This window comes from Cibotium barometz, chromosome 29, assembly GCF_041138505.1.
Source record: "Cibotium barometz isolate CiBa-2024 chromosome 29, ASM4113850v1, whole genome shotgun sequence".
Taxonomy (NCBI): Eukaryota; Viridiplantae; Streptophyta; class Polypodiopsida; order Cyatheales; family Cibotiaceae; genus Cibotium; species Cibotium barometz.
In genome coordinates, this window is record NC_141074.1 from 51,266,843 (window position 1) to 51,338,765 (window position 71,923).

The 71,923-nt window shown below is 44.9% G+C and overlaps 2 protein-coding genes and 1 non-coding gene across 4 annotated transcripts; 1 reads left to right on the forward strand and 2 right to left on the reverse strand.

The window, feature by feature from the left end:
- Positions 1–7,150: 7,150 nt before the first annotated feature.
- LOC147622332 (bZIP transcription factor 16-like) lies at positions 7,151–48,244 on the forward strand. Of its 2 annotated transcripts, none has more exons than XR_015269684.1 (8): positions 7,151–7,274; positions 25,993–26,117; positions 26,207–26,264; positions 26,363–26,396; positions 46,540–46,793; positions 46,873–46,961; positions 47,166–47,291; positions 47,821–48,244. XR_015269684.1 is itself a non-coding variant. In XM_086823433.1 (8 exons), the coding sequence occupies exons 2-8, from the start codon at positions 26,089–26,091 to the stop codon at positions 47,845–47,847; spliced, it is 606 nt and encodes a 201-aa protein (XP_086679559.1). In that variant the 5' UTR covers positions 7,151–7,274; positions 25,993–26,088; the 3' UTR covers positions 47,848–48,244. The 2 variants fall into 2 exon arrangements, 1 of the variants encoding a protein (XP_086679559.1); XM_086823433.1 differs by having other exon boundaries at positions 46,884–46,961.
- Positions 48,245–62,318: 14,074 nt separating this feature from the next.
- Positions 62,319–62,389, reverse strand: TRNAG-GCC (transfer RNA glycine (anticodon GCC)). Its single transcript has one exon. It is a non-coding gene; the product is annotated as a tRNA-Gly (tRNA).
- Positions 62,390–65,338: 2,949 nt separating this feature from the next.
- Positions 65,339–67,481, reverse strand: LOC147622334 (small ribosomal subunit protein uS13z/uS13y/uS13x). Its single transcript, XM_086823435.1, has 4 exons — positions 67,348–67,481; positions 66,561–66,721; positions 66,108–66,296; positions 65,339–65,609 (listed from the first exon to the last, which is right to left on the reverse strand). The coding sequence occupies exons 1-4, from the start codon at positions 67,348–67,350 to the stop codon at positions 65,504–65,506; spliced, it is 459 nt and encodes a 152-aa protein (XP_086679561.1). The 5' UTR covers positions 67,351–67,481; the 3' UTR covers positions 65,339–65,503.
- Between the last annotated feature and the right edge of the window lie 4,442 nt (positions 67,482–71,923).

A 71,923-nucleotide genomic window follows, 5' to 3' on the forward strand; every position in this document is an offset into this window, starting at 1 on the left:
GATCCTTTGTATAGGTGAGGATGCTCTCTTGAACGTTCCTTCCCTCTTCACTAAAAATCCTAACATCCTATGAAAAGATGTCACTGAAGCTTGCAAAGTATTGTTGCCTCTGTTAGAAGCCTATCATACTTTGAACTACTCTTGCAAAAGCAGTTAACTTTGTTGAAAACTCAAAGTGTATTATGTTGTGACTCCTAATTGCCTAACATGCTATGAAAAGCTGTTGCAAAACTTTGCAATCTTTCTTAGAGCCAAGATTGGCTGAATGTTCTCTTGCTTGTTACATGCTTATTCAATCTTTCTCCGTAGCTTACAAATATTACTGGAGAAAATCATAGAGTAGCAAGGCAAATCTCAATAATCCTCGAGGTTGTTGTAAACCGATATGTTTGAAACTCTTGTATTCATCAAACCTTTGCATAACACCGATGCATAGATCTATAAATAGTACTGCCTTAAATACATTTCATTGATGAAAGTACATCAAAGACATTATTGTCCACCATGTGTGCTTACAAACAGTGTTTTCTCAACACTATTCTTGTTGTATTTACTTTGAAACTTTCTCAAGATTATGATTATTTCCACTAAGGTTAATAAAAGAAACACTTGCTTTCAATCAACCTTGATTAATAAAAGAAACACTTGCTTTCAATCAACCTTGATTAAGAACCAACCAAACTATTGTAAATAGTTCAAGATTTTTGCAATTAACAGTCTGCACACATACCTTGATCAAATATGCACACTTGTCTTTGGAAACTGCATCAAAATATTTGTAAACTGTACTCTGCACAACTCTGTGTGTAAACTCTTCTTGAATCTACAAACTGCAACACTCTGCACCAATAATTCTGCACACTTTCTTGAAAAATTGCACCAAGATTTTGCACAACCACTAATAGGTTTCCCCAAATTGCCAAGATTCCCTAGATCTAGGCAAATGATGAAGAAAACTAAGGTTTATGTGTAGGTTGATTGAAGAAAGGCTCTAATTAAGATGGTTTGGCAATAGATTTCAAGAAAATTCATGTTGAAAATAACTGTAAATTTGAACTCAAAAATCAAGAAAATATGTGAGGGTCATTCACATGTGTACCTTTGGGAGTCTTGGGCTATATTAGGCATAGGGATCATGGAGATTGCACCCTTTTATCATCTTTTGACATATGTCTATTTACATCTTCTTGGAGCTTATGCCCAAGCTTTTGTGGGCTGATTCATGGCAGTCTTTCCATGTTTAGGTGCTACTCCCTAGGATGAGTGGGACAAGCATGTACTCCATGCTAATGAGTGCAATCCTTATTAGGATCCCTTCATTGCATTGGTATTAGAGCTCTTAGCTTAGATCTTGATTCTTTGAGTAGGGAGTAGTTAGTGATTAATCCATTTTTGGATTAGTACTTTTACACAGTTTTCAGATTTTCTATTGATTTTGTTTTGAATGGATTAGCAATGGGATTAGTGATAATAATTTTTAGATATATACTAATCACAAATTTCAAAAACCCTAATTCCTACACAAATCTAAGGGATTCTTAATTTTCTTGATTTTGGAGTTTAATTTTACAGTCATTTTCAACATGAATTTTCTGCTAAACCATCTTGATTAAAGTCTTTCTTCAATTAAACTATACCTAAACCCTAATTTTCTTCTTCATGTGCCTAGATCTGGGGAATCTTTGTAGTTTGGGAAAACCTATTGGTTGTTGTGCAAAATCTTGGTGCAATTTTTAATAAAGTGCAAAATACAATTATGTGCAGAGTGTTGCAGTTTAGAGATTTAAGAAGAAGTGTACATAGTGCAATTTGTGTAGAGTTTTCAAGTTGCTGTGTAGAGTTTGCAGAGTGTTGTGTAGATTACTATGCTAAGTGCATATTATTGCAGTTTTGTGGAGACACTTATAAAATTTGCTTCAAGAATAGTGCAGAGTTGAAGATTCAAAGATTTAGAGCAAGATTTGTGAAGAAAGCTTTACAATGGTGAGTGATATTTGTCCTAATCTTACACTTCCTTTGCATTTCTTTACTATTTGTGCAAGAAATTGCAAGGTATTATGTAAAGGATAAGGGAATAGTATAATCTTAGAGCAAATAGTAGTGTTTTACTTTTGTAACAATAGATAGAAGAAATCCACAACGTAGTAAGCGTTCATAACTTAGGCTGATTTGTCTCGTAAATTTATGCCTCGACAAAAGGAAAAAAAACACATAAGCGCAACTATTTTGGTTTGATTTATTCAGTGAGGAGATCACATGCGTTGCCTTATTCACACACTCCTTTCAATAAGCAATGTGTTGAGAACATCCCGGCATCATTGCCTAGTTAAAGGGCTCATGATTTTTAAAAAAATGCTATTGTTATTCTAGCTTTGCAGGCTTGGCCAAAAGGTCACTTTATCACCTTCCTTAAGGCTTAGCTACTACAACGTTTTCATCGCAAGGACTCAGCATTTTGGAACAGTAATAATAGAGGCAAGCTTCACCTAGCAAGAAGCTCTTAGCCACCAAGGAGATGAAGGAAGGAGAGAGGAAGGATGAAATGTACGATGCCTTGAGAAGTAAATGTTAACCTACACTTAAGGGTTTGGATGGCATCCAATGCTTTAAGACCATACCCCACATATACACCTTTATTTGCACATTCTTGTCTAATTCACACATTTTCCTTTCACATTATGTCCAGTTGACCACTCAACGTTCTTCATTTTATTTTGGCCATTTCAATTGGACAATTACATTTCACCTTGTAAGGTGTGATCACACTACTTGTGGATAGGGGTGGCGTTCACACATGGCAGAGCGTGTTCACATGTTTGCTTTGTGGTGTAATGTGCATATCATGGGTTTTGTTTACATGCGTTGATTTTTCTTAGGGCTTGTTCACACGCAGCATGTTTTTTGTGCTTTTTCTAGCCTTTGTTTGCATGCTTTGTGCTTATTGGGTGTGTTCACGTGCCACATTACGGGTTACTCTTACTATTTTTACCCTTCTTATGACCAAACCACACTACACGTCATCTTCGTCATCGATGTCACTTCATTTCCCTATCGGATCCTGATCATAGGGCTTCTACCCATGCACTATTATCATGGCTCTATGCTCGTTATCACTAGTTGCCACATGGTGTTGAGAACCACCATGTGGTGTTATCACTAGTTGCCACATGGTGTTGAGAACCACATATCATTTGCCACCGTTCACACATACCTTCGACACATCAAGGCTTAGACTCCTACATCCCCACAAGTCAACTCCTCACTATGAGCGAGGCAGCATACTCGTGCCACAGTTGGATGTTTAAGCTTGTGAGTTTGTTGCCTAGTCACTAATAGCATTTGTTTGATGAGAGGGAGGTTTGTGCGAGATGGTCCACAAACAGTGACTTTGTCACTTCATTGCTTGGCTACCTTGATACAAGGGGTTTGGCATTGTTCACATGGGATGAGTCTCCTTTCAGCTACTTACATGAGTGTCCCACACTTTTGAGCCGCCATGATTATGTTCCGGAGGATGTAGACTACACTGACATGGATTCAAATGACGATGATGATGTATTGTACACTCATACACATGATGATGTATCGCACACACATACACATACTCATACACATGATGATGTATCACACACACATACACATATGACATTGATGTATCACACACACATGCATATGATCATAGTGATATATGTGCAGATGATGCCACTGACACATATGCACATGATGATGATGTGTGTGATAGTGATGTGTGCGAGTCAAATCACGTGGGCATGATCTCGACGGAAAAGATGGCAACAAGCACACCAAGCATCAACGCTTCTAGGCCTGTCTTCTTGCCTACAAATCATTTAGACACTCTAGTTGATCGTGGTGACGTTCGAGAGGATAGTATGCATTTGATTAGTGATGCATCCATTAGCACACTCAGGATTAGTATCTATTAGCACACTCGAGGTTAGTGATACTCTACATACGAATGACAGAGACACCTATGAGAATAGACCTGAGTTCCTAGTGTTAGATGTGTCAGGCTATTCTTCTAGGATTTCTATTTGTGGAGATATCGCTGACACGACCGCTACTCTTAGTATTCATGGCATTCGTGCTAGCATTCGTGTGGATAGAGTTCATGTGTTTGAGCAATCAAGGAGAGTGTATAAGAGTAATGATGATTTCATTGAGGTGAGACATTTTAGTAGGATTATGCATATTGATCATATTCATCGTAGATCATATGACATAGATCTTGAGAGATTTGCATTTAATCTAGGCATCTCCTTAGATCTTATATTGTTGGAGATAGATTTGTCATGGGATGTAGGTCACACAGGGGCATCATTGATCAAGATAGACCATACAAGGATTACCTTGGAGACCTTGGGGATGCCATAGATGATGATTTAGGAGATGATACGATTTATCTTTCATGTGGGGATACATCTTCAATTTTTAATGATGACTATGATGATGCTAATGATCATATTGTTATCCTGGATCATTATACACATATAGATTGTTTTGCACATGAGGAGATGGTGCATGGTTTGGCTCATGTCCATATACCTATTGATGCAGTGGATCATGTATTTGACTTTTCGAGTGATGCTACATGGGATGATGGCATTGGTTTACTCTTACCCTCGCATGATGCCAACCTTGAGATGTGTTCTTTTCGCTCCTAGGGGTGTTGACATGATCCTATTTTCTTTGGAACTAGGACACTTACTTTTGGATGCAGTATATGTCATTTGGGATGTTTGGTGTTTGATTATGTGGTGCATTATGTAGATTTACATGCATCGCATCTAAATTTTCACCTGAGCAGTTATTTGGACCATGGATTTGATGGTATTTATGATGGTCTTATTTCACCTTGGAGAAGGAGCTTGGACATTTCCTTCTCGATCCAAGTGGTTATACATTTGTTCCATGGTTAGATAGTCTACACTTTTGCTATCCATTTGACCTAGGTGGATATATATCAAGTTACGTCATCGACATGGGTGGCTATCCATTTGATCCAAGAGGATTGGCTAGTTGTATCACCGACATTGGCTCTCTACATTTTCCATTGGATCCCATGCGGTTCAAGAGTCATTGCTTTGGAATCTACATGGCTTGGATTTACATTTCATCCATGCGGGTGCGGTTGTATGGATTACCTCATCTTCGGAGCGATACTCATATCTTTTTCTTTGAAATGGTGACACTTGGTTACATATTGGGCTTTTTGTATATAGCCTTTGTATTTATCTTTTGTGCACGACCACTCCATTTCAAGGACAAAATCATTGTAGGAGGGGATGGCTTGTAATGAAGTATGCACATGTACATGGGGGATGGGGATTAGACACTTGGGGCTTAGGGTCATTCACATGTGGCCTTGGGTGTATTAGGCATAGGGCTCATGGACATTGTACCCTTTTATCATCTTTTGATATATGTCTATTACTTCTTCTTTGAGCTTATGCCCAAGTTTTCATAGTTGATTCATAGCAGTCTTTCCATGTTTAGGTGCTGCCCTCTAGGATGAGTGGGACATCTGTGTACTCCATTCTAATGAGTGCAATCCCTAGGTCCCCTTGATTGCAAATTACTTGTAGACTACTTCTTGAGGGTTAAAAAACCCCTTATAAAGCTTCTTATCTACGTGATGAGACATCTACTTGTAGTTCTTTTATTGCACCATAAGCCATAGCGTAAGAAGTATAGATGTCTTCACGTAGAGAAGAAGCCTTTTTCTACAGTTTAGAAAGGCACCACAATACCTGCACATAAAACTTGATATTCTAAGTAGACATGAGGAACCCAGATTAGCAAAAGCATTCTAAAGCTTGTGCTACACTTTACGGACCAAACTTGTCATGGAGAACATAACTTTTCAAAGCCTTAGGGAATGTGGGTTCTAATATTAAAATAAGTCATTTATAAATTTTTTTGCTAATAAAAAAAAACGCTTTGACCATGGTGTTCATTGTTCTTCTCCTACCTTGTACAAATTACAAGGGAATAAAAAATAGTGAGTTAATAGTAGCAATTAGTAGGTGGTAATAAGTGTAGAAAAGTGACAGTTTAGAGGTCCTTTGTTAAGAGATAAAGACCTTTATATTATCTTTACATAGCTAGTGTCCTTTAGGAAACCATGGTTTCTGCAATGAGAGTAAACCATGGCTCGTCTAGCATTGCACTTTTCGCAAACTACTTGAGGGTTTTAGTGGACTCATCACTTTGTTAGCATCACGAGAGAGGCACATTGTTGTTCTTATAGCATTGCTCTAGCTTAAAGTTTGCATCCATAGCCTCTCACCCCAATGTCCTTCACCACTTTGATCAAGAGCATCGACATCAAAGGTGCTAATTTGTTGTTTGATCAAGAGCATCGACATCAAAGGTGCTAATTTGTTGTTTAGAGAGAGAGAGAGAGAGAGAGAGAGAGAGAGAGAGAGAGAGAGAGAGAGAGAGAGAGAGAGAGAGAGAGAGAGAGAGAGAGAGAGAGAGAGAGAGAGAGTGAAAAGCAATGTTTTTTTGGGCCAAGGACAAAAAAGCAAGGGGCGATCATGCGCCAATTACATCAAGCCACATGGTTAAAATGCTTCCACGCCTTTATTCCCCTAAAGATGTATACAAGTGGAAAATGCAAGTGTTAAAAGGCTTGTAAATTTTGTTACTAGCCCCTTTATGTTAAATAGAATAAAAGAGCATTGAGTAATCTGATCTTGGAAAAAATGTTTAATTCTTCTATGAGGCTTACGATTATGGCCTTGTAGAGGAAACCAAAAACATGTTTATTCCAAGAAGTTTTGCATTTTTTAAATAGAATGCAAGCTCTAAAAGTACAACCTCCCAAAAATTACCGATTTTGGAACCTTCAACCTCAAAACTAGAAGGTAAAGTAGTCCAATTACACTATAAGTTTTTTTAACGTGTAATGTTCCCTGTGCAAGGGGCACGAGAGAGGGTTACATGCATGTGCATGCCCCTAAGGCCTAAAGCTATGGATGAGCCATACGAGTCATGGTACGGGGAATTATTTTCACCAAGTCTTACATCAATCCGTTTAAGAGAAAATTGTATTTAACAAGCATTGTCTTCACACTTTAATCACAAAATTTTGAGAAGTAAAGGAAAGGTACCGTGGAGGTGTGAAAGTGTGAAGGATCAAATATTTATTGTCCGGCGCCGTGTGGAATCGCTCGCGATTCTTGCTGCAAATTTCTTTATAATATAGGTGATGTGAATAATCGATGCGTGGCATGGTCTTCCTCGGTGGCAAGGTATGCTCTCGCGCCATCCCGATTTTTCAAAATTTCAGGTTAATTGCATAGTTCACAGCTCGACGCAGCTCAGCTACGCTCATAGTGTCCTAATTAGTTCTCTTAAGTTAATATTTCCTTAATTTGTAGCAGTCCTCATTGCTAAATCTATTGGATTGCCCGGCCTGCTCTTTCTCATAGGCCTGCTTAACAGTATTCTACCCTAGCTCATCCCTACATGTCAGTGAACTTGTCTCTTTATGGATTAGGGTTCACAATCTTGTGTCTCTCTCCTAATCTGTCTCTTACATGGCCTCAATGTTCATGGCACATGCATCTGAGGCCTGATACATGTGGCACCCCTAATCACAATTGTGTCTCTTTCACCCAATCTATCCCCTACATGGTCTCAATGGTCATGGCACATGGATCCGAGTTCTTATGCCCATGGCATCCCTTCGAGGGGGACGTCAGAGTGTTGACTTTGTTAAGGTCTGTCTTCCTCGAGAGGTGGATTAGTCCAGTGCTGAAGGCAACAACCGTTGTCTGGATAAAGAAAAGCAGGCCCATAAGCAGAGCGGATGCCACTTCCAAAGGCATAGATGGACTGCCAGAATGCCATGCTAGAGCACTAGTTGAAGTTGTAGCAGGAGAAAGAAGTTTTCCTTTGGTGAGAAATTGAAGAAGATTGGCATCTGTACCAGGAAGAATTGGAACAAGAGTGCAGGTCACATCTTGAAGAAGACAAGAATCAAAAACTTGCAAATAAGGCTGTGATTGATATCTTGGCTTCTTTGGAAGCAAGTTCAACAAACTAGCATGTTTGGAGTCCTGCAAAGGTACGTCTAGGGTCGTTTAATTGTCCATTTATCTAGATGGAGATGTGGCCATTGAAGAATGTTGCACCAAAGTAGTTTGTTGATGAGTAGAGCACAATGCATCTTGGATTATCAACAAAGGAGCATCAAGTCATGTAACATGTGGAAGCTTCTGGGGAGATCGGTAACTTCAATGCTTAGAAATTAGCACACTTATCGCGACGAAATTAACTCACAAAACTGAATGTAGATGTGCAGAAAAATAGAGAGAGAGAGAGAGAGGGAGAAGAGGACACAGTATTGGGTCCCGAATACCCTATGTTAGGGCCCCCACCATAAATGGTGTATTTGCTTTTATTAGAATGATGCAAAACTAAAATAAAAGATTGAACGTGAACCTTCTTGGCCGAGGAGAATCCTCTGCCCTTGACTTTCAATCCGTCACCCCTTCTACGTTAGCTTATCCTTGGCTGTCTTGGCCCTTTGATCAACTTCAGCACTTGGTGAAATATGGATTTATGCAATGGGTATTTATACCCCTACTGGAGGTTGGTCGGCTAGATTAAAACCAATTGGCTGTCTAAAAATGCCTCACGACCTGTAAATTCAGCATTTAATGCCTAAAAATGCTGCGCATCACACAAATAGGTGCTGGCCACCATGTGCATAAGTTTCTGGCTGTTGGGCAGCCTGTGTGGGCTGCCCCACACCTGGCCTACAGCCCCCTAGGGGTTGGGTACCCTGTCGGCTGCCTGTCCAGGAGCCCGCCTACAGCCCTTCCATGGCTGGTGGGCACAGTCAAGGCCTTCTTGGCCCTTATGGGGGGGTTCTACACCTTCCCCATGGCCATATATTTGTCCCTGGGGTAGCCCTATGCAAACCTTAACTGTCTACACAGTGGTATGGCATCCAGTATCATACCAGATACACAAAACCATTGACATCATTCTAGAGGGAGACTCACAGCGCGGACTGACACTGTTTCATGTGCAGGACAATGCACACTTGACCTTGGACGCATGTGCATGACAATGCACACCTGACCTCAGACGACTGGAGTGGGACCTTGGTGGACTCGTCTCAGATTGGGCTCACATGGGACCAGTTTTCCACCCTTGGTCTTGCACCTTTTGTACAGATATGTCTACGTGGCATCCAAGTGCGGGATGCACGTGACAAGTCATATGATTAGGTATTATGGAATTGCAATGACACTCTATGGTCAGATCCAAGAGGCTTTGCAGAGACATACTCAACAATGGGATGTTCTCTTGATGGGTGATTTTAATGCTCGAACAATGGGGGAATAATTCCGGATGTATGATTTCCAAGATGATGTCGTCATGTTGTCAGAGATTGATCTGGATGAGATGGCTTTGCAGTTGGCCTATTAGGATGCATGACATGTTTGTGTCAGAATACCTAGCAGAAATGAAGACAACTATTGTAGAGAGTGTGACCGCTCCCTACAGGAGGCCTACAGATCGGAAGACAATATACACATATTTAGAATACTTAATTTAACTGTTATTAAACAATGGAAACAACATCAGCAACATTCAACAAATCCAACACGGCTGAATTTGCAGCTTCACTTTGGCCATCCGTTTGGGGATGAGAAGCTGATGAAAACTCAAGTTTAGTGTCCATGTTATCAAATAAAGCCCTCCAGAAGAGGCTCGTAGTCTTGGGATCTCTATCCCCAACAATGGACTTAGGCATACCATGATGCTTGAAGATGTTAGCAAGAAAAAGCTTCACTATATGATCAACTTTAATGGTTTTCTTGACGGGCAAGAAGTGAGCTTGCTTGCTAAACCTGTCCACAATGGTCCAAATAGCATCATTCCCATGCTGGGATCTAGGCAAGTCCATAATAAAGTCCATAGTAATACTTTCCCATGGTTGCGAGGGAATAGGCAATGACTGAAGTAAACCTGGAGGCTTTTGCCTGTCAAATTTCACCTTTTGGCAAGTAAGACATGTACGTACATATGTCCAATGTCTTTACGCATGCTTGGCCAAAAGAAATCTCTCTCAATCATGCGTGTAGTAGGCATGATACCTCTATGACCAACATAAGGTGGAGCGTGACATTCCTCCATAACCTTTGGACACATATCCTTTACCGCACATAAGCAGTTATCCTTCGTAAGCCTCTTTGATCACATAAGAGGCATGTGAGTGATCAGCCATCAAATCAGTCCATAAATGGCAAAAATCAGCATCCAAATGATACAAATCTCGCATGGTAGATAAGTCTCCATGAGAGGCCACTGAAACTGCAGCCACATAAGGCCTCCTCCATAACCTTTGGACACATATCCTTTACCACACATAAGCAGTTATCCTTCGTAAGCCTCTTTGATCACATAAGAGGCATGTGAGTGATCAGCCATCAAATCAGTCCATAAATGGCAAAAATTAGCATCCAAATGATACAAATCTCGCATGGTAGATAAGTCTCCATGAGAGGCCACTGAAACTGCAGCCACATAAGGCCTCCTGGATAATGCATCTGCCACCACATTTTTCTTTCCCGGAGTATGTACAATCTGAAAATGAAACATGGAAAAAAAGTTTGCCATTTTCATCTGCTTCTCCGAAAGCTTTGTTTGAGATAGAAAGTATCTCAAGCTTTGATGATCTGTCTTGACTACAAATTCAGCCCTAAGAAGATAACGTTTCCATATCTTTAAGGCATGAATTACAACCCAAGAGCTCTTTCTCATAGATATCCATATGAAGCTTGGCATCATGCAATCGACGGCTCTCATATGCAAGTGCATGACCTTCTTGATTTAGGACAGTCCCTATACAATCGCCACAAGCATCACATTCCACTATAAATGACCTTTGCAAGTCGGGAACAATCAATACGGGTCCACATATGATAACATTCTTGAGTTGCAAGAAGGCATCCTGCTCCTTTGGGGTCCATTTAAAAGTGGCTTTCTTCTTCGTGAGATCATGTAGAGGGGTGGCAATCATAGCAAAATGCCTTATGAAGCGCTTGCAATATGAATATAACCCCAGAAAACTACGTACTTGTCAAATTCCCACAGGATCTCCTCATGGAACGCTCTTGGTACAAGACTCGAAACCTGCAAACAAACGAAACAAACGTGAAGGGGGTGCAGGCTTGACTCACCTCCCAACCTCGACAGCCGTGGGCAAGTCCACAAGGCTTGGCTGTCCCCACCGAGCCACTAGCTGAGCTAACTAGATGGACGTACCGACCAATCTCTATCTCGTGACGTTCCATACCGCCACCACGAAGCTACCCTTGCGGGCCTCGAGATTGCTGCCGGCCTCGGTTGCATGAAGCAGATGTACGTCTGCACTAGATCCAGGCTCCTGACCATAGAGCTCTCACAAAGACATGCGAGACTCTATATGACTAATGACTAATCTTGGCCACCCTTTTATAGGCTCTTGGCCGGTCATCGAGCGTCCACACTTGGGTGTTCGTCCGTCCATACTTGGGTGCCCGCCGGTTAGTCTATCCATAACTCAGCACGCCAATCAGCCTGCCTAGCTCCAAGCTTTCCCAACCTCGAAGCTAGTCTTGTGTGCGTGTAGCACACGGTAGATACACACTGTGCACATGACATACTCCCCTTCCTCTAAGAGCTCACTATTGAGCTTACTAAAAAGCCAGGGTAATCTCTCTGAAGAGTAGTCAATGTCTCCCATGTAGCGTCCTCCTCAACACGATCCTTCCACTTGATCTTGTATTCCGTGATAAGCGTATTACGCAATCTTCTTTCACGAAATCCAAGAATCTTTTCAAGTTCGTGTGGAACAAATGTCATGTCCTCGACAACTATGATTTCTTGAGGAGTAACTAATTGGTCTGTTCCACCCAGTACTTCCTTAAGTCTACTGACATGAAATATAGGATGAACTTTCACATGAGAAGGTAAATCCAATTCATATGCACCTGAACCAATCCGTCGTGTAATACGAAATGGTCCACAGTATCTAGGGGATAATTTCGGAGATCGACCTGTCCGTAAAATCTCAGAATCTTTCGGAACTCGCAAATACACCATCGTGCCTTCAGAGAACTCTCTAGGTAGACGATGTCTATTAGAATAAAATCTGTCTCGGTCTTGAGCACTTCTAATAGATTTTTTCGCAACTTGTAACATTTCTTGCATATCTTGCAAAAAATTACGTGCTGCATCATGCTGAAGTCCTGAGAATCCCACTATAACAGGTGATCTAGGTTGAAAACCATACATAAGCATGAAAGGACTAAAACCTATACTCGTATGCTTAGTAGTGTTATTCCAGACATTAGGTCCAAGATTCTTAAGGAGTGTCACGACGCCCCTTCTGTTGGACACCCTAGGATACACAGGACATTATCGTTAGTGAAACACACTTTTTATTGGCCAAAGATAAAAGGGTATGTAGAAGATTATGTTCTCAAGTGTCAAGTTCGTCAAGCAAATAAAGCTGAATGCTATAGACAGGCTAGGTTGTTGCATTCTTTGCAAATACCAGGTAATAAATGTGAAAGTATTTCCATGGATTTTATTACCTGATTGCCAAGAATACATCAAGGCCACGATTCTATTTGGGTTGTGGTAGATCGCTTGACAAAAATGGCTAGATTTTTACCAGCCCGGAAGACCATTACAGCTACGCAATTAGCAAGGCAGTTTATCGAGCAATTGTTTAGATTGTACAGGTTACCCCGCAGGACATAGTAAGTGATAGAGACTCTAAGTTTACGACCGAGTGATTTTTGGAAACTTGTTTTTGAGAAGTTGGAAACAACTTTGAGTTTGAGTTTCTCAGATCATTCTCAATTTGATGGCTAGACTAAAAGAGTGAATCAATCTGTGGTACACAAATTTTATCATTACGGAATAGTAAACCATTCCGAATCATCCACTGGCCTCCTGCAGCCTGAATGGTAGGCTGCTCAGTCATTGAGTCTTGGTCAATCAATGAGCTCCCATCCTGGATCTTCTGCCAAAATGGACCAAAATAACTATAAGTTCTGCAAAGCCCTCTCAATGACTGAAATAAGTTAGTAGAAATCTCGGTGAACGACAAAGTATTCACCTCTCTAATTCAACTAAGCGTATCTGCAACACTATTCATGGACTCTTTTCTATAACGAATCTCAAAATCAAAATCTTGCATTAATTTAGCCCATCGAGCTTTCCTTCCTCTCAAATCATCCGCATCACACACATACTTGATTGACTGATGATCAGTCAATACCACAAACTTGGAGCCATATAAATAATGTCTCCAAACCTTGAGAGCATGAATCACAGCATAAAGCTCCTTCTCAAGGGTTGGCCAACGAGATTGAGTGTCGTCTAGCTTTTTACTTTCAAAAGCAGCAGGTGATGAATTTTGGACTTCTTAGTGAAGTCCTCATCACTAAAAGCAATATCAAACTGGGCCACAAAAGCTAGCACCTTAGAGGCATCATACTCTCCATGAAAGGCATCAAATTTCACGGACTTGTTCCCTACCTTGAACTCCTTGAGCTTCTTGGGATGTGGTACATGTTCTTCTCTTTTTCTCTTCCCCTGATCCAACGGGGCAGCTTTCTTTGCATGGGCTTCATGGGCAACCAAAGATGTTTCAAAAGGCACAGTGGTATGTGTATTATGAATCTGTGGCCTCGATGCATAAGACCTCCCCAAATGATGCAATGTCTCACCACGAGACAACTCAATGGGCAAAGTCTTTCGGCTTGCACGCCGACCACTGTCCCCATGATGTACATTCTTGGAATCCAAATGGCCTTGAGCATGCATAAATATGTTTTCTCTTGTGCCCTGAGGAGTGGATGCATGGCAGGAGGTGACCGAAACTTCTTCTTTATGCAAGTATGATCTCAACCTTTGAGAGGCTGGGTCTCCATGCTGCAAACGGGGTGGATTCTTGAACATAAGCTGTCCATCCTCTTCCTCTTTAAGGTCACCCTTGCGGATAAGATAAGAGAGTGCCAGCTCCCTTGGCTTCTTACCCACTTCTCGAGCCATAGACTCAAAAGTCATGTCCACCATAGCGTCAGCTTTCTTGGCTTCTATAACACTTTGTACATGAGGGTCTTCATGCAAGAATTTTAGCTCTTGCTCTTTTGCCTGCAAGAGCCTCTTCATGTGCTCCAACTAAGCCCTCAATGCATTGGGCTCTTCCTCGTGCATGGGTTCTTTACCACGTGATGGTTGTCCCATGTATGCACTATCATAGACTCTCTCAAGAGGCTTATGCCTTCTATGCAATGCATCAGAATCCCGTGAAGCACTTGATTGGCCCCTCGAATTCGGCACTTCCAATGGGTTGCCCTGGCTGTCCATTGAATTAAGTGTTCGTGCTTGCTTCCGATCTCAAAACTCCGTGTCTCCTCTTGAGAAAGAGAGACGACCGGGCTCTGATACCAATGTGACCGCTCCCTACAGGAGGCCTACAGATCGGAAGACAATATACACATATTTAGAATACTTAATTTAACTATTATTAAACAATGGAAACAACATCAGCAACACAAATACTGGAAATATTGAAAATACAAATGACACCAGCATTGGGGCCGGAAAGGCCCCCTCCCCCCCCCCCCCGCGCCCTCAATACTTTTTTGTATTTCTTGGAGTATTTTTATTTGTCCAAGTGTCACGGGCCTGACAAGCCATATTTCTCCACAAGGGAGTGAAAACAACCAAATAAAACTGGTTCAAGTCGATGAAGAGGTGTTGGTCAGAGTAGCCCCAAATCACAGGCTCATTCCCACCTTCACTGGGTGGACACCTGCCTTTCATTGGTCTTCCGGGACCGTGCACCAACAGGCACGCCCGTACTAACGCAGGCCAAGGGGTACACCGCGGAGGGAACGTGGCCTGGTTCTCCCCAATGAGCTTTGCTCCCAAGTTCCTTGGTGAGTCAAACCTTCACTGGCTCTCAGAAGCTCTGAGAGCGCGGTTAACAACACCACATAGGGAAATATACTGACCACACTAGGAAGAACATTCCTGAGCATGGTCAGCATATACATGCTTTGCTCCTGCACTACACAACTTAAAGAATTCTCTGAATTTTAATTAACAAATTTCAGAATTTCACAAATGAGAAAACATGAGGGCACCTGGTACAATGAGTACAATTCCGGTACAACATGTACAATTTGTAGCAAGTACAATCAGGCACATCAGGTACTTCACACGTGCAGGTACAACTAGCCAAGTAGTATTCAGATTCTGTACTTGCAGCAGGTACACGTGGGAAGCCAACAGTTGTACCTAGGTACAACAGGTATTGGTCAGGTACATGTGGGCAGCCAGCAGGTACACATGGGCAGCCAACAGTTGTAGGTACAGTAGGTTCTGGTCAGGTACACGTGGGCAGCCAGCAGGTACACATGGGCAGCCAACAGTTGCAGGTACAGCAGGTTCTGGTCAGGTGGTACAGCAGGTACAGATTGAATTCAGCACGTGGGAAAACCAGCAGCAATAGGTACAGTTCAAGTACAACAGGCGGGCAGCTGCTGGGAGGCAGGTACAGCACCGAATTTTGCCTTTGGAGAGAGGTGATGCAGGAAGAAGGGCAGCCAGGAGGCGATGATGAGAAAGAAAACCCACCAACCCACCACACGTGGGAAACTTCTAAAAATGTTCCATGCAAAAGCCTTTATCAAAGGTTATAAAACCTTAATACCCATTTAATACTATGGGCACCCACACTAGAAAATGTCCAGCCCTTCTTTTAAATGTGTGTGAGCACATGGTCATATAAAAATTAAGGTTTACTCTAGTTTATGGATTTTACCTTTTAAAAAGGGCAAAATGAGAAGACTTACCACCTGTTCACACGCCACACCACCAAGTCAGCAAACAGCATTCCACGGTACACTGGGGGCGTCCCCGTCCAGTGTACTGGCACGGCATAACAGGCAGACACACGCAAACAAGTCATGCAAAAACAAATTTATGCATGCAGGCATAAATGCATGTGCACAAATAATGGACGAAATCTCCCTTTCATGAAACTTGTACAAGAGGTTCTTGTCGGGCACAAAACTGGCGTGACAAATATAATTCAATATGTCCTGGTCTTTCTATGGAGTGACAGTCCCATAGGTAAGACACTATCCTGGTCATACACGGGTGGCACCAACAGGCTCCCGTCCATACAGCACGAAGCAAATCACACACGGGTGACACGAAATTGGTTTCCGTCCATGTGACGCAGCAGTGGTCGCACAAGGGTGGCATTGATCTGGCTCCCGTCCATGTGACACCATAAAACTGGCCCTTTCAAATAGGACACTGGCCTGGCCCCATGTGAACATGGCACAAATATGGCTGCTTTATGGAGTGACAGTCCCATAGAAGTGGCAATGGAGATGGACCAAATGGTGACAGAGAGCAATACACAGATGAAAGAGAGAGAGAAGCTGTGTAACTTTGCTATATACACCAATAAAAATCCTGGAAATATACAGGATGGAGTGAGGGGGTAGCCTCTCCTCAAAGTGGACAAGGAAGATCATGATACTCCAGCATCGTCCTTGCCATCTCCACCATAGTCTTGTTCTTTCGCTCAACTACTCCATTCTCAGAAGGCGAACCTGTATTGGCTAGCTTCCCGTTCCGCACAAAACCGCACGAATGCATTGGAAGAAAACTCTCTTCCTTTGTTAGCCCTAAGAGTCTTTATCTGTAAGCTAGACTCTTTCTCTACCATCACACGCCACTCCTTGAACCGAGCAAAAGCTTAGTCCTTCTGTGAAAGAAAATAAACCCAAGTGGAATCTGCTACAATCATCAACAAGCAGCGTGAAATACAAAGAACCTCCCAAGGATGGCGTCTGCATAGGTCCACACAAGTCAGCGTGTACCAACTCCAAAGGTTTTGAAGCCCGTCTGAAAGCCTGCTTCGGAAAAGATTCCCTGTGCTGCGTACCACGAATGCAAGAACTATAGCGTCCCTACTTGTTGCCAACATCTGGCAAGTCAACCACCCTCTGGTCCAGAAAGCTCGTCGCAGTGCGTTCACATTCAAGTGGCCCCAAAAGTGCCACAAGTCACCAATTTGAGAGCCTGTCAACGAGGAGAGTGCTGAGAGTTTGTATATACCATTCTCCACTCCGCCTTCCTAAACAACCTGGCCACTCCCGCGGTCCCGTAGAGTAACAAAATGCTCCTCAAACTCCACCCGGAAGCCAGTCTTGCAAACCTCATGCACTAACAACAGATGAAAACCAAGTGCGGGGACGTAAAGAACACGAGAGGAATGCTTCCTTCCTCTGCCATCGGCGGGAATGATCTCCATCCGGCTCTCACTGTGAATTGGTATGGTGGAATTGTCGCCAATGAAAATGGGACTTGACTGTCGTTTAAGATCCTGAAAGAAGTCATGGGAAGGAGTCATATACCTGGAAGCACCACTATCAAGAATCCATTCCCGAGTATCCTTGGCGGTGAAGCCAACTGCCGCCTCGCTCGAAGAAGAAGCATCGGTGTCCAACATCTCCAAGTGCACAAAGGCTGGAGTCTTTGTAGTTGAAGCTGAAGAGTCCGCTTGGGACACTTCCTCTAATAGTGGTCTTTCTCGCCACAATCATTACAGGTCCTCTCGGCCTTTAGTTTCTCACGGTCAGAATCGGGCTTCTTCTCACAAGACTTCTCCGATGAAGACTTCCCTTTGTCCTTGTTGTTGTTGTTATGGCCTTTCGACCGTTGGCTAGTCAAGGCCTCAAAACCTCCACCTTGTGGAGGGTTCGTGAATCGCTCTTCCTGGTCCAAGACCATTGGCACAAGCTCCTCCCACATCATGGTGTTGAGCTTGCCATTGGTGATCAAAGAGGAGTAAAATGCTGAGTACTAAGAGGGCAAATGTGACAACAACGTGATGGCCATATCCTCTGACGATATCTCTTTCCTAGCCTGGAAAACCTCTTGCTCTGAAGAGCCTGCAACTTGTTGATGTGCTCCCGCATCGTCGAGGACGACTTTGCAGGATTCATCACCCGCATCTAAACTTCCAAGGAGATCCTTTTCATGGGTGATACCTTGTTGTAGAGAGAAGCCAAATGTTGCCAAATCCCTTTGGCTAGCGTCATATGCTTTATGTGATTGATCACCTGTGGTGTGCAATTTAGGAAGATGAAAGAACGGACGCGGGCATTAACACGATCCCATAACTGTGCCTGTGCCTCCCGTTCCTTCCATATAGAGGGTAACTCCCCATCTTCCAACTCTGGCCGTGGAACCCCAACAACAATGAAATCAACCAAGTCATAGGACTCCAATACAGACTCCATCATTACCTTCTATATGCCGTAGTTGTTCCCGTCCAATTGTCGGTCCATCGGGAATGTCGGGAGTGTTGGGATCTTCACGTGCTTCTCAGCCATCTCAAGCAAATCTGCCACCATCACAAGGGTTCACAAGGTCTTGTGAAGGGAGGGTGGGTGGGAAAAAAGAAGAAGAAGAGGCTGCAAATAGAATGCAAGGTGCTTGTCCAATGGTGATGGCCGCCTTCTATCCGATCTCCAAGTCCCGTACAGCCCAAGCAGTCTCCAATCAGCACCTCAATCAACAAACCCTCGATGTCTCACTGTCTCCAAGCTTCAAGCCACCTGGGTCTCTGATACCATGTCAGAATGCACAGCGGAAATGAAGACAACTTTTGTAGAGAGCAATACACAGATGAAAGAGAGAGAGAAGCTGTGTAACTCTGCTATATACACCAATAAAAATCTTGAAAATATACAGGATGGAGTGAGGGGGCAAGGGGCCATTTTACCCCTGGCTGCTAGTTTGCCAGCCCATAATCAGCCGACAGCAGCCTTGGCTGCCCACGACCAGTAAAATACTCAGTTGGCCAGAAAAAAAAGTAGTCGATCAGCACTAAAGTATAGTCAGGCAGCACCAGATCAGTCGGGCATCAAAGACACAGTCGGCTAGCATCTAGGGGCAGCCGACAGCCCATCCACTCCAAAAAAATAGGGGAAAAAATACGGAGAGCGAGGAAAAATGGGAAGATACTAAATACGCGCGGGCACACCCACAACAGAGGCCCTGACATAGTGTACAGACAGGAGATGACTGCTAACAGCTCGAGCATATGGGAGACACTTCCTAGAAATGGGAGCCATGCATGAGCTGATTATATACAATGGCATGTTCCATTGGCCTATGTCTGACAGCCTTACTTGCTTCCCAACATGCAGGGGCTCTAGGACAATGGACTATCTTATGGGATCTCCTCCTTTCATGACACATGTCCAAGACGTCACCATCTCCCTCCCCCACCTAAAAAATCGGGCCACTTACCTCTCATTCACCATCTCATGCCTTACCTTACCCCCACACTAGTCCTCCCAGTTTCTATCTCCACCCGTATCCACTTTCACTACGATCTAGACCACATCTACGAGGACCACCTCTCCCACCACATTGCAGCCCTTGACCTCTCCCTGCCCATGTCCACAACAGTCACATCCCAACTTTCATCCGTCATTCATGACTCTGCCATGCACATTCTTGAGGAAAAAATAACCCCCACACCCGTCAGAGATCCTACTTTTTGGGAGGTCTATGCATCTAGTATGCAATGGTAAATCAGTAACAAATCTTGTCGCATAATATATTTGCAGGTATTTATCTGAACAAAGCATGTGTGAATTGATGCTCTCTAATGAACTCCTCAATATTATTTGCATGAACAAATGAATGCACAAACAGTTCCTTGGTTTTGACACCAGTTCCTGTCAAAATACACAGCGGAAATGATAACCAAACTTGGGTCCACAAGAGCAAGTAGAGTACAGAAAATAGACAGCACAAGAAACACTTAGAGATAGGCGTGTAAACTCTTCTCTATACACAAGATCCCGTACAAAATTGAATGAGAAAATGGTGAGGAACATGGGGCCTATTTATATGCCCCATGGATGTAGTCGGCCAGCGCTTGAGGGCTCTCCACGACTGCATAAAGCAAGTCGGCTAGCAGAAAATATCTCCACGACTGTACAAAACAGGTCGGCCAGCATCAAAACCTCCACGACTGCATCATAGGCAGTCGGCCAGCCACCAGGAGCACATGAGGTGCAGTCGGCCAGCACCAGGGGCTCCTGCCAACATGTGGCATCCATCCGCACCATGGAAAAATGGGGAAAAAATACGGGGAGTGAGGAAAAATGATAAAACACCTATACAGGGTGGGCACACCCACAACAGAAGCCCTGGTGTCTGATTAAGAGGGGAGATGACTTCTAACACCCCCTCTCAGCTCCTGGCTGTGCATTCAACCCAAGGGAGCTGGAGTGCCGCCTGAGCGTAGCCTGAGGTAGAGACTTCGTGAAGAGGTTTGTCACATTGTCCTCCGTCGAACAATAAAGGAGCAAGATGTCACCAGCCAAGATCTTCTCACGTACAAAGTGATACTGTATCTCTATGTGCTTGGTCCGGGCATGGAAGACTAGGTTCCGAGCAATAGCTATACAACTCTGGTTATCGCACTAGATGACTGTGGGCTCCTTCTGTGGAAACCCAATCTCGCCTAGCAGCCTCCGCAACCACACAACCTCGCAAGCAGTACCACAAGCAGCCCGGTACTCTGCCTTTGTCGAAGAGAGGGCAATAGTTGGCTGCCTCTTGCTGCTCCAAGAAACTGCTCCTGAGTCGAGGGTAAAACTGTATCCTGAAGTAGATCTCCTCGTGTCTGGATCTCCTCCCCAATCTGAGTCACTCCAACCTTGGAGTCTGACTCTGTGTAAAAGAGTCCTAGATCCTTCGTACTTTGCAGATACCGCAAGATCCGCAATCTTGCGTCCCAATGAGACTTCAATGGCGTCTGCATAAAAGAGCTCAACAGCCCCACGGAGAAGCTCAAGTCCAATGTGGTGTTCAGCAACTAGATCGATGAACCAACCAACTTCCGGTACTGCGAGGCATTAACTGGCTCACAAGGATCAGTAATGGTTAACTTTGTGTTTGGGTCCATCGGTGAAGTAATAGGCTTGCAGTTCTCCATCCCAAAGGCCTCAAGCAACTCATGAACATACCGCTGCTGAGAGACAAAAAACCCCCTCTGGGTCTGCCAAATCTCCAATCCCAAAAAGAAGTGGAGTAAGCCTAAGTCGGTCATCGCAAACTCCTTTGACAAGGCAGCCTTCGTCACACCAATGTGCTCCACATGACCGCCAGTGAGAATGAGATCATCCACATAAAGGATGATTATCGTAACCATGCCGCGTTCCCAAAAGAGATATAGGTTAGGATTTGCAACCGATCTCTGAAATCCAGTCCGAATAAAGAAGGAATCGATCTTCTGATTCCAAGCCCTAGGAGCCTGCTTAAGACCATACAAGGCCTTACGTAACTTGTAAACCATCCCTTTTGATCTTGGAACAACAAAGCCTAGAGGCTGCTCAACATACACCTCCTCTTGCAGGTCACCATTAAGGAACGCAGATTTTACATCTATTTGATACACGGGCCACCTCTGAGAAGAAGCAAGGGCAAGAACGGTCCGAATCGTGGACATCCATGCTGTCGGTGCAAAGGTATCCTCGTAGTCGATGCCTGCCGCTGAGCATAACCTTTAGCCAGGCTTTGTGTTTGTCCACCAACCCATCAGACGCATATTTGGTCTTAAAGACCCATTTGACACCAATGATTGACCGTTTCGACGGCCTCGGTACCAACTCCCATGTGTTGTTCTTCTCGATGGCATCAAGTTCCATCTGCATGGCTTTCCTCCAAGTATCCTGTGAAAGGGCTTCCTTGACGAAAGTGGGCTCTTTGTCCCGCATAATACGAGACATCAAAGCATAGTTTACCTGAAGAAGCTCCGTTGTATTGCTTTTATCTCAGACTCTGTGTGATCTTCGAGGGCCGTCCTCTGTGGTCCACTCAGAGGGTAACTCCGTGACACCTGACTCCCGAAGGGTGTCCAACAACCACCAAGGTACTCGAACAGATCATGGAGCCTCCTGTGGTTGCGGGGGCTCTACTCCAGCTGCGGGCTCAACCTCCTGTACTGACTGAGGTTGATCAACTGGAATAATGGTCTGGGAATCATCATCAGACTCCTCTGGATCTCCAAGAAGTGGCGGCTTCTCGACAGTGGATACTGGAACATGCTCGTCGAAGACCACATCCCGGCTGACAACAATCTCGTTCCTGTCTGGATCATACAATCCGTTGAAAGAGAATTATACCCCACAAATACAAGCTTGCGGGACTTGGAGTCAAGCTTCCCCCTCTGCTTCTTCGGAATATGTACATACGCATCACTCCCAAAAACACGGAAGTGCGAGACATCAGGTTTCCTGTCAAAGTATGCCTCAAATGGAGTCATATGAGGTACTGAAATCGTCGGAGATCGGTTGAGGGTATGGACAGCCGTTGCCACAGCCTCTCCCCAAAGTGGACGAGGAAGATCACGATGCTCCAGCATGGTCCTCGCCATCTCCACCACAGTCCTGTTCTTGCGTTCTACACAACTCCATTCTCCGAAGGCGATCTTGTATTGGCCAGTTCCCTCTTGATGCCATGATCTGCACAAAATTTGAGAAATACAGTCGAGGAGAATTCACCTCCTTGGTCAGCCCTGAGAGTCTTTACCTGAAATCCAGACTCTTTCTCCACCATCACGTGCCAATCCTTGAACCGTGCAAAAGCTTGGTCCTTCTGGGAAAGAAAGTAGACCCACGTGAATCTGGTACAATCATCAACAAGCAACATAAAGTAGAGAGATCCTCCCAAAGATGGTGTCTGCTGAGGTCCACACAAATCAGTGTGAATCAACTCCAATGGTTTCGAAGCCCGCCTGGAAGCCTGCTTCGGAAAGGATTTCCTGTGTTGCTTACCACGTATGCAAGAACTGCAACGCCCTTGCCTACTGCCAACATCTGGCAAGCCAACCACCATTTGGTCTCGGAAAGCTCGCCGAAGTGCATCCACATTTAAGTGGCCAAAACGAAAGTGCCACAAATCTCCGACCTAAGAACCTGTCAACGAGGAGAGTGCAGAGAGCTTGTAGATACCATTCTCCACACCGCCTTCCCAAACAACTTGGCCAGTCTCACGGTCCCGTAGAGCAACTAAATGCTCCTCAAATTCCACCCGAAAGCCAGTCTTGCATACTTCACGCACTGACAGAAGATGAAAACCTAGAGCAGGGACAAAAAGAACGCGGGAAGCATGCTTGTCCCCCTTGCCGTCGGGAATAATCTCCATCCGGCCCTCACTATGTATCGGAATAGTGGAGTTGTCGCCAATAAAGATGCGACCTGATTGCCGTTTCAGATCCAAAAAGAAGTCACGGGACGGAGTCATATGCCTGGAAGCACCACTGTCAAGAATCCATTCCCGGGTATCCTTCGCGGTGAAGCCAGCTGCCTCCTCGCTTGAAGACGATGAAGCATCGGAGTCCATCTCTAAGTGCACAAATGCAGGAGTCTTTGCAACTGAGGCTGAGGAATCAGCACTCTTCCCAGTCCGCTTAGGACACTTCCTCCAATAGTGGCCTTTCTCGCCACAATCATTGCAGGATCTTTCGGCCTTCAGCTTCTCTCGTTCTGAGTCAGGCTTCTTCTCAGAAGACTTCTCCGGTGAAGCCTTCCCTTTGCCCTTGTAGTTATTCCGGCCTTTCGACCGTTGGCCAGTTAAGGCCTCCGAACCGCTGCTGTGAGGAGGGTTCGTGAAACATTCCTCCTGGTCCAAGACCATTGGCACAAGCTCCTCCCAAGTAATGGTGCTGAGCCTGCCACTCGTAATCAACGAGGAGTAGAAAGCAGAATACTGAGCACGCAAGTGGGACAGCAAAGTGATGGCCATGTCTTCAGATGATACCTCCTTCCCAGCTTGGAGGACTTCTTGCTGAAGGGCCTGCAGCTTGTTAATGTGTTCCCGCATCGTCGAGGACTTTGCAGGGTTCATAACCCGCATCTGCACTTCCAAGGAGATCCTCTTCATGGGTGATACCCTGTTATAAAGAGAAGCCAAGTGCTGCCATATTCCTCTGGCCAGCGTCATGTGCTTTACATGATTGATCACTTGTGGTGTGCAGTTGAGGAAAATAAATGACCAGACCCTGGCGTTGACACAATCCCACATCTGTGCTTGTGCCTCCCGGTCCTTCTTCATCGACAGTACCTCCCCTTCCTTTGCTTCCGGCCGTGGAACCCCGATGACGATGAAATCAGCAAGGTCATATGACTCCAGTACAGACTCCATCATAACATTCCAGATGCCGTAATTGTTCCCGTCCAACTGACGGTCCACAGGGAACGTGGGGAGAGTCGGTATCTTCACGTGCTTCTCAGCCATCTCTAACAAATCTGCCATCGCGGGGATTAAATTGAAAAAGGGTGGGTGGGTGGGAAAAAAAACTCTAAACCTGCAAGTGGTTGTCTAGCACCTTAGCCTGCCTTACTCTTGCAATTTCTCTTCCCAAACAATCCAAAACAGTCCACCAATCAGCAACTTAACTATCCCCCTCTTGCTCAGAAAACTCCCAAGATCTATCAAGAGCCTAGGGCTCTGATACCATGTCAAAATACACAGCGGAAATGATAACCAAACTTGGGTCCACAAGAGCAAGTAGCGTGCAGAAAATAGACAGCACAAGAAACACTGAGAGATAGGCGTGTAAACTCTTCTCTATACACAAGATCCCGTACAAAACTGAATGAGAAAATGGTGAGGAACATGGGGCCTATTTATATGCCCCATGGATGCAGTCGGCCAGCGCTTGAGGGCTCTCCACGACTGCATAAAGCAAGTCGGCTAGCAGAAAATATCTCCACGACTGTACAAAACAGGTCGGCCAGCATCAAAACCTCCACGACTGCATCATAGGCAGTCGGCCAGCCACCAGGAGCACATGAGGTGCAGTCGGCCAGCACAGGGGCTCCTGCCAACATGTGGCATCCATCCGCACCATGGAAAAATGGGGAAAAAATACGGGGAGTGAGGAAAAATGATAAAACACCTATACAGGGCGGGCACACCCACAACAGAAGCCCTGGTGTCTGATTAAGACAGGAGATGACTTCTAACAGTTCCTACTGTAATCCAACTACCATGTGAGTGTTTGACTGTCATAGACTAGCAGTATTTCAGTTCTGATTTGATAAATAGTGCCTCCATGAGATGGCTAGTCCCATGACTCTTGTACTAAAGATTTAGTGTTGTTCAATCTCATAATTGTTCCTTTTGGATACAACTTGGATAACAACCCTCGAGTTCTAGAATACTCAATTCCCTACAGTGGAATATAAACCTTGAGCGATCTCCTTTGTTCTTGGTTCCTTGCCTCCAGTAAGGCAAGTGAAGATGAGAGGAGGAGGTCTTGCTAAAAAAGGGAAATTGAGGGTGGCCTTTGTCAGGAAGTTTGGAGAAGCTTCCATGGAGTTTCAGGAGTTGAACGACTAGGGGTGAAACAAGAACCCGAACGAAGAACACATGAGGGTGAACGCTAGAACCAGACATGAAGGGGAGAAAGGTTGGGGACAAAGGAATATTGGTGTGTGCAGCTGTAAGAAGGCTGCAAGGCTGGGCATGGGAGGCCAGGCTGCTGGCACAGGTGGCAGGAAGGACAGCAGCTCATGGGCGCGGGGTTAGGAGGTAAAAGGCTGGAAGAGACGTAAGGTGTATCTGGTGGGGAAGGGTCAAGCAGGGGAAGTTACATAAAAAGGGGCATAGGGAGGCAGAAGCGGCTGAAGACAGGAGTGGAAAGCACAACCAGGGGAGAGAGAAGGGCGCTGGGCAAAGCATGAAGAGAACCATGAAAATTAAATATGAAATAAATTGTAGAGTGAGATCGTCACAAATGCAGAAGTTGATTGTCTTTATAACACCCTTGTGTTAGTATGTCCTTGTAGAATGTGTGCTGTGCACGTCTGTTTGTGATATGGGACATGGTATGTTTTTCAGGCAAGAGGTTCTGCAACCACTTGAAGTAGAGTTATGATGGCAGCTGGGAAAAGGTCTTAACATAACAACGGCAAGGGGTGGCAAGGACAGGAAGGAATGCCGGCAGATTGTGATTTCTCTTCAAGGTATAATTTCGTTGGTGTATAATGTTTAGCAATGAGTTGATTCTTTGATAAGGTTTGCCTAATTTAATTTATTTAAATTTTTGCTTTAGTGGGGAAAGTGGAAGTGATGGATCATGTGCAAGGAGTCAGGAGGACAATGGAAATTACGTGAGATCTTTTGGCTCCTGTTTAGAGTATGTTTTATGGTCTCTTGACTTTAAGTTTGCCTGAAGCTGCAGCTAAAACAATGAGTTTTGTGGGTATAGGTGCTGCAGAAAAGGAGCTTGGACGAGCCCTCCGGTATGCTGTCTTCTGAGAACTGCTTTTGCCATTGCTGCTTACTTGCTGAATGTTTTGAGTCTTGATGGCTTTAATTCAGCAAGCTTGTTACTTGAATCACGGGTTTAGGAAAAAAGGTGTGTGCGTGCGCGCGTGCCCGTGCGCGTGCACACACACACATTGTAAAGTGCAAGTGATTAGGAGGGGGAGAGAGCTCCAAAATGCTAATGGGGTGTGGAGGAAGTGCAAGCTTGCCTTGATGGAGGCAAGGGAGATTCCTACACCTAGCTCACTCAAGCAAGAGGAAGAAAAGAGAGGAAGCTTATTGAATGAGGAAGCCCAAATCACACCCATTTATGCAAGTATCCACCAAGCTAATGCATGGATTAACACAATGCATGCAAGAGATAAAGGGAGAGGAGAGCTCACACAAATTGTATTGCAAGGGGAATGAGTTATAGTGCTTAATGTCAAAATTGCTTATATACAACAGGCTGGTGTTTCACATTTGGTGAGCTATGAGTGAAATAGTATGTTGCTCATTAATCTAGTATACAACAAGTATGCATATGAAGTCCTGGACTTTCCCATTTCACATTAAGCACGTAGTAAGGCCGCTTTATACGATCACATAGTAAGGCCGCTTTATATGATCCAATGCTGTGTTTATAAAGTAAGCCTACATAGTAAGGTTGCTTTATATGATCCAATGCTGTGTTTATAAAGTAAGCGTATATTACAAAATGTGATGGTGCAACACCTTACAAAACTTAGGACGAGGTGAGGCCATGTTAACGGGGTGGTTAACATACTCCTATTCCTAAAGGTGACCATGTTCTCGCATCACCAACCGGAGTAGGTAAGCATCTTGGACACAGGACTTTACACAGTTAATTAGGAGCTCTAATGAGGCTTCGTAGAAATTGGGATTAATAGGGAAAAGCATGAAAGACGAGAGGCTTACCAGTAAGTGGAGCTATAATTAGCCCCCTCTCCTGCCCACAAGCTTCCTCTGACTGGAAGCACATGGGGGAAACTGCATGTATACTAGAGAAGTACACCATTTGGGTCCTGAGTCGGAAGCGCCCTGGGAGTCTTAGAAGTGGTACTAGAAGAATCTGTATCACTGTCGTGTGTCGTGTCTTTGCCCTTTCTCTGAGATGAAGACTTGTCCTTGGTCTTGTCCTTTTTCTTTGACAAACAATCCTTGGACAAATGTCTCCTCTTCTTGCAAGCGAAGCAGCGACTTCGACCTTTCTTCTGAACTGTAGAAAGTGCTTGGTCAGAATTGTTGAGAGACACCTTCAACTTACCTTGTGAAATGAGGACGGACTCTTTCTCCAAGAGTAGGGAGCTAAGATCATCAAAATCCAACTGAGTGGATGTGAATTGGCACCACAAAGATCGAGAAATCACATCATCGTCCGGGGAAAGCTTGGTGAGGATAAGTGCAGCCAGCTGAGGAGAGGACAAAGCAGCATCCATAGCCAGTAACTGGTCATGGATAACCTTGGTCTTCATGAGGAATGACTGCATGGAACTGCCTGCAGGGAATAACAAAGCGTAGAGTTACCCTTGCAAGGTAATTGTCCTCATCGACGAATCTCGAGCAAAGAAATTCTCCAATTTAACCTGATGAGCACTAGTGAGAGTTTGCATGGCCAGTGAGACCTCCTCTGTGATGGTCCACACAAGCACTGAATGCGCCTTCGAATCCCGATTCTCGTAGTCTTGTAATTCCGCAACGAATCCATCCTCTTGATCCTGAGTTCACCTCCTAGAGTTCTGAGGACGCTCGGGCTTCCTCTCAATGCCCTGAACAATATCCCATAAACCCTTGTGGATGAACCAGATCTACATTTGAAGCTTCCAATGGGCGTAGTTGGGTGCTTTCAACTTGTCATCCTTGTTCGTACCAGGGGGAGCCATATCCACTGCAACAAAGAACACAAATCTCAGCTCTCCATAGTCACAAGGGACGGGGGACGGTAATGGGGGATGGGGACAGAGACGAGACGGGAGACGGCCATAAGTAGGGAACGTGGATGACTTAAAAAATATTTTTTTAAAGTTTTTCTACTCTACGCTTATTCTACTTTGGAAGTACGTCAAAAAAAGCACAAATTTACACTAAAATGGTAAGCTTTTGAGTCATATTAACAAAATACGCCGATCAAAGAGTGAAGGCATTGACGGTTGATTGTATCAATAATTAAGTAGATACAAAATGAGTCATGACTCAAGAGTCAGGACTAAGCCTTAAGGAGGCACAATACATGGAAGGACTCAAATGAGTCAATGACAAAAAGTGTAAGGACCATGAATCATGATCCATGAATGATTATCCACGTGAAGTGCTCGCCTCATGGTCATGGGTAACTTGTGCCAAAGGAGCATCAAGCTCATCCTCACTCTCATCCTCACTGGCATGCTGTTGCACCTCATCCTCTTGTTGCTCTTCTTGTTGACTCATCTCCCACTCGGTGAAGGGATTTGCCTTCTTGGTCACGCTCTTGCAAAGCATTTGCAAGTTCGCCCTGACGAAGACAAGATCATTGGCACGCTCTATCCCGAGTCGCTTCCTCTTCCTAGAGGTAATGTGGCTGTAGGTGCTCCAAAGTTGCTCCAAGCAAGAGGAGTTGATGACCTGGCTAAGTATGCGGATGGCCAGCTGCTACAGCTCCGGTCCATCCGAACCAAAGTCCTCCCACCATAGAGGAGTACACCAACTTTGGAGCGGTTGATCTGTGCGTCATGATAGCCATAGAAACCATGAAATGACCTGTACATGGAAAGCTGATCTCTAATCTTGCGCCTAACCGATGTATCAGGCACAAGATGGTCCAAGATGATCCTCCATCCAACGCTCACCTCCCGGTCGCTCTCCTGCTTGTTGCCTTGAAATTCTGGGTCCACCACATAAGCTGTTGCATGCAATCGAGAGTCGTAGGAATTCCACCTTCCTAGACAAAAGGCATAGATCTCCTCGTATTTGTCTTTGTCAGGCACGAAGTCTTTTAACTTCTCTATTATGCGATCCATGGCCTCGTAGACCTTGCCTATGCATGGTTGCATAGCGTCTACAATCCTCAATAGGTGGACTATGGACCTCACCATAGCATCCGTGGTTTCACTCTCCCACAACCAACATGAGGAAGTTGTAGGCAAACTGGGTGTCGGAATATTCGAGGAGAGAGAGAGAGAGAGAGAGAGAGAGAGAGAGAGAGAGAGAGAGGACCTCTTGTTGAACTCAGCCGAACTCTTATTGGTTGAGGACAAAGGAGACCATGGTATTGGCCTCCTCAATGAGTAGGCTGATCCTGTATAAACTCTTGGCCAGTGTTTGTACGAGACTCTTGCATGTCGACAAACTTGTCGCTAAGGAAAAGTCCCCTCAAAGCACCGCTACAATCCTTCAACCGGCCCAACATGAGGAAGTTGTAGGCAAACCGGGTGTCGGAATATTTGAGAAGAGAGATGTCACGTGCATCCCGCACTTGGATGCCACGTAGACATTTCTGTACAAAAGGTGCAGGACTTGGGATGGTGAACTGGTCCCATGTGAGCCCAGTCCGGGACGAGTCAGCCAGGGATCCATCTCAGTCGTCCGAGGTCAGGTGTGCATTGTCCTGCACATGAGTCCAAGGTCAGGTGTGCACTGTCCTGCACATGAAACAGTGCCAGTCCGCGCTGTGAGTCTCCCTCTAGAATGATGTCAGTGGTTCTGTGTATCTGGTATGGTACCGGATGCCAGATCGCTGAGTAGATAGTGGTTACGACAAGGGGCCAGCCCATAGGGCTACCCCGGATCTTAGTGTGGGCATGGGAATGGTGTAGAACCACCCCCATGAGGGCCAGGAAGGCCGAGGCTGAACCCACCAGCCATGGAGGGGCTGTAGGACAGCCCTAGGGCAAGCTAAAGGCAAAATTCAGGAGAAAACAGCCTTTGCATGGTTGTAGGGCAGGTATGGGGCAGCCCATACAGGCTGCCCAGCCCTCTTGAGGTTTGCAAAAGCTGTGCCCAGCCCTTTAGAATCAGGCGCATCACTTTCAGCCTATTAGGGAAAAAAGGCCGCATTTTTTGGGATTTAATTCAGCATTTATTGCTGAATTTCTGGTCGTGGGAGTACTTGATGCTGGCCGAATGCTGGCCGACTGCTCATGATTGGGTAGTATAAATAGTGGAGGCCACAATCCCAATTGTTCATCTCATTATTCACCAAGAGCTCAAGCAAATCAAGGGCTAGACAAGCCAAGGGAATTGCTAAGCAAAGGGGTGGAGAACTGAAGGTCAAGGGCAGGGATTTTCCAGCCAAGAAAAGGTCCAAGATTGCTGTATTTTCTTTCGGATTTCTCATCATTCTAATAAAGCAAATACACCATCCGTGGTGGGGGCCCTACAGAGGGTAATTGGGACCCAATACTGTGTCCTCTCCACCTCTCCCTCTCTCTCTCTCTCTCTCTCTCTCTCTCTCTCTCTCTCTCTTTTCTGTACATATCCTTTCAGTTTGTGCGTTAATTTCCGTCGCGAAAAGAGTGCTGAATTCTGAGTATTGAAGTTACCGATTCTTCTCCGAACCTTCCGCATATTACAGTGGTATCAGAGCCTACTTCAAGTACAAAGATTCAGCAAAGAAACCAGAATTTTTTCTCGCTCGTGTGGTTGGTTTTTAGACGCCGGTGGACTACCCCTTTCGGAGTGACTCCTGTCCCTCGAAGGACGGTTGGTTTTTAGCCTGTGGAAGCCTCCGGAAGTCTCCCACACAGATAGTGGATGGTCAGATTGCGTTTCGGAAAGGAATTGCATTTTCCTGCTATGGCGAGCTTCGACGACGAGAGAGACCAAGAACCATGGGACCAGAGTGCACCAGGCAGTCCATCTAGGGTACCAGGCTTGAGTGTCACAGACATGTTTCAGCAAATGATGCGAGCAATCGCAGAACAGACAGCCAAGTTGGATGAGCAGAAGGCGCAGATCTTGGCTCTGGAGGAGCATACCCGCTCTCCAGCATCGCGTTTCCATCTCCTCCTCCCTCTCCTTCCGTATCCCAGATACCAGATCCTTGACACAGGGACCCTCTCGCGGGGTCACAGCCGCAGCCAAGCTCCTTGCTTGAGTTGCCGATGCGTGCATTGGAGATCCGACAACGAGAAGACGACGCCATGCGACGCGTGGAACACGAGCGTTACCTCAGAGCCTTGGACGCCAGATTGACACCGGCGGCGCCCTCGAATCATTTTCCCGAGAAAATGAACTTTAGTAAGTATAATGGTAAACTCGATGCCACAACTCTTTATTCATGGTTACATCAATTTGAAGCTTACTTTGCCGCAGTTAGGAAAACAGATACTGACAGAGTGATCTTAGCCAGTTGGTACTTGGAAGGTGAGGCCATTCCTTGGTGGACTCAGTGGGCTCATGCCCATACCAGAGCAGGTATGGCAGCTTATGTGTGGGACGAGTTCGTCCGCGAGACGAGTTCAGGGGAGCGCGTCAGAACGCGCAACCAGTCCTTCAGTTTGCCAATAAAATTTTGACTTTATGTCTGCAATTAGGCTTATCTGATACGGACAAGAAAGGGCAGGTTTTGTATGGTCTGGACACGCAAATCCAATGGAAGGTGCGTATGTTTAGGCCAGCCACCTTTGAAGACGCACTCTCGCTTGCGCAGAGTGCAGAAATGAAACATAATGGTGGCAAGCCCAAGACTTCCCAGCCGGCTTCTCCCAAGGCTAACGCCTCGGGGGGCAAAAGCCAGAACCAGACGGGCCAGAGCTCGAGAGCCTCTGGCTCCAAGAACTCGAACAATGCGTCTAAGCTTACTCCAGACCAGAAAGCGGAGGCAGGCAAGGCAGGTGGCAAGTTAAGTGCTGAGGAACTTTCTCAGTACAAGGAGGAGGGTAGATGTTTCTTTTGTCATACAAAAGGACATACTTCTCGGGATTGTCCTAAGAAGCCTCCAAAGCCCGTTGCCGCCGCCTCCACAGCTTCCGTGGTGAGCTCAGCTCCCACACAGACCCCAACGGCTACCCCTAGTTCTTCAAACCCCGGTGCTTCAGTTGGAGCAATTATTAGCTGGGAGCTTGAAGATAAGCAGAAGGGCGTCCATGACCAGGAGTATGAGCGCAACGAATTGCTCAAGTCCTTTGGCTACATAGGTGGCCAGAGAATCGTTGTCTTGTTTGACAGCGGCAGCACGGAGGATGTGGTCACGGAACAAGCCGCTAGGCGTGCCCGTTTCGAGCTGACTTCGGTGGACAAACAGGTTGAGGGTTTTAGCACAGGTATGACAACGAGCGTCAAGTATGAAGCTCTAGGTGCTAAGTTAGTTATTCAGGGCATAGAGTTTGTGCGTGATTTTATGGTTGCCCCTCTTGTAGGAGCAGACATAATTTTGGGTATTCAGTGGTTTCACAAGTTTCTCCTTGATGTCAAGTGGGACAAGCACACGTTCCAGATCAATCGAAACGCCCCAGTGACCATTAAGTGTGAGCCAGGTATTTTGAACTTTCTGCTTATAAGCCATTTACAGGCTAAGCGAGCAGTCAGGCAAGGCGCACAGTGTGCGATGATTTACATCCAGACAGCCCAGACGATGGCTAGTGCTTCCGAGAAGTACTCGGTTCTCCATGAAAAGTTCCAGAAGATTTTTCTTCGGGACAGCCTCCCTCCCCAGCTCCCCCCGTCCAGACCGGAGGATCACAGGATTGACCTCCTCCCAGGCTCGGAACCCCCGAGTAAGTTTCCGTATCGCCTTTCCAAGGCAATGGAATCGGAGTTGGACCGCCAACTCCAAGAATTGTTGCAATCTGGCTTTATCCGCCCTAGCGTGTTGCCATTTGCAGCACCGATCTTATTTGTCAAGAAAAAGGAAAGGTAAGTGGGAATCGTATTTGCCTTTAGTTCAAGCTGTTTTGAATGACTCTTTTTCTTCAGCTATTGGCAGGACTCCATATGAGGCAACGTTTGGAAGATCTTTCCAGTTGTTGTTAACCAGGACTTCGTCTTTAGTACCGGAGGTAAACAGAGTGACGGAGTCTTACTAGGAGATCTTAGAGTCAGTAAAAGACAGATTGGATAAAGCGCAAGAGGCCTACACTCGACAGGCCAATAAAGACTGAAGGGATATGAAGTTTTCGGAAGGAGATTGGGTTTTTTGTCGGTAATGAAGCAAAGATTGAAGCAGGTGGGCAAGTGATGCCCAAAGTTGTCTTTCAGGAGCTTCGGACCTTTTCCCATCCGGAAAAAGATTAATGAGGTGTCTATGCAGTTAAAGCTACCTCCGAGTTGGACTATGCACGATGTATTTCATGTCAGTTGGTTAAAGCCATATGCAGGTCCACCCCCTTCAGAGGTCAAAGACGAAGCAGAACCAGACATTGTGGATGAAGCAGAAATTATGGTTCCAGAACAGATCCTTCTGCACCGTTTCAAGCATGGCTCAGGCCGAAGACTACGACAGTTCCTCATGAAGTTTCAGGACCGAGGAACTCATGAAGCGGTATGGCTCGACAAAGAGTTCTTCGAAGACTATTTGGCATTATTGACATATTATTTGGAGGCTATGCAGCTTCCGTCAAGTTAAGCAGAAGGGGATGTCACGTGCATCCCGCACTTGGATGCCACGTAGACATTTCTGTACAGAAGGTGCAGGACTTGGGATGCTGAACTAGTCCCATGTGAGCCCAGTCCGGGACGAGTCAGCCAGGGATCCATCTCAGTCGTCCGAGGTCAGGTGTGCATTGTCCTGCACATGAGTCCAAGGTCAGGTGTGCACTGTCCTGCACACGAAACAGTGCCAATCCGCGCTGTGAGTCTCCCTCTAGAATGATGTCAGTGGTTCTGTGTATCTGGCATGGTACCGGATGCTAGATCGCTGAGTAGATAGTGGTTAGGACAAGGGGCCAGCCCATAGGGCTACCCCGGATCTTAGTGTGGGCATGGGAATGGTGTAGAACCACCCCCATGAGGGCCAGGAAGGCCGAGGCTGAACCCACCAGCCATGGAGGGGCTGTAGGACAGCCCTAGGGCAAGCTAAAGGCAAAATTCAGGAGAAAACAGCCTTTGCATGGTTGTAGGGCAGGTATGGGGCAGCCCATACAGGCTGCCCAGCCCTCTTGAGGTTTGCAAAAGCTGTGCCCAGCCCTTTAGAATCAGGCGCATCACTTTCAGCCTATTAGGGAAAAAAGGCCGCATTTTTTGGGATTTAATTCAGCATTTATTGCTGAATTTCTGGTCGTGGGAGTACTTGATGCTGGCCGAATGCTGGCCGATGACTGCTCATGATTGGGTAGTATAAATAGTGGAGGCCACAATCCCAATTGTTCATCTCATTATTCACCAAGAGCTCAAGCAAATCAAGGGCTAGACAAGCCAAGGGAATTGCTAAGCAAAGGGGTGGAGAACTGAAGGTCAAGGGCAGGGATTTTCCAGCCAAGAAAAGGTCCAAGATTGCTGTATTTTCTTTCGGATTTCTCATCATTCTAATAAAGCAAATACACCATCTGTGGTGGGGGCCCTATAGAGGGTAATTGGGACCCAATACTGTGTCCTCTCCACCTCTCCCTCTCTCTCTCTCTCTCTCTCTATTTTTTGTACATATCCTTTCAGTTTGTGCGTTAATTTCCATCGTGAAAAGAGTGCTGAATTCTGAGTATTGAAGTTACCGATTCTTCTCCGAAGCTTCCGCATATTACAAGAGAGAGAGGACCTCTTGTTGAACTCATGCCGAAGTCTTTGGTGGTTGAGGACAAAGGAGACCATGGTGTTGGCCTCCTCAATGAGCCGGCTGATTTATGGCAATGCCCCTATGTCCTTGAGGAGGTTGTTTAGGCAATGAGCCATACAAAAGGATACCGTGACATGTCCATACATACCTTGGAGGATAGCTCCTGCCGCCCTATTGGAAGGTTTCCCAACCGCAACAAAGCCCACTACATGCTCGGGGCCAATGATCTCCATGGTGGTAGCCCACTCCGCCGCAAGCACATCCGCGCTCTTTCCGGTGTCGGATGCATCATGAGGTGAGATGAAGTACATCTCTCCGTGGGAATATGCAACCACGCCATGAATACTCCTCTTGCGGGTGTCGCTCCATCCATCCACAATGAGGGAGGCTCCGTTCCTCTCCCATTGCCACTTTGTGTTGTCGGCCGTTTGCTCTACAATGCGTTTCTCCTTCTTGAGCAATGTAGTGCGCAAGCTCTCGGATGAGGGGGGCGTATAGGTTGAGCCATACTCCCCAAGCTTCTTAACCATGACCTTGAAGCATTCCGACCTATTCGAGAATGCAATTTACTATAATGAGAAGGGGACTAGGATGATGAAAACATGAATGATGAATTGGCAATGATCAATTTCACTAAAGGGGAGTCCAAACTGTACTGAAGGGGGGGTAGGCGGTCCATGCAGAGCCCATATACTGAGAACCAAGTGGAAACTAGTGCATCCCATACTCCAAAATGACCCTTAAGTGCTAGCTGTCTTCTGGAGGACTCCAGGGCAAGCCTCGGGTACCTGTGGGGATCCATGTGACTGATGCGATGGAGGTATGTGACTGTCTGGAAGAGTGCCTTCACTACCATCGGGGCTGAAGCAAACTTTGCCTGGATAATCTGGTGTGGGACTGATGGTTTGCTGCGGATCATACGGGAGAACATCATGACCTGGGGCCTCTCAACTCGCTGCCAATCCTCATCGGATAAATATGCCTCCCAGAAAGCTGCTCCATACATCAAGGCTGGTGTGACGAGGGTGTCAAAAAGCCAGCCCTTTGTCCTGGGCTCCTGGAAATGTGCCTGGAAGCATTGCCGCTCAAGTAAGCTCAAGGTTGCATATCCCCGCGTCACTCTGGCATGTGCTGCGGGATGCATGGTAAAGCGTGGGCCACTGAAAGTGACACCAAGGTAGACATAGGATGAGACAATCTCCACAGGATCCCCTCTATATGTGAAGCTCAATCTAGATGTGACGGGGCAAGAGGTATTGAAGACCATTACCTTGGTTTTACCAAGGTTAACAGAGAGGTCCCGTTGAGTGCAAAAGTCATGTAAGGCATCCAACTGTCTTTGAAGCCCTTCGGCTGAGTCTGAGAGGAGGACAATGTCATCTGCATAAAGTAGTATGGGGATCAATATGCTTGCCAGTGTGGGACCAGCCCCGCCTAATATGTGAAGCTCAATCTGGATGTGACGGGGCAAGAGGTATTGAAGACCATTACCTTGGTTTTACCAAGGTTAACAGAGAGGTCCCGTTGAGTGCAAAAGTTATGTAAGGCATCCAACTGTCTTTGAAGCCCTTCGGCTGAGTCTGAGAGGAGGACAATGTCATCTGCATAAAGTAGTATGGGGATCAATATGCTTGCCAGTGTGGGACCAGCCCCGCCTAATCCATCAATGAAGCTCGAGATCCCATCAATGTAGAGGCCGAAAAGAGTGGGTGATAGAGGGCAGCCCTGTTTCACCCCAATAGTGTTGGAAATCTCCTGTGATGTACCTCCTGGGGCTCTGGGCGATGATGCTCCAAACCATGTCAGATGGGACTCCGATCTCCTGTAGATGGTGTAAGAGGCGGGCTCGGGGTACAGTATCAAAAGCTTTGCGGAAATCCACAAAGCAGCAGTAAATCCTTTGGTGTCGTGCTCTACCCTCCTCGATGATGGCACGGATGGTGAAGATGTGGTCAAGGGTAGAGTAGCTCCTCTGAAAGCCAGCTTGTCCTAAGGCTCTGCATCCCTGGCTCTCTGCAAATGAATTGAGCTCCGCCTCTAGCACTGATCCATAGAGTTTGGCCGATGTGTGGCCAATCATGATTGTCCTGTAGTTATTAGGATCAAGTGGATCTCCGGCTTTGAGGATGGGGGTGATGGTGTTGGTGGACCAAGAGGGTGAAAATCCTTCACAAGAGAGAGGGAGAGAGGCTTGAGGGAGAGAGGCTAGATAGTAGAGACAAGAGTGCTTGTGTGACAGCCTAGAGGCTTGGAAGTTGGAAGTGGCTTGAGGGAGAGAGACTAGATAGTAGAGCTAAGAGAGTAGACTCTAGACTCGAGAGACTAGAGTGGTTCAGCCTTGTGTGGAGGCTTGGAAGTTGGAAGAGGCTTGAGGGAGAGAGACTAGACAGAGTAGACTAGAGACTAGTCACTAGAGTGTGGCTTGCCGCTTGAAGCTTGAGCAATGAGCAAAGTGCCAAAGAGTAGAGAGACTTGAAAGTTGCTTGAAGGTGTGTGTGAGGAAGTGTGTGTGTGTGCTTGTTCTTATATAGATAGGCAAGAAAGAGAGGCAAGGGCCAAGCCTCAAAGGCCAAGGCAAGTGCCAAGGCCCAAGAGGAGACGACGTCCCCAAACGGCCACTTAAACAGTCGAAAAACGGCCAGAAAACGGAATGTTGCAGAGCGCAACGGCTCTCTGCCGCCCCCCCACAGGGTGGTCCCGGCCATTAACTGTCCCCGTCCCCCGTCCCTTGTGAGGGACGCCTCCAGGGGGTGTCCGTCCGTCCCCTTCTGTCCCCGTTGCTGCAGCGTCCCAAGCTCCCGTCCCCTGTGACTATGCAGCTCTCCAAGACTCCTCTCAAGTGATTTCCAACAACGAAGTGAGGCTCCAAAACCGATCAGCCCCCTCTCAAATCTGAGAGAGACAGAGGCTGGACAGCAGCAAAACAGTCCTAGAAACCACTGGGAACCTCCTACCGGAAGGGTAGGGACTCGTGGAGGAGGAAGAAGATGTACAGCCACTTGTCTGGCAACCCCACATGCAAGAAGCTCACCACAACTGATGCTGAAACAGAAAATGCAGCTAATAACTCCACAACCTGCTTCTGAAGAGCAAAACGCAGCCTGTAGGGCTGGCCGACAGCAGCAAGAGGGCTGGCTGGACCAGAAAACGCAGCAAGGCAGTGAAACGCAGCCAGCGTATATGCTGATCTGCAGCCGGGGAAGCTATGGAAGCAAAACATAAAGCACAACTGAAGATGACGAGCAGTTTGCAGGATCGAGCAGCCTGAACCTAAGTGAATGTGAAACCGGCCTTGAGAAATCTGACGGGCGGTGAAACAAATAGTCGCACATAAAACACTTCATCACCCATGGGGACGTGGAAAAAGAAACAAACAAGGGGAGCTAGAGTGCTCCTGCAAATAGTACAAGGACACCAATTGGCCCCAAAACGCAGCGGCGCCCCTTGCGGTATTTCTTTACTTGATCAAAATTTGAGTACAAAGTACAACTTGTAGAATCCTCTACCAATAGGATCCCTTGAAGCTTTCACCCAGGACTTCCACATGAGTGCTTAGCAAGCCTTACCCCATGTCTTCTGCGTCAAGAGCCATTCGCAAAATCTTAACCCTTGATCTTTGTCTTCAAAAAGCCTTCAAGCTAAGTGTTCGAGGACCTCATACACATTCAAGGCTCAAAACTCGCTAGCCGGCACCTCTCATGGCACCCTCGCTCTTCTTGCAAGTCTGCCTTGGTTGTGTCCCATGATCCAAGTCCTTCCATTTGCTAGCCAAGGCGCTTTTCATAACACCCCTTGCTCTCTTTGTTAGGAGAGCCTCAACTTTTATTTCACATAAGCCATACTCAAAAGAGACCTTGGCTGTGGAGGGATTGATAGCGGTCTCACGGCTGGTGCGGGTGCCTTCAGTCGAGGCTCAGAAGGCGTAGTGTCCTCAGAGGCGGTCTGCTGTCCTGTAACAAATAAGTGTTGTATACAAGGGGGCGAAGGGTATCCAGTGAGCTTATCCATAGACCTGCTTCCATCATGCTGGTCTAAGCTTGTCCGGTCTGGCTGCGGAGATGCCCCAGCGATGCGGCGTGCTCCATGCTGTAGAAAGCCGCCTGCCTGGTTGTCACATGCATGTGGCCTGCTCCACGACCGCCAGCACCTGGCCTGATTCGCTGCTGCGTGCCCATCCCCTGCACCGCCTTCCCACACCTAAGGTACGCCTTCTTGAGACTTGCTTTTGGCGACTGGTTGCTGCCGTGCATCCCCACCCTTGATGCCTTCTCTCAGCCCTTGCGCCTGTCTACTGTCATGCACCCCCAACCAACGCTTTACCTTGCGTACAGCGGTGCCTTCAGTAGCCGTGCGCCTATGACCAGCCAACCAATGATGAGAAGAAGCGCCAAACACCACCACCCGGCACTCGTCGATGATCCACAATCTGCCACCCTCGCTTTTATAGCCAGAAACGCGATTCCGCTTGCTTTCTCCAAAAAGCCAATAGCAAAAACACAAACTTCAAATATAATATTTTTTTAATATAAACTCAAAAACCTTATAAACTCAAAAATCCTTTTTGTCCCCTTTCACACTTGGGTTGGCCACACATATGGGTTTCCTTTTCATATCCAAACTGATGCTTGTTCACACTGTCCATCCCGTGCCCATGCCCACCTGCTTGTTGTTCAGAGAAAAACACAGGGTCGTAACAGAATGATACCATGTCAAAGTCATGTAGCAGCAGCACACACCCCACCCTAGGGCACTGAGCAACGTTGGCGGCTGGGCTCCCATCTCCCAACCGTTGCTCCCCCCAAAAACTGGCCGGAGGAGATATCTATGACAAGGTGCCACCACACCCTATATATGGCTCTTCAACTTCCCATGCTCTTGCATATAGGATAATCCACCACAACTTCCAATCATGCGATAACCCGAGAGTAGCTACGAGAAGTGCCACCTCCAACACCCTCCTTCAATTCGAGCACCTTGATCAAACAGAGGTTAGGACCGCCCAAGACCACATAGGCCGAGCTCTGATACCATGTTGGAGAATGCATAGGCGGAAGCATAAAAGTACAACAATGAGAGAGAGCAAAGGAGATGGAGAGAGTTGAACAAGATCACCTTTTATAACAACAATAAGCTTTACAATGGCAATAGCCAACAGTGGTGTTGAACTATGTGCACGGGAATCGGCTACAACAAGTGAACAATGAGAAGAGCCCTTTTATAGTGCATATGACCTGGCCGACTACAAAGCTGCCTTGTTGCTCGTGGTTATGCTCAGAAAGATGGCGAGGACTTTGATGAGACTTTTGCACGTACAACCATGTACACCACCATTTGGATTGTTTTAGCCTTGGCTGGGGGCCTCCCTTGTGCTGTACCATCATTCATATTCAGGTTCTTGATCATCTGCAGTCTATTGTCTGTTAGAAGTCATCTCTTGTCTTTATGTGGACACAGGGCCTCTATTGTGGGTGTGCCCGCCCATTGTAGGTGTTTTCTCATTTTTCCTCACTCCCCGTATTTTTTTTTACCATTTTTCCCTATTTTTTCTTGGCATGGGAGGCTACCCTGTGATGGCAGGAGGACCCAGGTGCTGGCCGACTGCATCTGTATGCTTGTGTTCACATTGTGGAGCTGGCCGACTGGTTTGGACAGGTCGTGGACCTTTTTATGCAAGCCGACTGGTGATTACAGTCGTGGGCACTTCTGGAGTCCTGTCGAATGCCTACAGCAAGTCGACTGCTGTTTGGGGGCCATATAAAATGGCCCCACTGCCCCTTGCCACTTGAGTATCGTATTCGGGATCTTCTTTGTGTATATAGAGCAGAGTTACACGCCTCTCTCTCTCCCTCTCTTGTGCTGTTTTCTTTTTGCATTGTGTTTGCTCGTGTTCCCAGATTTGGTCATCATCTCCTCTGCGTATTCTGACATGGTATCAGAGCCCTAGGCTCTAGATAGTTCTTGGCATTTGTGTGAGCAAGAGGGGGACTGTTGCGTTGCTGATTGGTGGACTGTACGGGACTGTTTGGGAAGAGGAGAAGCAAGAGGACGTCGGGTTGATTTGCTGGACAGCCACTTGCAAGTGTAAGTTCTTCTTTGTTCCCACCCACCCACCCTTTTTTCAGAGTACATCCTCGCAATGGCAGATCTGTTAGAGATGGCCGAGAGGCATGTGAATATCCCTACACTCCTCACGTTCCCGATGGACCGTCGGTTGGACGGGAACAACTACGGCATATGGAAGGTTATGATGGAATCTGTTCTGGAGTCTTACGACCTTGCTGATTTCATCGTCATTGGGGTTCCACGGCCGGAAGTAGAGGAAGGGGAGTTACCGTCGATCCGAAAAAAGACCGGGAGGCACATGCACAGATGTAGGATCATGTCAACGCCAAGGTCCGTTCGTTTATCTTCCTCAATTGCACACTGTAGGTAATCAATCATGTAAAGCATATGACGTTGGCCAGAGGTATATGGCAGCATTTGGCTTCTCTTTACAACAGGGTATCGCCCATGAAGAGGATTTCCTTGGAAGTACAGATGCGGGTTATGAGCCCTGCAAAGTCGTTGACGATGCGGGAACATATTAACAAGCTCAGTACTCAGCATTTTACTCATCTTTGATTACCAGTGGCAGGCACAGCACCATCACGTGGGAGGAGCTTGTGCCCATGGTCTTGGACCAAGAGGAACGATTCACGAACCCTCCTTAGGGTGGAGGTTCACAGGCCTTAATTGGCCAACGGTTGAAAGGCCGTACCACGGGCAAAGGGAAGGCTTCATCGGAGAAGTCTTCTAAGAAGAAGTCCGTCGCGCTGACCATGAGAAACTAAAGGCAGAGAGGACCTGTAATGATTGTGGCGAGAAAGGCCACTATTGGAGGCAGTGTCCCAAGCGGAAGACCGAGAAGGGTGAAGATTCCTCAGCAGCAATCATGAAGACTCCGGCTTTTGTGCACCTGGAGGTGATGGACACCGATGTTTCATTTTCTTCAGGCAGGGAGGAGGTTGGAGGATTCTCCGCAACGGATACTCGAGAGTGGATTCTAGACAGTGGTGCTTCCAGGCACATGACTCCTTCCCGTTCAGATTTACAGGATCTCTACAGGTACTCTGGTCACATTCTTACTGGGGATACATCCACTATCCCAATTCACAGTGAGGGCAGGTTGGAGATAGTTCCTGATGGCAGAGGGGGGAAGCATTCCTCCCAGGTGTTGTATGTTCCGTCACTTGGTTTTCATCTGTTGTCAGTGCATCAGGCTTGCAAGACTGGCGTACGGGTGGAGTTTGATGAGCATTTTGTTGCTCTTCGGGACAAAGCAACAGGCTAGGTGGTTTGGGAAGGCGGAGTGGAGAATGGAGTTTACAAGTTTTCAGCACTCTCTCTCCCAGGTCCTCAGGTTTGTGATGAGTGGCAATCTGGTAATGGCCACTTAAGTGTGGATACGCTGCAGGTGCAGGCTTTCCGGGACCAGATGGTGGATAGCTTGCCAGTTGATGATGGCAGCAGTTGGCAGGAACTTTCCAGTACTGATGTTGGTGGTTCTTGTGTTCGTCAGTCAGAGGAAACTGAATAGGTAACTTATGCTCTGATGTCTCGTAGTATTCGGGACAAAGAAACTCCTGTAGATGAGGATGTTCTTTCCACGGGGACCTCTCGGAAAGCTAGGCAGGTGGCAGTTGATTACTTGCAAAAGGAGGTGGATTCTCCAGGCTTTGTGGTTCCGGATTCAAAGGGGGTAGTCAACAGGTTTCAGAAGGCCTTGCGTGGTCTTCAGCAGGTTTCTAGGACTTGGCTTTGCACCATAACAGGTGTTGATCCTTGTGAGCAGTGTGATGCCTCTTTGACTCAGAAAGTAGAATGGTTCGGGCTGCTTGTGAGGTTGCAGAGGCTGCATTGTAGGATTGGGCTTCGACTGGAAGAACCCATGGTCATCCAGAGGCACTTTGTTCGTGAATAGATCGTTGCTGATGACATCTTGCTAGAGTTCTGTTCGACAGAGGACAGTACGGTGGACCTCTTCACGAAGTCGCTATCTCAGGATTTGCTCAGGTGGCACCCTAGCTCCTTGTGGTTGGTTTCACAGCCAGGAGCTGAGAGGAAGTCATCTCCTGTCTTTATGTGGACACCAGGGCCTCTGTTGTGGGTGTGCCCGCCCATTGTAGGTGTTTTCTCATTTTTCCTCACTCCCCATATTTTTTCCCCATTTTTCCCTATTTTTTCTTGGCATGGGAGGCTGCCCTATGATGGCAGGACCCAGGTGCTGGCCGACTGCATCAGTATGCTTGTGTTCACATTGTGGAGCTGGCCGACTGGTCTGGACAGGTCATGGACCTTTTTATGCAGGCCGACTGGTGATTACAGTCGTGGGCACTTCTGGAGTCCTACGGCTGCCTACAGCAGGCCGACTGCTGTTTGGGGGCCATATAATATGGCCCCACAGCCCCTTGCCACTTGAGTATTGTTTTCGGGATCTTCTTTGTTATAGAGCAGAGTTACACGCCTCTATCTCTCTCCCTCTCTTGTGCTGTTTTTTTTCTGCATTGCGTTTGCTCGTGTTCCCAGATTTGGTCATCATCTCCGCTGCGTATTCTGACACTGTCCCTCTCTTCTTTGTTATAGAGCAGAGTTACACGCCTCTATCTCTCTCCCTCTCTTGTGCTGTTTTTTTTCTGCATTGCGTTTGCTCGTGTTCCCAGATTTGGTCATCATCTCCGCTGCGTATTCTGACACTGTCTACATATATATGCTGTTTTATTCTCTGTTTTCAGATTTACAGCAGTAGCACATATTTCTCACAGAAGCACATCCATAGCTCTGCGACACTGCATACGAAGTATTGTGACCACAATCAACAAGGGAGACGAATAGGAGTCAGCTAGCACTCGCCACCCCCACCCAACCGTAGGCTCCAAACCACATGCAGTGGTAAGCACTAGAGACCAACACAGCCCTAGCAAGCCCGTGCCCACAAAGCATGTGCGTCCCAGACCATGCATCCCCAGCCCTCATAGCTGTCACTGGCTTTGCTAACTAGTGGGCTAACCACTAGATGGGACCCTTTGGAGGCCCCAATCCCAAGGTAGAGCATCCCACACTGGGTGGTGACGACAGCGCCGCGGAGTTAGTGGAGTATTTTCTGCCCCAGCGGACAGCCATCTTCCTTGACAGTCCTCTTCATCTTGGTGAAAGAGGTCTTCTAACCTTCTTCCATCTGGGGTACTTGTGGTTCCTTGTGCGAGGATTAAACCCTTGGTCTTTCTTGGTAAGTGCACGTGTGTTTTTGAGTGGTGCTATGCGGAAAAGAGGGCGCAAAACAGGGCCTAAGTAAGATTTTATACATGTCATTTGCGAAGAAGTGTGACAACTTCTACGGCCGAAGAGGTGTGGGGACTTCTATTGCCGAAGAGGTGTGGGGATTTCTACAGGCGTAAAAGTCTGAACTGGTCATACACAGCGTAGAAGTGTGGGCTTCTTGGAGTGAAGAAGTGTTACTTCTACAGCTGTGGAAGTGTGGACTTCTATGGGCAAAGAAGTGTGGACTTCTACATTATCCTGACATGTAGCACCTTGTGGTCAGTCAAAAATAGATTAAAAAATTTATGTTGCACAGTGGGCATAGAATTATGACTTCTACGGGCATAGAAGTGCAGGCACAGGCCAAAGAGGTGATAGTCCAAGTGGTAAAGTGTTTGCCTAGGACCGAAAGGTCTTGGGTTCAAACCCTGCTTGGACCCCTCGGCGGCACCTCTCATCCGCGCTCTCCATAAGCTTCCCTTTCGGCGTCGATCGTGTTCTGGCCGCCTTTCCCAGGAGGACTCCAGTGTAGCCCCTCCACTCTCTGTGGTCGAGTGTGCTCGTCGCCCTCTTCAGAGGGCCGCGTAGATGATCTTGTAGCTCATGACACCAGCGTGGCTGGGACGTTGAGCGAGTTGTAATGTTAACTATTAGTAGGATCTCTCTTCCGGAAAGAAAAAAAGAAGTGCAGGCACAGACTGTTATAGACATAGAAGTGCTACTCAAGAGCATAATTTTGGAGTTTTTGCCTTTTGGGCCCAAAGGTGTAGAATTTCTAACCTAATTCCTACTTCAAACCTACTTGGCTATCTGATGCTAAAAATTCTAAAAAATCCTAAGATTAATTGAAATTGAATCTGAAGGCAAAAACAAAGAAAACATAAACTATACAAACTGAAGAACTTGGAATTGCTTTCCTTCGACCAAAATCTTTACTTGCTCTTCTTTGGCTTGAACTTTTCCATTTTTAACAGATTCTAATTTTTTTTAAAATAAAATCATATAACACCTCCATAACAACACCAAACCGTATGCTTTTCTCAATGTGTCGGTACTGAGCATGCGGCATGGGAGACTGTACACACAAAGCGAAGGTTAATAGTGCTCTCCAACGATGCCAAATTTTAAGCCTTGTTAGAGTAAGGGTTGTTGGGAAGCTTACCACAAATCATATTCGCGAGAGCTCGCTTCTCAAGTGATCCTCCCGCCTCGTTATTACACCGAGGCAGTTCCTCGTGTTGTAGATGTTGTGATTGGTGAAGAAGAAAAGGAGAGAAGATAAGAGACGAGATGTGTGATCTAAAGGATGGCATTGCCTTCCCAAACCCTAAGCATCAACATATCCACACAAAGTTGCAAAGGGAGAGAGAGTAGAGAGAACACACTCAATTGATTGCACAAATGGGAAGTATGACAATCATGAGGAGTTGGCTTTTATACTTCATGAGCCTTTTCTCGCCTGAGAGTAAGTGACCCGAGGGTGCCATTGCTAGTTTTAGCTCTTTTATATAGGCTTAACCTTATTGTTGTTTCCTCGTGATACAAGCTTGATGCCCAAGATGTGTAGGCATACTTTAGATGGTTACAACATGGCAAAGATGCTTTTACTATATAACAATGACGTAATGAAGACATCTTTGATGGGATTAAGCTGGACATTATAAATATATGATTGTTGATTGTAGATTGGTGTTGGCAAAGCGCTCCATGTTAACCAAAGTGGTTAACACTTCGTTGCTGGCAGAGGAGACACTTTGAGAGAAAAGGCTTTGTTTAATGCATGCACTCCAAGTCTTGGATGCTATTAGGTGTGTGATGGCTTGCACCATTTAACTTTTGGTTTTTTTTTTTGGTTTTTTTTTTTGGTGTGGGTGGGGGTTGGGGAGGTTTGGCACTGATGATTCTCTTTTGGTTTCTGATGTGGTTTCCTCACACACTCTCCCTGGTCTCTCTTGCAATCCTCTCCTTTACTGAATACAACATGCTTTTATGCCACATTTACTGTTTTTGCTTAATGTGTTTGAGTGGGTTTGCTTTATCTGATTAGTTTTTAAGTTGAGGCAATCCAGGTATTTGAGTTATGCGTTTTGATTTAGGACTAGAAGGCAATGGTGTCTGAACAATGAGTGTTTATCTAGGACACCCCGAGGGAAATGGAGTGCTTGCAAATGCACCCATGTCGACCACACATATGATGGTCCCAGAGAAGCCTGTATTGTCAACACCAAGCCTAAATATTGGCATGGATTATTGGAGTGGTTCAGTGGTCCCTTCTGGACACAAAGTGTTAAAATCTGTGGGTGTCTCTGGTGCACTTGCTCCCGTGACTGGAACCATGGCTTTCAGTGGTCCCAGTAGTGAAGGAGGAGGCTCTGCAGAGATGTGGGTGCAGGTAACTCTCTCTTTGAAAATTGAGGTTGGGGAGAGGGCTGGGCGAGCATGTCTTTGATTACTGAGAATGGAAGACATAGAGCATGTGCAGGATGATAGGGAGCAGAAGAGAGAGAAGCGGAAACAGGCAAATCGAGAGTCGGCGAGACGGTCGAGAATGCGAAAACAGGTACTTCAGTGTTTAGGCTAGGCTTCACCTAAAGGTTTAACAATTGTGTGGTGGTGCTAATGAAGCTCTTTATCACCACATGGATGCCTAATGAAGCTCTTTATCACCACATGGATGCATTATCAAGTGGTAACCTAAGAAGGTTTGGAAGGGTTCAAGCACTTGAGAAAATGGTTACACTCTTTGTGCTTTTGAAAATGGCAGTTTGAGTACGAAGAGCTTGCAGAAAAGGTGGCATCTCTGACAGCTGAAAACGACTCTCTCAAACTCGAGGTTAACAGACTTGGGGACCTATACAAGAAGCTCTCATCCGAAAACAGTTCTTTACTTGTAAGTAGATATTCTTCTTTTGGTTTAACAGCTATGCATGCTTTTTATGTTGTGAGTTTTATACTATCTACTATGGGTGTTGGGTTTTGAACTCACGCCCTGTTACGTACCTAGTACTAATCTTTAGGATTAGTAGTCTAATCCCAGGGCTCCCCTAAACCTTCTGGATTAGACCACTAATCCTAAAGATTAGTACTAGGTACGGTCTAATCCAGCAGGGTTAGGGGAGCCCTACGATTAGAGGAAGCAGCTGCTGATATAGGCGGCTAAGGCTGCTGGCTCATGAGCCTTAGCCGCCTATATCAACCTACTTCCTCTTATCCTAGGGCTCCCCTAACCCTGCTGGATTAGACCACTAATCCTAAAGATTAGTACTAGGTATGTAACACGCCCCCTTCAGTGTGGTACGGTAGCCCCTCGGGCAAGGGACTGCTGACAATTATAGCGATGAAAAATGCTCTGTAAGGTCCAATGAAGTCACCTGGATACATTTTGAGTAATAATTTTTTCAATTTTTTTGGATTTCAAGGAACGAATTCACGAGATACAAGGTTGACCTCCTCGGCGCTCCAATGATTGACAGAATTGTGAAGTGTACCACCAAGAATAGAGGTGAATATGTAAGTGCAGAAATGACATTGTATTGTGACTTTGTTCCATACAGTGATCGATCCTTGAGGGATATGATATGTTGTAGTTTGAGCAGTGAGGATAAAGTATATTGTTGATTGTATTAGACATCTCTGGAAGATCCTTCTGAACCTGTGCTCGTGTTCAACTGGCTGTTTCCTTAGGAGCATTATGTAGTCCTGATCATGTTTAACCTATATCCTCGTGTTAAGGTGGACTGAAAAAAAACATGTAGGTAAGTCATGCAAGCACACCACACACCACCAGGCTTGTTATGCAGAAGGTTCTATCTTTGTTCAAAGCATTCATAAATTGGTCTTCATTGATATATTGAGTGGTCTCCATGAAAGTTTCAAAGTGTGTTGAGTTTAATCTTTATCTCCATTTAGTTGGTCTTCAAGAAAGAAAGTTTTGCAGTGCGTTGTTAAGCTCAATGTTTCATATATATGGTGCACTTGTTCATCAGGGTTTTCTAGCTTATTATGACCAAGTGTCTAGTTTTGGATCAGTATTATTGGTTCTGCACAATTCGAAGGAAAGTATTATTGGTTCTGCACGATTTGAAGGAAAGTGTCAATGCCTCTTGTGTTGTTTCTTGAGTACTGAACAAGTGGACCATTGTTTCCCTAGATAATCTGAGAAAGTGACAGTGTGTCGTAAGCATGTCTCTCCTAATTGTTCATTCTTCTTGATTTCTGGGTTTGATGAAGTAAATTCATCCACATTCATGCTTTCCACTTATTCTTTGTTTGATGAAGTAAATTCATCCACATTCATGCTTTCCACTTATTCTTGGATAATCTCTGTTTGTGTGGTTTCTTGTTTTGTGTGTGTACAGTATGGTTTAAGAGTTTGTTTCTTCTCTTTGGTGGTTTTCTCTCCCTTTACTCCATGTTACAACTATGCTTTTTCATAGGACTTTCCTTCCTTTTGCACATTCCCCATGAAGCCAAATAAAGTATCATAGACAAAAGTGTGCCTTCTCTTTAATGATTCTCCTCCTTTATGAGATTTTTGTTGGTTATTGTATTTAGGGCTCAAATCTGCTCATCATTAACTATGTAGGCTAGCTTTCTTACAATTCTAGTACTTGTCCAATCCAATTTGAATACATTTGTGAGGGATAATGGAAAATGGGGTCTCGATCAATTCTTTTATGGGAGGATCATTATAGGTAAGGGAGGGAGGGTTGCAAGTAAAAACAAAAGGTCCCAGCATAAACAGGTATATCAAATCATATATATTTCAAATAAGTATACTGTGAAAGAACTAGATCCCTTTGAAGAAACGTAAAGGCTATCAGGCTTTTGTGCTTTGCCTAAATTGTAAATAATTGCTCATTGCCAATATATGGTTTACTAATTTCTCGCATGTGCAAGCCTTGTGCTTTAAACAACCTTTGTTTTTTATCTCTATCTAAGCTTATAAAGTCACTTTTCTTTTCTTTTCTGTTCTGTACAAGCTTTCATGTTTAAGCTTCTCAGCCAGCTTTTTTCTTTTTTAATATTTAATACATTTCTCCAAAAATTATCTTTTTTTTTTACTACAAGAGAGTTTTCTTTAACTACATACATACGTGACTTTTTTTTAACCAATGTTCTATTACTTTACTATATAGAGAGAAGCACCCTCATAAGAGTGTTTCTCACAAAACTAAAAACAACGGAAAAATAAATCTAGATATATCTAATCTAGTTGTTGGAGTTGATGTTCAAGTGAAGAGCTTAGCTTAGTCTTGTTGAAGCACGTGTTGTTGGGTTTTGCCTTAGAGACACAATCTAAAGCTTCCCAATGTGGGTGTGTGCTAGCCCGTGCGTCCTCCCTTCATTGTCACACATAAATACTCCTTGCCAAAGGGGCATTTTTGCAGATTGTGAAGGAAGAGCTATCTACAACCAGATGATGTAAGGCAAAGGGATGGACAACCTTGATGGTAGGCAACTTGTCGAGGTGGCATGGGAAGTGATGGGCAATGTAGAGGTGTGTTATGCCAGGCCTCTATTGGTTGTGGAAGTAGTGTGGATCCTTCAACATGAGGTAGTTGGTAGAAGTGGTTTATACCTTGTGTTTGTGGAACGAGTGTCAGGACTCCATGAAGGATTGGCATGGGTAGATGGTGGTTCAAGACATCTTGGCACAACAAGGGCTTGTGTCCACCATGGTTTGACCATCCAAAGATGTACGTGGAGGATTGGTGTTGACGAGGATAGTTGCAAGTGCAAGTGCTTGTGCATGTTGTGAGATGCGAGGAGTGAAAATTGTGTGAGATATGTAGGTGACGTGCATGGACAATCGGCAGAAGGTGTGCCCATGTGGATGCACTTCTCTAAACAAAAACTTCTCCAACACAACTACTTTCTTTTACTCTCGTTGCTGCTTTCTTTGACATTTACTTGACATCCCTTTTTTTTGGGGAGTTGAGATAAGTAGCTTCTTAGAGGCATGGCAGTGGATTAGTGCATGGTTGTGTCCACAACTACAAGGGAGCTAAGAGGCCTTTGTGGCTTGAAAGATTTGGTGTTGTCAAACACTTCGGGATAGAGGTAGGGTGGGTTGAATGGGTGATGTGGTCAAAGACGAGGCCGTGGAAGGTTCTTGCTGATTTGAGGGAGGCCAAGGCGATGGGTTGTAGCATGGACATCTGCCATGGTCTCCCCATCCAAGATTGTACCGGGAGGGTTGCCGAGGATGGCAGGGTGGGTTGAATGGTTGGTATGGTCGAAAACGAGACCATGGAAAGTTCTTGCACAGAAGAAGAAGAAGAAGAATGCGTATGGGCTGCCCGCCTACACTTGGCAACCCAATCTATGCTTGACCACCTCTCCCTTTTCACTCACGAATCTCTCCTGTGCAAGGATACTCACAAATAGCATCACCATGCAGCATCTGTACAGTATGACGTACAAACTGTACAGACTGTCCTGTACGATGATCTGTGCACAGTCATCCACGCGTCCTAGAAGCTGTTCCAGGCGACCTGTTTTGGGCTTGCCTGCCGCCCGCTTCTACCTTTTTTCTGTGTTGCTTCTGCTTTGTATTGTTAGCCATGGCAGGCCATGACAAAGCTCCTGGCAAGAAGAGCGTTTCTCGCAGCTCTAAAGATGGCCTCCAGTTCCCTGTTGGCCAAATACCTTGCGGTGGAGGTCCTTGAGCTCACCGCAAATGCTTCTCGGGACAACAAGAAGATGAGGATTGTGCCTCGTCACATCCAGCTTGCCATTAAACGATGAGGAGTTGAACAAGTTGCTGGGCACAGTCATCATCGCCAATGGGGGCGTGTTAACACAACATCCACTCCGTGCTTTTACTTGTAAGGGATCCTCTGCAGCAGAGGACTTAATCCTGCACTTGTCTATGGGGTGTTTCGGACTGATGTGATCATTGCAATTTCTGAGAGACAGAGAAGAGAGAGAGAGGGAGAGAGGTAGAGCACCGGTCTTCACAACTTTCCGGCGCTCGCAGCATTCGGCTCCCTCTTCTGTCTTCCAAGCTCTGGCATCATCACCTCTCTCTCTGCAAGACCTTCTGTCTTCTCGCTGCACTGGGCAGATCGGCGCCTAGAGCTCCCTTCGTTCGCTTCCGGACTCCGAGGCGACCAAGGCCTTAGCTGCACTGTGCAATGGCCAACGACTGCCTGCAGCAGGAGGCGAACGCCCCCTTCTCTGCGCTGGCAACCTCCCGTCGCTGTTTCTTTGCCTCTCTCTTTCCTCTCTCCATAGGGCAACGCCGGGGGTATGTTTTTTTTGTTTCTTCATTTACCTGCGTGGGGTGATTTTTTAATAAGAATAATAAATTAGTATCTTTATTTACCTGCGTGGGGTGATTTTTTAATAAGAATAATAAATTAGTATCTTTATTAAATTAATTGTTTTGTTTTTCTTAATTCTTTTGTTTTGGTTTTTTTAAATAAAATATTAAAAAAACAAGAAAAAAGAACAGGGTAAATTATTATTATTATTATTTTGTATAGCTTATAAATAAGAAAAAACAAAGTAAAAGTGTTTTTTTGAAAAAAACTAAGTAAAAGAGAAGCCTCTTTTTAAAAATATATTTATATAGTATTTGTACTAGTAACCGTCCTTTAGTGTAATTTTACTTGGCTATGATTTAAAGATTCAAATTTTTGAAGTTTTGGTTATAAAACCCATTAGTCTATGCATTTTTCAATAAAAACCGGTTAAGCTTGAAGGTGATCCTTTTTTTTAAATTGCTAAGAAAAAAAAGTTTATTTTTGACACTGATTTGGAGGACTTAAAGCAAGTTGGGAGAGGGGGGCTGGGGATTTTAAATAAAACAAAGAAGGGAGGCAAAAAAATAAAACTGGGGAAAATTTAAAATGAAAAAAGGTTAAAACAACGGGTTTAATTTTTTGGTTTTTTGAGACAAGGGGGGCAATGTGCGTGCACAGATAGATAGGGTACACATGGGTGTGCACACGATGGTGTGAAAAGGTAGGTACACACGAGGGGATGGTATGTTTTTGCACGCGTGTGTGGTGTGTACATATGAATGCCAAAGGAGGTGTGTGGGGTGCACGGGGGTGTAGGTGCAAGATGTGCATGGGTGTGCGCACATGCAAATGGGAATGTGTGTGTGTACGCACTTGTAAGTGTGAACTTGGATATGTACGCGTGAAGTGTGTGCATGTGCATGTAAATGGAAATGCATTTACATATGCATGTGTGGATGTGCGTGTGCACATGTTAAGTGCGAATGTGGGTGCACACGTGGAGTATATGTGTGTACGTGTGTGTGCACGATAAATGTATGCATGTGAAGTGTGAGGTGCACATGCAAGTGAAAAGGGGCGTGTGCACATGCATGGGGAAAGGGGTGGTCGTGCATGTGTAAATGTGGGAGTGCATTGTCAACCCTTAGGTATATCCTTAGTTATCTGCCAATAGTTATCCACATTTTATCTTTATTCATTATTCAACCGGCATACTGAAAGCATGTGACGCTTTATATCTTAATCGGAAACACCTTATGGCGCAAAGTGCAGTCACTTGAAAGCATATGTATATTCAGAGAGAAGTAGCAATATATGCACATACAGATGGTTTGCCAACTACTTGTCTTTTGTTTACTTCTGTTTGTGCTGTTATTCATTTATGTTCTTTGTCTTTGTTTGTAATGTGTTAATATGAGTAACGGTATGTGTTGGCTATCCGCCAACACTTTGATGATCACGTTGGGTTTAATTTTCCTTTGATTCTCTTGGTTTTTGTTCATTTGCTAGCATGTTCTTTTCCATGAATGGAATTGTCTCACTAGTTGAGGGATTGCCTCTCCTAGATAAGCATTCGATTCTCCGTGGTCTTTTAGAGACCGGGAATATTGAAATCATTCATCGCAATATGGCGTTGTCGTGTTTCATTCCCATTTATGTCTGGACTATCCATTCCTGTTTATGTCTGGATTATGGTTGTCAACGCTTATGTACTCTCTTACATTGATTATTGTCCCGCTGAATTCGTAACTATTCAGTTAACCAGTCATTGGGGCATTGTTAATCACATTGAATTTAAAACCATTCATTTTTCCCATGGGTCGAGTTATTATCGCTGTCATTTCTTACAGAGCATTCATGTTCCATGTGGTTTGACGATTTTCATTCGTTTTTTCCATTACTGAGAGGCATGCTTGTGTTCTTTGATACAAAGTAAGAATTGGATGATATGGAAACTCTCTCGAGTGAGCAGGGGTATGATTCTTGAAAGCAGTTGACTGTATGACCGACCGTTGAGCACCGTTAATGCTGCTCACCCACAGGAGAGAGAGATTTCACCTTACGATCCTGTGGAGGACGCCATTCGGATCATGAAAATGAATGGGATGAGAACTCTACTGACAAGGGAGCTGGAAGTGATTTTGGAAGTCCGGATGGGCTCGTCCGAGCACGGAACGTGTTAGTTTTTGGTCTCCTTCTTACAAGTCTTGATGCCAATGCTTGACCCTCAGTTTCGTTGGGCCTTGGTAGTGCAGCATTGCCACCCGACGGAATGGCTCATTAGGTTTCCTTAAAGTATCCAAAGTTCTATGGCAAGAAAAATGAGGATCCACATACCCACGTGGCCAAATTTGAGAATATTTGGCGTGCCAATGGTATGTCACCCACTGTTCCCACAGTCCTCAGCGGCACTTTTAATAGTGAGGCAACCAACTAGCATGCTCAATATGCCCCCAATCACTTTCTTACCTTTAAGATCTTATGGGATGCTTTCCTTCACCATTTTTGGAAAGACAAGACCTCTTCCTAGGTGTTGGATAAGCTTCGTCGGTTAGCACCAGTGGTAGGATTATGTAGCATGTTTTCTCACTCTTCGGAGTCGGGTGGATCCTGCGGATCGGCCAACGAAAGCCTTGATGGGGGAATGGTTTGTTCGTGGATTACATAAGAAGCTGAAACGAGCTGTCGCTTCGGTAGATCTCACTGTTGGGGGATTTGATGCACTAGCGGAAGTCGCTCGGTGTGCTGAGCGCAGCTTGACAAGTCAACTTCTAAGAAGGGAAAGCATAAGTACGATTTAGATTCCTCGGATGAAGACTAGGAAGTGGAGGACACTTCGCATGCAGATTCAGGATCAAAGCACAAGAACCAGAAGAAGCAAAGTTAGAAGTCGGATAGGAAAGTTGATGGACTGTTGCAGTATTCATCGGAGGAAGTACGTGAGGGACTGGATCCGGATTTTGTCTTGGTGTCTAGTGTGCCAAGTGCTCCAACAAGGGCCATATCAATGAGGAGTGCAAGCTCACCTCATATTGTGCAATCTGCGAGACCAACACACACAGCACATAAGTTTGCAAATACAACAGTCGTGTTGATCGTGCGCACAACGAGTCGGAAGTCCCTTGCAACCCAGTGTTTCCATACAATAAGTGGCGCCTGTCAATCCGGTAAAGGCTAGCACACCACCTTATTGTCCTTATGGGCGTGGAAGGTCCGAAGGTGCACCTGGTGTGGCAATTTTCACTGTTATTACTGTGTAAAGCCCCTGCTCACACTGGAAGTCTGAATGTTTGGTTTGGAAGCGCCATCAAGGGCAATTACAACAAAATCAGGCGGAGGGGTCCACTTCCCAGGCTCTAGTAATTAATATGGTCTAGATTGAGCCTCTTCTTCTAGTGGAAGACAGTCCACCTAGCAGTGACACATTCACAAGGAGCCAATGGATGAGAGAGAAGCATGATTTGCCAAGAACAAAGAACAAACCCACTGATTGGTCGGAACAAAAGCATGTTCGGGACCAAGTTGCCAAGTTAGTGCAAGAATCAGAATGGGCGGTCCGACGATCAGCAAGTTCCTTCCGAGATCCAAGTAGTTGAGCACCATCTACCGTCAAGTACGACTTTGCAGTCATCAGCAAAGCACAGTAAGGCAAGTACGCTTGTCGTTCTTCTTGCTTCTGGGAAGCCTGAAGAAGGCCAAAGTAAGAAACTGTTGCGGGAAGAATCCGACATCAAGGAGGAAATCACAAAGGATGAAGTCGGCCGTAAAGTGCCAGTTCGCACAGGATGCGTGAAAGAAGTCCAGTTGGATGATATTCAGCCGAAAAGGTGAGAAGTTATACACAAGCCACAAGAAACGGGAAGCTTCAGTCAGATGAGGAAGCAGACCCCAGAAGATAAGTCCATTAAGCCAAAATGATTCTGTCCAAGAGTCTGGAAAGCAAAAAAAAAAATCGAATGTGGAAAGATAACAACTCTTGACTATGATCTCTAGGAAAATTTGAAGAATATGAAGCTTGACATGACTTTGGATAAGTTGCTTTGTCTCATACTACCCAATTAACATACATAGTTAATCCGAAAGCTTGTGGCTGAAGATTACCTTGCTGAGGTTTCACTCGGAGTGTCAGCACCAAGGAAGAAAAAGAGACCAGTCAACTTTCAAAGTCCAACTGGTGGTAGATTGGGGTGAGGCGGTTCTAGAAGTAACAGTTTAGTAGACCATCAAAGGTGTGGTCCCTCAGAGCGGATATGGAGTGAATATTATCAGGGATAAAACCTGGCAAAGACTGGGCATCCTAGAGTGAGAATTGGAACCGGTTCCGTTTCTTATCTGAATGGCAGATTAGCGAAGAGTGAAGCCGCTTGGGTTAATCTAGAACTTCGAAATCCAGATAGCGGGATGTGATTTCCTAGTAGCTTTCATTGTGCTGAAAATGGAAGGAATTGCTGGATCTTACCCCATGTTGTTGGGAAGGCCATGGCTGAGACAAGCAAAGATTAAACACCGACATACTGAAAGTATGCGACACTTTGTATCTTAACTGTGAAAACACCTTATAGCCCAAAGTGTAGTCACTTGAAAGCATATGTATATTCAGAGAGAAGCAAAAATATATGCAGATACAGATGGTTTGCCAACTACTTGTCTTTTGTTTACTTTTGTTTGTGATGTTATTCATTTATGTTCTTTGTCTTTGTCTGTAATGCATTAATATGAATATTTGCTTGCATGTTATTTTCCATGAATGGATTTGTCTCACTGGTTGAGGGATTACCTCTCCTAGTTAAGCGTGTGATTGTCCGTGGTCTTTTAGAGATTGGGAATGTTGAATCATTCATCGCAATGTGGTATCGTTGTTGAATTCGCTGTTATTCAATAGTTAGCCAGTCATTGGAAAATTGTTGATTGCATTGAATTTAAAACCATTCATTTTTCCCATGGGTCGAGTTATTATCGCCATCATTTCTTACAGAGCATTCTCCGTTTCATGTGGTTTGACAATTTTCATCCATAATTTTCGTTAGTGAGTGGCATGCTTGTGTTCTTTGATTCAAATAGTAAGTAGGAACTGGATAATCTGGAAACTCTCTAGAATGAGTAGGGATATGATTCCTGAAAGCAGTGGACCGCATGACCGACTGTTAGCACTGTTACACTGCTCGTCCCCAGGAGCGTTTTTTGCCTTACCGGGTTGGCGGACAAAAATCCTATTGGAGGACGCTAGTCACGGGGATGAATGGGAGGAGAACTCTACTGACAAGGGATCTGGCAATGATTCTGGAAGTCCTTAGTTATACTACTAGTTATCTGCCAATAGTTATTATCTTTATTCATTATTCAACCGGCATACTGAAACTTTGTACCTTACCGGAAACACCTTACTGCGCAAAGCGCAGTCACTTGAAAGCATATGTATATTCAGAGAGAAGCAACAATATATGTAGATAAATATGGTTTGCAGACTATTTATCTTTTATTTAGTTCTGTTTGTGCTGTTATTCATTTATTATCTTTGTCTTTGTCCGTAACGCGTTCATATGAATAACAGTATGCATTGGCTATCGGCCAACACTATCAGGACAAGGGTAGGACTAGGCGGGAGTGGACGGTTCAAGAGAGTCCAGACATATGGACGGCCAGAGTTGTTTTAGCCGGCTAGGGTTCCTATATCCAGCGGTAGGGTGAAGAGTTTCCCTGTTCTCTTCTAGCAGGTTCATGGAGGTCTCATGGTTGATCTCACACAAGTTCATGGAAGTCTCATGGTTGATCTCACACTGTATCACAACAAAGCTCTTTCATCATCATCTTCCGCTTGTCTTTGCGAATTCATACAACCAGCAGCTCATGATGACAAAGCTCTTTCACCATCATCTTCCGCTTGTCTTCGCGAATTCACACAACAAGCAGCTCATGACAGCAACAATAGCGGACGGAGAGCACCACGTTAGCATACAGCCAGCCTACAACAGCCACAAGACGGCCAGGAGAGCAACTCAACAGCCTTTGCATAGCAGGCGCATGCAGTACAACCATCGCATGTAATAGCACGCAACGACTGAGAACAGCCTGGAGGAGGTGCCTTCTCACCGTGTACGTCCGTCTGCAGAGCCACCAGCCATAGCTAGCGCATAACACAAGTAACACAGCCGCCACAGCAGTCGGCCAAGGTATCGTTGTCCTCTCCGCGTCACACAGTTGGCCATAAGAGAACACAGCAGCCGGCGCACAGCACAGCCGGCCATGTACGTCTGCAGCCAACGCATACCCAAGCCCCGTCGTTTTTTGTAGTAGCCATCGTTTTTTTGTAGAAGCAACACGGTTTTTTAAAAAAACTTGGCCGTCGTTTGGTTTTGAGGGCCGGAAAGATAGCCGGTTGATAAAAAAAAAGTGGCCGCTCTGTAGAGAAACATCTCTCTTTCTCTCAGAAACATCTCTCCCCGAACTCAATGTCCAGCATGCTATTGTAGTGCTCAAGGATGCTAAACCAGTTCGCAAGCCTCCGTATAGGCTTAGTGCTAGTGAAGCCAGTGAAGTAGAACGTTCAGGCAGAGCAATTCGAAGTAGCAAATGGAAAGAACTAGTACAGCAAATAAGTAGTTGATAGGGCAAATGCACCGCTAAAGATAGAAAGAATAAGCACAGTATCAACTAGCTCCATTGGGCAAGAATCCCACGATGAACCAACTAGCTCTATGCAATGGGGCTCTATCTAGCTCCATTGGGCAAGAATCCCACGATGAATGTGTGTCTCAAGACTTCATAATAACTAGCCTTTTCATTTAGGTTTAGAGACACCTAAAACACTAGCCTACTTTGCCTTTAAGGCAAAGTTTGAATGAACAAATCTTCAGTTCTTCTCATGGCCTTGTAAATTTGGTCAAACTTCTTTAGATACTCAATGGGATCTCTAGCTCCATCAAATTGTGTCATCATCCTTGAGATTTGTTTTGCCTAACTTTGAGCCTTTAGGTATTATGTTTTTGGAATTTATCATTCCCATTTCAAATGCCATCCTTATTTAGCATGTCTTCTGTGTACTCGCGTGGGTGGTAGAACATAAGGAGGTGGTTGGGTGAAACCCTATGTTTCAAGGTATTTTGTATCTTACCCTATGGGGTTGGTCTATGTGGTTTCCAATAGCACTTGTCCCCTCTACCAGCATGGCCTTGAAGTTGTAGGCTCGCGTTGGTGGAGGACACATTATATAAATGCTCACATGGATCCCTTGATGATGAGGTAGTCCCTGACATCGGTTCCTTACCCAATCCCTGTGTTCTTGTTCCCTTGTCCAAATGGAGATAAATAACAACGCAGTTCTTTGATAAAGAAACTTCTGTAATGAGCTCTTGAGGAGAGCGAGACTCCTCCTTGCATTGTGTGCAAGTGTACTATGGAATACTAGTTCTTGGTGGTATATAACAAAACAGACATGTCCCTTTTACCATAAATTGCGGTTGTTGGGATGCTTTGTTGGTCACGGTCTTATTGGGATAAACCCAACTCATTCACAAAAAATGTTTGAAACATTGTGGCATCAGCAACCGTGGTTTGATTGCTTCCTGTGGGAGTGAGCCTTGAGATCCCTGGTTCTTACTCCCACTCCTGGAGCTATGCCCAAAAATAGGGCGGTTGTTGTTAATAATCTTTTTTATAAAATTTAAGGCACTACATTGGTAGAGACAATTGATGAATTTGGAGTTCAAGGCTCATGGTGGCTCCTATTTTTAGGTGTTTTAAAGTTTCTCCACTCTTTTCTTTGGCTTATTAGCTCCTCGGTTGAGGTGGATTCAAAGAAGAGCCTTATTAACAGGGGACACTATACTGAGTGCTAGTTGTCAACTATGATCAAAGGCTTGGTGGGTTTGAGGAAGTGTAGTTTGATGCACTACAATTGATTGTATTCTCATTTCTAACAATTACTCCAAATCAGGTTCGCATCAAAGGTCCATGGTATTTTTGCATTGGGTTTAAAAAATTCCCCTAAAAAGGCCAATGGACTAGAACCAGAGGTCCAAAAGAAGAAAACCTCAAAGAGCACAGAGCAATTCAATGCAAGATCAGTTGTCAAGGGCAACGACATCATGACCATTGAAAGCAGTTTGGGTGATATCCCATTCAAACTAGCTCTTCCCAAAGAGAAGAAACCCACTAACTACGAAAAACTTTCGAAGAAACTCAAGGAGTACGAAAGAGAGAATGAAACAAACCCAAAGCTTGTGAGGAAGTGGTTGAGTGCGAACCACTGACCCCACCTGAGCATATTCATGACCCCATTGCAAAGCCAACTATAGAACCAATAAGGGGATCTTAGTGCCAAAGGCCTTGATCGAAACCATAACCAATCTTAACAGGCTACAAAAAGAGCCAGTAGCCTCTACCTCTAGAACTAATCCGACCAAAATTCCACATTATTAGATATAATGAAGGAAGACCCAGTGTAAGGCAAAAAGCTAGCCTTACATGGGTCATCATAGTCACCATAATATTTTCTCTAATGTGATCGGTGAGACAACCTTATTTTGACCCCATCACAGAGGCACCATTTACTAGGGATGAATCATTGCACATCTTGTACACATTGGTAGGTCCAAGCCCACCTCCAAGTGAGTATGAGTTAAGTGAGCATGAATATCACACGAGGGACATATCAGGCCTCACCTTAGCGTGCTCGGGGTTAAGTATCGTCCTTATAGTTGTCATAAAAGTCAAGAGCGAAAAGAAGTAATCAACAGCAGCTCTGAAAGGCGAGTGGGCTCGAAGTGCCCATTTAAATTGGCTTGGCAGTATGTCCTCGAAAGTTTGAGTCCCAATAAGTTCTCTTTTACAAGGAAATTCTTAGCTTTGGAGAGACTTATCCAACTCGATGAATGGGAATTTAAGAGCCTGCAGCACAGCTAAACTCGAACTTGAAGAGAAGGAGGATGAGCCATGCCACAATGAGTGCTCTCCTTCTTTTCCCAAGACAAAAGAACATCTAAAAGTTCCTATAAACAAGTTGGGACACTATTTCAAAAAGTGATGAAATGAACGGCGTGTTACCTGCTATCTTTTATAAAGCAATGACAGTCTCTGCAATCTTGGATGGTGGTGCTAGTGTTATCATAATTACCACACTCATAGGCATAAACTTGGTGGTACTGGTGTCAACATAATCACCACTCATAGGAACGAAGCTGCTATCATTTATAAAGAAATGATGGTCTCTACAATCTTGGATGGTGGTGCTAGTGTTAGCATAATCACCATTCATAGGCACAAACCAAGGAGGCCTGGGGAAGCCCACCACTCATAGGCATGAACCTTGTGGTGAAGCTTATAAAGAAATCACATGTTACTTGATGCCATTTATAAAGCAAAATGACAGTCTCTATAATCCTGGGAGGCATGGTGGGGAAGCCCACCACTCATAGGCATGAACCTTGTGGTGAAGCTTAGAAAGAAATCACATGTTACTTGATGCCATTTATAAAGCAAAATGACAGTCTCTATAATCCTGGGGGAGGCATGGTTGGGAAGCCCACCACTTGTAGGCACAAGCCTCGTGGTGGCCAAGCTTTCCCGAACACAGCTAAACCTTTAGGGCATCCTTCAAGATGCAAAGATTAAGACCTTCAAGCTAAGCTTCTACCACACATTTGTGGTTATGGATTTTCAGAGAAGAGGGTCATATATGCACCATGATTCACAGAAAGCCTTACATGAGAGATGCATGCTGGTTCATGTTTGGGAAACCAATCACATTTACATACACAAAGGTAATTATTCCTTGAAAATAACTCACAATTCCAGCCTCTGACGCTGACAAAGGCTACTAGCCTTCCATCCATGCATAACATGCCTGGGCTTTGTGATGACGCCCACTGGAGAATCCTCCATCTTGCCCAATCCATTGGGCATCCCAATCATGGTCCATGGAGCTACCGGATTTATGCACCCATGGCAATCTTCACACACCACGATTATTTAATTAACCACACTTTTCACCTCCCTCCAAGGCCCAAAACTTGCCTACATCCATGCTAATTAGGTGAGGTAGAAATGCCAAAAAGGTCAAAGCAACACCACGCATGCCCAAGATCGGCATGGTTCGGCAATCCTAAATTTCACCCCAAAGCCGCGAAAGCTCTATAATGCTTTCCTTCTTTCTCCCGGCATCACCATGCTTAAAGCAAATAGCCACCAACTTATCCAAAAGTGACTCAAGAAGTACTTGAATCCCTTAGGCCATGTCCAACAAAGCCATCCATAGTTTGTGATCTACCAATGCACGTGCCACATTGGGTGTCCTACATGGACAACCTAATATGCTTGGTAGCGTTTTCGGTGCCTTTTCTTTCGACCCATGGTGCACAATAAATGTAATGATGTAATGTATGAATGGCCTAAAACCTAAGAATATTAAAAAAAAAACTAGTTGCAAATTTCATCTTGCCACCAACATTCATGCAATATTAAACATGACATTTTTAAAAAAAATAACTATAAATATTCAACAAAATCATCCAATCAGAACCCTTGATGGCGTACACATATGACAAAACCATCTCTAATTGGTGCAATCCCGTCAGCTCCTAAAAAATAAAGGCATGACAAAAAAAATCGGTTCTGTTCATAGAACTTATTTTGTTTAAAGCTACAAAATAATACAAAATAACTCAAAAAGATGCACTGGCCGGGAATCGAACCCGGGTCTGTACCGTGGCAGGGTACTATTCTACCACTAGACCACCAGTGCTTGCTGGAAACGTGAGAGAATAACATTATTTATAAAGAAAAAACTAAGGTATTCACTTCCCTCCCAAACGTTAATGCCTGCTTTTTCGACAGTTAAATTATGTTGGAAGCCTTTGCTCTCAAGCTGCTATTCTAGTCTTTTGACCTCAAGCGAGTATCTGTCTGTGCAGCTCAAATGCTACCGGGCCTCAACTGGGAATACCTATGGCTCATCGTTAGATGACTATGTACATTGCATGTATATCGGAAGGTGTGTGGAATGTAGCAGATGGTTCTCTTTGAAAGCTCCTTACGTGCAGACTATTCACATAAGTCACATGATTAGCAAGCACATCATGATTGCTGGAAGCTCATGAATTGAGTCTTCCACGGCCCTCTCATACTGAAGGAATGGTCACCCATCGCCATCCATACATCATGGTCTGGGTCCTCTTCTATCGAGCCATCTAAATCATACAAGACAACACAGAAAGGATTACCATGCCTATTCTGTATAGCCATACGAGTCCTTATCAAATATAAACAACTAGAGAGACTTCCCCTCAGCTTCTCCTTATGGCAGCAGCTTCAACCTCTGGCTGGATCTCCTTAAGCCTAGAAATCCTGCCCGTGCACCATTCAAGACAAAGTCCCTTCACTCTCCCCATTTCAGACCACAGCCCTTCCACCTGCTAACAGAAAGTTGTGTGTCTACATCCAGGCCTAGGCCCTCTTCCATCAAACCTTCTAAATCATATAAAACACCAGTGAAAGGGTGTTCCTATGCTCTTTTTCATATAGAGGTGTGATTCCTAATCACATCAAAAACGGCCAGAGACAAATCCTGCACATATGCATTTATACACATTCACTCAGTGGGTCACCTAGCTCTATCGCAGTCCATCCATCTTGACAAACATTGTACAGCATCGATGTCGATGAGGACCAAAGAAGTTGGTGATAGGGGTGGGGCCACCTAGCTCTACCATGGTCCATTCGTCTTGACAAACCTTGTACAGGCTTGATGTCAATAAGGGTCAATGAAGTGAGATTTTCTAACGAGAAGAGATACAGAAAAGGGAGAAAGGGGGGGGGGGGGGGGGGGGGGCGCAGGGGCGCATCATAAGTTGCAGCTTGCAAGACTGACCATTTTGAGACTGTCGTCTTGATGAACCTTGTACAGGCTTGATGTCGACAAGGGCCAATAAAGTTGGTGATAGATTTCCAACAAGAAGATATACAGGAGGGAGAGGGGGGGGCATCTAATTGCAGCTTGCTATACTCACCATATTGTTACCTTTGAGACTTGTTCTGAGAACAAGGAAAACAATCCTACATATTGTCACCTTCAAGAGTGTTTAATAAACTCTTCCAAGCCATTCTGTTAAAGCATCACAACTTGAGCAAGGGCATTCAAATTGTAGAAATCATGAAACAAGACGGCTAGCACAGCATACAGAACAAGACCATGGACATTAAGCACTTATTATGCTACTACAGCCTAATTGCCTCCCTCTCAGGTCTTAGGCTCTGGCTTTGAACAACTACTTACTCATGTTGGTGAGGAGCCAATGTCTGGTCTTAAGTGGCCATACATGATTGACTCCTACCCTAATGTTAATTTCAAACTGTTACGCAAGTGCTTTGATGATGGTCCAAGCCACAATGTGAGACAATTGCATTGGTAATATGTCATTTCCACCATTGCTCGTCTCAACGAGCATATTTCCTTGCTGACCTTAGGCTAGACGCTTTTCCATGCTCAATTCCAAGGGGAAGCTCAGGTTGAATCTCAAACTTCGAGAGATCCTAATGTTGATTTCAAACTGATACGCAAGTGCTTTGATGGAGTCCTAACCACAATGGCAATTTATCTTTTTCACCATTGCCAGTCTCAAAGAGCATATTTCCTTGCCCTATGCTGAATATTAAGGGAAAGTGAAGATAGAATCCCAACCTTTGAAGGAACAACCGCACGGAAGTGAAATTATGCTTCAATGAGACCCTAATGTTGATTTCAAACTATTTAGATGCACTTTGATGATGGGCCAGAAGACAACGGGAGTTGATTGCATGGGTAATTTACCCTAATGTTGATTCCAAACTATTTAGATGCACTTTGATGATGGGCCAGAAGACAATGGGAGTTGATTGCATGGGTAATTTACCTTTTTAACCATTGCTACTCTCAAAGGGCATATTCCCTTCTGACCTAGCTGTTCCGTGCTTAATACCAAGGGGCAGTTCAGGTTGAATCCCAAGCTTTGAAGGAACAACCAAAAGTAAAATTAAACCTCCATGAGAGTCTACTCAGTGCTTCAAATCAACCACCCCGTAGTTTAAGCCATAGACTGTTATGTTCCCACTCATCGTCTGCATCCAAGAGTAGGCACAGATTCATGCATAGAAATGCCACCTTAGTAGACCAATCTTCATATCTAACCATCGAACTAAATTTCTATCATTTCAAGACTATGACAAAGGCAAGCATGAGCATGCCCGGATGGACACACAGTAATAACCGGTTCCACAAATTACACTTTTTTCTGTGCTCGCCATCTTGGCTTTACTGACACCATACTAAGAATATCTTCCCCCACAAAAAAACAAAGAGAAGTGCAAGAGATTGATACAAATCAAGCACCATACACAACACTGCTTAGAATATAGTTGATGTAAAGAATCTGTCCCATAACAACCCAGAGTGGAGTAAACCCACTGCCATCAAAACTATACAGGCACGTGATACCACAAACTCAGGTAACCCACCCCAGACAAAGATAATTCCCACATCTGTGGAGGAAGATTTGACTTGTCATCACTCGTGACCAGGAAATCTTCCCCATCCAACCCCTACTGAACCCATAAACAATCAACAAAGGAACAAAATGCACCAAAAACATTCTGCTGGAGTGCAGAACCTAATTAAACATCATTTGTTAAGAGCAATAAGATTTTTTTAAATCATGGATTGACACCAAAAATTACTCATGGTTCATAATCTCTACAAGAAAAATTCATCTAGTATCTCAATATCTCATCAAAAATCCAAGATCGTCTTTCTGCTACTAGAGCCAAAACTCATTGGCCAGCAAGCACATCAAAAGTCCTCCGTGACTCTGACAGCACCGTCACACTACCGCTTCTTGGAGACACCAACAGTCCTACCACGCCTGCCTGTGGTTTTTGTGTGTTGACCACGTACGCGCAAGCCCCAGTAATGGCGAAGACCACGATGATTCCTGCATATCATAGGCTAGCTTAAATACCCTTTTTTAAGATATGTTATAGCATCACTTGATAATCTAAACCAATCTGCACAGTTCAACCTACTCAGCGACTGTTACAATACTCTCACTTCCCTGCAGCAGATGATGGTCACACCTGGGTATGAATGCTCACATCTTTGATCGACTACCTTGTTTAGAACATTACCCTGGTAACTGCTAGACCTGAGTCCTGACTATGACACATGGAAACAGGAGACACCATATCTAACCTACCTAGTGGCTAAAAGATTCATAAACCGGGTAATTCTTTAGATCTTCATATTTTCCCCTCTGGAGCCTCTAGAGGAGGGCTGGGGCCAGAGGTCCACAAAAACACATGAAAAGAGACTACTTCTGACCCTTATCCATATATGTAAGAACGTTCATATGTACGTGATTGAGGTCCCTGGCTGGATAAATCCAGCATTCCTGATGAGAAACAAAAAATAAAAGCACAGATATGCAAAGTACCTGATCTTCTTGAGCCGCTCAAGATCATCTCTAAGCTTCATATCCAAGGCATTGGACACAACCTGGGAGTACCGACCATCCTTGTAATCTTTCTTTCTGTTCAGAAACCAGTCAGGAATCTTGAACTGTCGAGGGTTTGCAACAATGAACATGAGGTTCTCCAGCTCTTGGGCCGAAAGCTCACCAGCTCTGCAAACATACAAAGTAAAGGCAATTCAAAAACGTCATCATTTTCAACTTGGCATATTTAAATTTGACTTTAGGTGGTTTCACATAAATGGAGGTTGTCCAGGCCTGCCAAAACATCGGACAGCCTCCAAAATCAGGACACAGCAGTAGCCACTGGATGTCTTCACTTTCTTGCTATGGGTTGTGAGCAGGCAGATTTGGTGAGGCCACCCTTAGAGCAAGGGCACATCACCTCAGCCATACATGAATGAAGAAGGACCTGACCTCTTGTTCATGTCCACATCAGCTTTCTTGCAGATGAGATTCGCAAAACGCCGGCCAATACCCTTGATGGATGTCAGGGCAAACATGATCTTCTGGCGTCCATCGACATTGGTGTTCAGAACACGCAGAATGTGCTGGAAATCTTCATTCGCAACGAGCGACTGCCAAGATTCAAGAAGGCACGTCATCAAAACTTGACCTGCTCACCATTCCTGCTCAACCCGCAAGACAAACAACCAAAATCTGTCTTGCTACACTAAAGAAAACACAGACAACTAAGACCTAATCTGCACAAATACATTGCTGTATTTTACATTAAAAAACAAAGCCGCAACTAGATCGACGCATGTCAGTACCTCCTAATCTGATCAATTAGGCCCTAACCCTTATCTGCCAGGAAATCTTAGTGAACCCTAGCTAACCCTGATTACCCGGCGAGTCTACCGCACAAAACAGATCAGTAAACCCTAATCCGCATCCTTAGTAATCTGCTTAACAGGGCTCAATCCGCTCCACCGTGCTGCTAATATCTCAGGTGAAACGCAGACAAACTCCTCTTAAATCCATTTATTTGGTTGCACGGACGAGTCAGAGCAGAAAACACTGGAGTAAATCCGCCATTAGTCGAATCTGTGCGGGTTAACTTCTAAAAAACCCTAATCTGCTAAAAAATGCTAGGAAAGTGAGTATTAATCTGCGAAATCGCAACTGAAAGCCCCCAACCTGCGCAGATTTTCTGCTGAAAACACAGTAATAGACCCCTAACAAGCTTGAATAAGGCGTTTACCATCTTGTCCTGCTGCAGAAACGCGTAAAGGGACTCGTCTGTTTGAGCAGGCAGGCAATAACATGAAAGAATAAACCCTACCTCGTGGATTGTTTCACACTGGGGAGCCCGTCGCAAGATTTGTCCGCTCCGGAAGTCGGGCGCCCGCAGTTGCCCCTCTCTCTCTCTCTCTTTCTCTATGGCTCTATTTTACCTTGGGTAGCCTAAGCTGCTTCACACTGGGGAGCCCGTGGATTGTTTCACACTGGGGAGCCCGTCGCAAGATTTGTCCGCTCCAGAAGTCGGGCGCCCCCCGCAGTTGCCCCTCTCTTTCTCTCTCTTTCTCTATGGCTCTATTTTACCTTGGGCCTAAGCTGCTTGCAGAAAAGACCCTCAAGTGCCCACGCCAATAGTCCGCTTGCTTCATCAACTGCTCCTGCAAGTGCCAAACCACTTGCAACAAAGCATGTAATGGCTCACCCTAACCCTCCTTGAAACACATTCAAAAAGAGATTACTTGGTGAACCGCAACTGTCGTGAGGATCTTTCCAATGGCCGAGTTCATAACCCTTGAGGTCTCCGAGCTCTACAACTCCTTGAGAAGCAATTCCACCGCGTCTCCCACGAGCGTTATCACACCGCCCGCATTGCACTACTACAGGTCCTCGTCCCTCCTCTCACCTCACTTCACTCACACACACTCACTAGCATGCATTAGGGAGAGAGATAAGAAGATTAGCAAGAGCAAGACTCAATTGCACAATGGGAGAGTATATTGTATTATGAGAGAAATTCACTTATATACATGGCCATAAGTGTTTACACTCACTTAAATTGTGGCCTACCGGGTACTTTAGGCTCATGAGAGGCCTAATGCTATTACAATGATTACTCTCATAATATATCCATGAAGTACGTCACTTAGGACTTCATCCCAACTTGCTACCACACGCTCTTGAAGCGGGAATCGCCATAAATACTCCGTCACACCATTACGGGTGCCCGTCCAAGTTGTGGCTTTGGACACTATTGCTTCATATCTTGAATGTATGACCCTTTGGTGTATCTACCATGACTCGTTGATGTAAGATAATGGTGGTAGCTCTTGTTAACCCTAGAATTTGGGTTAACATTCCCCCCTTCTTGATGGTGGCGCGATCGCGTCTGCGTGATCGTGTTGAAGACCTTTGTATGGGGAGAATGAACAAGCTTTGTCGATTGCTTTGATGTTGAATGACGTTCAATTGTCTTTGTTTCTCTAGAAGAAATAAGAAAAGCTAGTTAATGAATGAAGAGGTTAGTGGTGTATTGGGAATTCCGCCCGAGGGGGGGAGGAGGGGAGGGGGGGTATTTTGCGTATGATAGTATTTTTATATTTGTGTGAGCCCTTTTTTTGCTCAATTTGTTTTTGGTAATCATTGGCAAGGTTACATGTGATTTTTATTAGTAGGGACACTAAGAGATGTTAATAATGGGAAAGAAGAGAGATGTTAATAATGGGAAAGAAGAGAGAGAAGGATCCTGAGGAACGTAGACTTAATCATCAGAATGAGATGGTGATTCTCAGTTCCTCGTTTGATTCATTGAAGCGATATTCATCATTTGAAGTAATTAGCTTGTGATGATGTCCCTTTGTGTGGCAGGATTCTTGTCAAATGTTGTTGAGTGGAACTTGATCATGTCTTCTTCTGTCCATGTGCTTTTTATGTTTTTATGCATATTTAAGTGCTCTTATGAAGCAGATTTACATGAAGTACAAGAATTGAGTCATATATACTCTTATTGAACTGCTATGTATTGAAGTAGTCACTTGTTGGGGAGGATTGAAAGAATTACGTCGACTTGCGAGGCTAATATAGATATCTTTACTAAGGATTGAAGATAATTAATTTATGAAGATGGTGGCGTCGTTTAGAGAGGTTTGTAATTTGAAGGAAAATTCCAGGCAAGTAGTGTAGCTAAAGTAACCTGGAACTTCAATGTTTTGTCCATTGGCTTCTCTTGCAAGACTATTGCTTGTAGGGATGAGTTTAGGTTGTCCCAATGACACCCAAGTGTCTATTGTCTCACGATGTTATGACTAGCTCGAGGGCTAATCAATGCGCGTTTACGCTTAACATCATTGCCTTGTAGGGAAATCCAACCATACCATGATAGAATCTTCCAAAGGAACCATGGGTGTTTCAGTTTCTGTTTCGGCTTTAGATCCCATTTCTGTTTCATACTCCCATTCACTTTCATCCTCATTTTGGCTTTCAGCTTTTTCAAGAGTACCCAATGCGTACATTGGCACACTTGGCCCTCTGACAATTCTTAATGAGGTTTGTTTGGAAACTTGCAAATTCTCACAGTCCTGTTTTATGGAGTTCGTTATGTCCTTGTATAACTCAGGTTGAGCCCTTAAAGGTGCAAGTGCCAATGTGATGTTGGCTTTATCATGAGAGAAGAGCATTCCTCCAAATGAGGTTTTGAGAGACTGTTTTAATCTTGTAAGGGAATTATCGAATTCCTCACGTGCTTTCTCAAGCATATAGTTCGTACAATCTATCCCAAATGACTCTTCTGTAGAGAGTATATATTCCTCTTGAAAGGGAAAGCGGTACTCCTCTAAGCTTTGTATCTTGGTTGCTGTTTTAGGTTTTGAATTATGAGACTCAATCACAACCGGTGACCCTGTAAGACATTCAACCAAGCTAAGCATGCTCTCCTTAGCTTGCTTTTTGCGTGTGATCATTATTATCCATTTGGGGTGGTTGGGTGGGTTCTAGTTTCTTGAATAGTCTATGTGGTACACTGAGCGAAGAGTAAGAACTTGTTTCATCCTCACTTAGTGATGTACTAGAACGTTTCATTCTCTGACTTTCTTTGGTTTGTCAGTTTTTCATTATGTTTACCCATGTGACGAGATCGAATTTTCTTTTGGATTTTTGTATCCTGTGTTGCACATATGGGTGTTGAGGTTTGTGTGGTGGTCTTTGAGGTGGATACTTCTGCATCTTGTATAGCTCTTTTGTGTTTATGTCCCCTTTTGGGTTTATGTCCTCCACAAGCTCCTTTTCCCTGTCTTTTAATTCGACCTTGGTTTTGATAGTTTTTTATCCCTTGTCTTTCCTAGGTTTAGAAGGTTTTATTTTCTCTTTTGGGTTTTGTTTTAAAGCATGTTCTTCTACCCATGTTGAGGTGTTGTCTTTTACATTCTTTTTGACTATTTGTCGTGCCTTGGCTTGTAAACGTGTAAGCACATTCAATGGCACTGTGGCCAATTGCCCGTTTTGTACACTTAAGATGTTAAGAGTTGTATTTTGTGAGACAAGTTGCATTGAAGCAACTCATCTTGGGCAATCTTGGAACATGTGATCAATGCCACATTGTTCACAAATGGCACTATGGCCAATTGCCCGTTTTGTACACTTAAGATGTTAAGAGTTGTATTTTGTGAGACAAGTTGCATTCCCCGTTTTGTACACTTAAGATGTTAAGAGTTGTATTTTGTGAGACAAGTTGCATTCCCCGTTTTGTACACTTAAGATGTTAAGAGTTGTATTTTGTAAGACAAGTTGCATTCCCCGTTTTGTACACTTAAGATGTTAAGAGTTATATTTTGTGAGACAAGTTGCATTGAAGCAACTCATCTTGGGCAATCTTGGAACATGTGATCAATGCCACATTGTTCACACATTGGTTGCAATGTGTTAGTGACTATGGGCATGGAAGTATTCCAAACTGTGCAGTCTGCCACCTTGTGAGGTCAACGATAATAGAAACACTGAAGTGTTTGATTAGTTGCTTCCTGAGCAATTTTAACCCTTTGGATTGTTTCTGTTTGGTGCACGGGAGATGGAGGTTTTGAGTACACTGTGGATGAAGCGGGATATTTTTTAGTATCATAGTCAAAGGTTTTACAACATATGCAATATAGAAGAACAGGTGCCTTGTATGCACAATGAGGATTGGGATGGTCGTAGTGATTGCATTCAACACAAGGCATTTCGTTCCTCACTTTTAAAGGCATTAAGGATGTTTGGTTTTGAAGGTTTTCATCCTCTCTCAGAGAGATGCTTGCTGTAAGGTTTTAAGCAAGGCTGTATAAAATTCTGAGAATTCCGAGATCATTTTTCTTTTGCCATTGCTTCAATTGGTTTAGATGAGGAACACCTCGTAGCATGATCATCTTCTAGCATGATCATCTTCTAGCATGTTGTCATCTAAACGTATTGCTTCTTTGCAACATTGATCGAATGTTTCCGGATTGGATACAATGATCAAGTTGTGTAAGCTGTTATTCTTCAAGCCCATCATGAAACATCTCTTCAAGCCCATCATGAAACATCTCTTCAATTGGACATCGTTTAATTTTTCCCATGACTCACAACGTGAGTCCAAGAGTTTTATCCTAAGGATAAAATCTCTAATAGATTCATTTGGTTGACGCTCAATTGAATAGAGTTCTGTTACTACACTCCACCGATCACCTTGTTTGGAAAAGCCATGTATAAAGGCTAATTTCAAGGTTTTGAAGTTGGTCTTGATCGTTGGCGTCAATGCGATGAACCATCGACTAGCTTTTCCCTCTAAGCATAAGTTCAACGCATGTACC

Bases quoted from the DNA above. Each gene is read 5' to 3' on its own strand.
- LOC147622332 (XM_086823433.1), top strand. From the start codon at position 26,089: ATGCCGGCAGATTGTGATTTCTCTTCAAG. The intron at 26,397-46,539 runs GTATGCTGTCTT...GTGTTTATCTAG, and splicing joins GAGCTTGGACGAGCCCTCCG to GACACCCCGAGGGAAATGGA. The intron at 47,292-47,820 runs GTAAGTAGATAT...TTGGATTTCAAG, and splicing joins CCGAAAACAGTTCTTTACTT to GAACGAATTCACGAGATACA.
- LOC147622334 (XM_086823435.1), bottom strand. The intron at 66,297-66,560 runs GTCAGGTCCTTC...GTATGTTTGCAG, and splicing joins GATGTGGACATGAACAAGAG to AGCTGGTGAGCTTTCGGCCC. The intron at 65,610-66,107 runs GTACTTTGCATA...TATGATATGCAG, and splicing joins GAGCGGCTCAAGAAGATCAG to GAATCATCGTGGTCTTCGCC.